This window comes from Pavona decussata, unplaced genomic scaffold (assembly GCF_977016875.1).
Source record: "Pavona decussata unplaced genomic scaffold, jaPavDecu1.1 SCAFFOLD_34, whole genome shotgun sequence".
Lineage (NCBI taxonomy): Eukaryota > Metazoa > Cnidaria > Anthozoa > Scleractinia > Agariciidae > Pavona > Pavona decussata.
The window spans coordinates 1,538,824-1,610,912 of record NW_028145457.1 but is presented as its reverse complement, the minus strand read 5'-3'; the positions used below and the strand labels follow the sequence as shown (position 1 = coordinate 1,610,912).

At 39.9% G+C, this 72,089-nt stretch overlaps 3 protein-coding genes and 1 pseudogene across 3 annotated transcripts; 1 reads left to right on the top strand and 3 right to left on the bottom strand.

Annotated features, from left to right (window-relative positions):
• Positions 1 to 21,724: 21,724 nt before the first annotated feature.
• Positions 21,725 to 24,005, top strand: LOC146484401 (uncharacterized). Its single transcript, XM_085104928.1, has 2 exons — positions 21,725 to 22,280; positions 22,946 to 24,005. The coding sequence occupies exons 1-2, from the start codon at positions 22,134 to 22,136 to the stop codon at positions 23,561 to 23,563; spliced, it is 765 nt and encodes a 254-aa protein (XP_084961054.1). The 5' UTR covers positions 21,725 to 22,133; the 3' UTR covers positions 23,564 to 24,005.
• A 26,049-nt stretch (positions 24,006 to 50,054) lies between these two features.
• On the bottom strand, positions 50,055 to 51,538 carry LOC146484400 (transmembrane protein 186-like). Its single transcript, XM_085104929.1, has one exon. The coding sequence runs from the start codon at positions 51,505 to 51,507 to the stop codon at positions 50,752 to 50,754; it is 756 nt and encodes a 251-aa protein (XP_084961055.1). The 5' UTR covers positions 51,508 to 51,538; the 3' UTR covers positions 50,055 to 50,751.
• An 8,129-nt stretch (positions 51,539 to 59,667) lies between these two features.
• LOC146484399 (uncharacterized) lies at positions 59,668 to 61,004 on the bottom strand. The gene is made up of 3 exons (XM_085104852.1): positions 60,372 to 61,004; positions 59,961 to 60,326; positions 59,668 to 59,913 (listed from the first exon to the last, which is right to left on the bottom strand). Exons 1-3 carry the CDS (start codon positions 61,002 to 61,004, stop codon positions 59,668 to 59,670), a joined length of 1,245 nt encoding a protein of 414 aa, XP_084960978.1.
• Positions 61,005 to 67,176: 6,172 nt separating this feature from the next.
• LOC146484398 (uncharacterized) lies at positions 67,177 to 68,421 on the bottom strand (annotated as a pseudogene).
• Between the last annotated feature and the right edge of the window lie 3,668 nt (positions 68,422 to 72,089).

Here is a 72,089-nt window from a genome sequence, read left to right as displayed (position 1 = left end):
GGGGGGGGGGGACAAGACGAGCACGAGACATAATGGAAAAAATTCCAATAAATTACAAAACCAGATGGAAAACGGAAAAAACCAACTTTAAACTTTACATAACACAGATTTAGATAAGGCTAGGCAACAAAATTAAAGTAATTTATATGTAATTTTTATTGCCATTGATATTACAATAGAAAAGAGATGAAGAGGGAAAGGAGAATCAGATTATACTAGTGAAAGAGAAGGACATGGATGATCAGTTTCTCGTTTGGTCAGTTATCGTTTCCACTTCAATATAGGAGTCTACATGTTCAAGTGTATCAAATAACGTTCCTTTTAGGGATTCTTTTTTAGAGTTGCAGGTATCCCGTTCCAAATTGTGACCCCAACACGCCAGAAAGCATTTCGTGGGGCATTAACGCGAGATTCCTTTCTATAAAAATGATCAGAGGTAGAGAAACGCGTTTTATAAGAATGGACTAGAAAGTCGAGAAAACAGATTCAAAATATTTCTTGGGGCAGTGTTTTCGTTTATATCGAACATAAGGTTGCAAACGGATTCATAATACAAGACTGATTGTACTGGTAATATTTTTGCTTTACACTGTTTACATCAAGGAAAAAATTGGGTACTCCCTTGTGATTTTTTCAGAGCCCCCCCCCCCCCCCCTCCTCCCAACACACGTTCCTAAAATTTCAGGGCCCCCTCAATATCTTCATGCCCCCCCCCCCCCTGCTTCATACTAAATGTATTTCCGTAAATAACAAAATAGCAACTGATTGCCGTTTAGAAGAAAGTTGATTTTTTTAGCGCATTCGAAACATAGAAAGAAACGGGCGAATGATTCCTAAAGGCAATTGTTATATTTTGGATAAAGAAATCTTCATTTTAATTTACTTCGACCTATTTCTTCCTTCGCTTCAGATTTCATGCATTCGTGACTTGCCGCGTGACAAATGCTGAGCCTGCTCTGTATCTGCGGTCTTATTTTTTGGTTCCAGGCCATCCGATCTCGAATCCAGAGTCCTCAGGCTCTTTTGTCAGCGGCTGGTCGGCAGCTGGAATTTTATAAAAAGCAATGCAAGCCGTTACGGAGCAGCCCATCAAAGACAGTTTAAATTTTTTTTCCAAGTCCCCGGAGTCTCTCCTGGCGCCTACCCGCTGACTAAAAAGCCTGAGAACTGTGGGTACGAGATTGCAGGCCGCCACAAAATGCCTTTTATCCGTGTTGTTCTTACTTTCTATAGCAATCAGAGCAATTCAAAGATAAAAAGTAGCTTCATTCTGGCCTTAACAATAAGGATGAGTATCTACCTACCAAAAAAGTTTCATTGTTTTGGTAGACATAGCAAACCATTGTGCTGATTAAAAACCGTCGTAAATCATCTTCTGGTGAAATATGACTGCATCTCAGCTGACGTGGCTCAGTGGGTGACTAGTTTACGACACGTGATACATTAAATTTTTTTCATTCATAAACTGACTTATAAGCTCTTGCGTAACTGTTTACTGACTAAATCGATTTTTAACAGTTTACTGAATAAAATACTTTTTTGACAGTCTACAGCCATTGACACCCTATTTTTGCTAATAGTTTTAGATCTATCTGCAAGATAAAGTGTCAAGTTGCTGGATGATAATAACTTCTTTTAGCGTTTTCCATAAAACTGTTGGGTTATCTTTGAAGTCCTAAAATTTATTATAATAACTTTTGGCAGTTCAACGCATGCATTAACTTTCGAAGGCAGTTTCGTCAACTAATACTCAGATTTTTTAAGAAAGCTTTACTTTTGTTTTCATTGAATTCAAATTCAAATTGTAATATGGACCTATCTTTATTCGAGCAAATAGTAACGTATAAAATGTCTAAGTGACTGTTTGCCTACTCTTTCTGCGTTAAATTTACTTATCCTCTTCGTGCCTCCGTGGACACTTGAGGTCATTCAGAAAAGCCTTTCATCCGTCTCGGCCTTTTGCAGATGTAGTTGCGGTTCCTCACTACTGCGATCCCATCTCTTCTCTCTCTCTCTCTCTCTCTCTCTCTCTCTCTCTCTCTCTCTCTCTCTCTCTCTCTCTCTCTCTCTCTCTCTCTCTCTCTCTCTCTCTCTCTCTCTCTCTCTCTCTCTCTCTCTCTCTCTCTCTCTCTCTCTCTCTCTCTCTCTCTCTGCGTACCTCCGACAGGTCGTGCCTTATGGGGCCGAAGTTAGTTCGGTTCTGGCGATGTCATTGCCATCCGTCTTCGCAGTGCGTGTCCAATCCATCTCCATCTTCGCAGATAGTGGCAGTGTGTTAGTCTAACTGTACAGTTCCTTGTTTCAGATTTGGTTAGGCCAGAAAACTCTGAGCATCTTTCTCATTCACTTCCCGGGGAAAGAATCCAGTTTGTTCCTTTTGGTGGCTGTGGTTCTTCACATCTCTGCCTGTCATGCAGTAAGACGGCCATTACATTGGTGTTGAAAATGCGCATCTTGGTCCTCGATGATTTCGATATGCATAGGGGCTTTAGCCTGGCAAAAACATTCTTTACAAGGGTCAGTCTTCGTTTGATGTCTCCCTCCGTGCCGCCTTGTTTGTCAAGCACTGCTCCGAGGTATGTGAATGCTTCAACGTCTTCCATTTCACTGCCACTGACAGTGATGCCATCAATTGTAACATTGTATAGCTATTACGTTCACTTGCAGGAGCCTTTCAAAGAAAATCCCAAGTGATTGGTTTCAACTAATTATGTAAACAATAACAATTAATAGCGCGTTTTACAAGTTACATTTTCTACCCTAAATCTTACAATTTTATGTATTTCTAATGTAAATGATGCTCTATGTATATCTTTATCAAGTTTTTAAATAAACTATAAGAACTGTGTTTTCTAAGATTTTCTGGTGGACCGTTTCATAGTTGTGCTCCTCTGTATTTTACAGAGAATTTACCATAATTTGTTCTTTGATAAACTATGTGTATATTAGATACTAATCGTGTATTGTAACTATCTAAATATTCATTCTTTGTGAAGTAATCATTAAATGTTATAGGTAATTTATTCCTGAAATATAAAAACATAAAAACAGCTATTAAGTATGTATAAAGTTTGTAAATATTCAACCATTTCAGTAAAAATGTTTCTTTGATTCTTCTCCAAATTGTGCAAATGTCATAATTCTTATTATCTTCTTTTGAATCCAATAAATAGTTTGAAGCCTAGAAGGATATGTACTGGTCCATGTTATAGGTAATGCCTTGCTCTTGCAATTATTCCTGTCATTTTGAATATCTTAGATGCACCTGATTGATATGATACTTCCATGAAAGTTCATCATCGATAATTAATCCTAAAAATTTTGTGTATTTTTCTTTTTCAATTCCTTTTCTATTGATTCTAATTGACTTGCCATGCAACGAATTTTTCTTTTTTTGTTTTGAAAACCATGAAGTGAGTTTTCTTTAGATCTAAAGAAAGTTCACTCGCAGTTTATTTGTAATATTATTTAGTTCTTGATTTATGGTTATATAAACTACTCATATCTTCATTACTGAAAAATGAATTTGTATTATCTGCAAAAAGAATAAATTTAATGTTGAAGTTCTGACAAATGTCATTCATATAGATAAGAAAGAGTAAAGGTCCTAGCACCGTGGTCCTTGAGGCACCCCATGTTTAATTGTTCAAGCTATATGAATTGGTTGTCTTGTATTTAACAATTTGCTTTCTGTTGCTTAGATAGTTTCTAAACCATTCCAAGGCTACTCCTCCTGTTCCATAACACTCCAGTTTTCCTGACAAAATTTCATGATTAACCGGGAACAAAATAACGCCTTAGCAAGATCCAAAAATACCCCAATATTGTATTTGGTGTTATCTATGGACTGCAAAATATAAGTTAAATGCTGTTATGCCGCTAAATCAGTCGAGAGCATTCTTTTAAAGCCATAATTGACTGTGAAAAGCATTTTGTGCTTATCAAGGTACTTAACAATTCTCTTGTACATTAGCTTCTCCAACATTTACTGAAGCATGGAAGAACTGAAATTGGTCTATAATTTATAAACTGTTCCTTGTTATTTGCTTTAAATATTGGAATAACTAGTACTATTTTTAGTTGCTCTGGTATTAAACCACTAAGAAACAATTAATTGAATATATATTAAGTTAAAGGTTTAACCATGTAGATGGATATTTCCCGTACAATTTTTGGTGGTATTCCATCATACCCCGTAAGATTTATTGTCTTTGAATTAATTGACTTATTTCATTTTCAACCTCTTTTTCTGTAACCGCATATATACAGAAAGAATTTAAATATTTTCTTTTCGTTAAGTAGGTGGTATAGTTTATTTTGCTTTTGGGAATTATTTCAGCCAAATTTGGGCCAACATTGAAAAAGTAGTCGTTAGATTTATTAGCTATTTCTTTTGGATCAGAAATTGTTTGTTGATTTTCTTTACGGCTATCCGGTATTGATGAATTAATCTTTCTCTTGTTAATTTTTTTCCAAGTGGTCTTAAGGTTATCCTTTTATTAATTGAATTTGTTGTCATAGTATTTTAGCAGCTCTCTTTAGTTTATTAAATCTATTTCTTTATGACAGCTGGTTTGGCTAAATATTTCTTATATAACCTATTTTTTGTTTTTCGTGAAATTAGTATACCCCGGCTTAGTAATCCATGTTATTTCCCTGCTCTCAGCATATTTATGTTTTTAAATGGTATAATTTTGTCGTATATATTATAGTTTATCATAAAAAATATTGTAGGCTTCTTGAGTGTCATCACTATCGTAAACATCATGCCTGAATTTTCTTTTTCTAAATTTTCACACAGTTGATGTAAGTTTTTTTATTAATTTGTCTGTGTCCTGGACTAACCGATGGTTTTCTTTCATTTATATGCTACTTTTTATCTGAAGCACAGGTAGATGATCAGAGAGATCAGTGCAAAGTATGACTCTTTGATAGTTTTCTTCTACGTAATTCATATACCGTATACATTATCTATAATTGTTGCACTTGATTTTGTTATCTAGTCGGTCATGATATTAATGGGTAGAATGAGGATGAGAACATTTGATTTAGAAAATCATTAACATGTCGATTTTCATCAGATTTAAGCTATAGTAAATCAATATTAAATTTTCCCATTAAGAAACACTTTTTATTTTATAAATCCACTCTATTTAATAATTCAGGAAGGCTCCTTAAAAAGCATTAAGTTTATCATTTGGGGGTCTTTAAATTTCTCCTATCAATATATCGTTAATAGGTTTAGCTGTCAGTTCTATGAAATACGATCAGTTCCAGCACATCATCAACATTTACGGTCCCATACATACTGTTAATACATGTTCTCCGGTCGGTTCTTGCACCTTGCAATTTGACTTTATCTTTAAGAATGAACTTTAACGTCCAGCTGTAGCGAGTCATTAACATGATATGGACATACTATTAACGACTTGTTTGTAATAGGTTGAATGCAAGAACTGAGAACATTTCTCGAAGATGGTCATCTCTGAAATCATTAAAAACAATGTGTTTTAACCACCTATATGTTAAAACATCAAAAACAACTGAGTGACTAATGATAATCGAATGTTTGCGAGGTTAGACTAGTCACACAATTGTCTTATTATTCCTGCCTGTTTATGCATGTTTTATATTTTCCGTTTATACTAATTGCTTTGCTGCTAATTCTATCACCCCTCGCTGGTGTTCTTTAATAAGTGAATTACTATACTGCCGTTTTTACTGCTATCATGTCACACCTTTTCCTTGTATAGTGTACACTGGGTAGCTGTACCACATCTTTTTTTGCAATGCCTTGTGTTTTTCTCTATTACTATATCTTTGACTTCTTTTCTACATCTTTTGCTGCTATATATATATACTCTTTCTCTTACTGTTATACTGCACATTTTACTGCTGCACTACATCTGAATACAGTTATTGCTCTAGGAATACCATACATTTTACTGCTTTTGCTTCAGAACCATTAACACCATTAACTTGCCCTGGGCGTTTGGTTTTCGACTCTAGGAGGAAATGACATTGACGAAAATTTTGCTGAGAAAATTGAAAAAATCAAAAAATTTCTAGACAGCCGGTCAGCTAGGAAACTAACTCTACTGGGTAAAAATGCAGTCCTCAAGTCCCTTGCTGTATCACAAATAGTTTATTTTTGTCTTCTCTTGCAACACCACGAGCAGTTATGAACGAAGTAAACTCACTACTATACAACTTCCTTTGGGATGGTAAAAGTGATAAAATCAAGAGAACAGAAAGACTATAACAAAGGAGGGATAAGAATGACCGACTTCCAAAGCTTTAAAAATGAAATGAAATGGATTAAAGGATATTTAGACGATACTAATCACGGAAAATGAAATAGTTTTTTGACTATTATCTCGAAAAGTATTGTGGCAAATTAGTTTTCTTAGGCAATTTAAGACCGCAAGATGTTCCATCGCTCAATCTTTTTTACCCACTCCTGATCGAGACAATAGAATACTGGAGCACTTTAAATTCACGCGAGCACCTAAATTTCAATTCTACTCAAATCTGGCACAACTCCCTGATAAGGATTGACAACAGGCCGTTCTTTTATAAATCGTGGTTAAAGGCAGGAGTAAAAGAAGTTAGGCACTTACTCGATGCAGACCAGAATTTCATGAGCTACACTACATTCAAGGCTAACTGTACGAAATTCAGACTAACTATCTAGAGTACTATAAAATAGAATCAGCCTTACAACATTTTAGAAAAAAGTGTTCTGGCCTCAATAACCATAACGCAAAAAACACAGCTGAAAACCTTCTATTATCTTTGAACGTTTGTAAAGCGGTTTACAAATGCCTTATTGAGAAAAAAGCATCAACCCCTGTAAAAAAAATCAAGGAAAATGACTCTCGGAAGATGAGGCTATTAGAAATCTGGAGATTGATTGGGAAAATACTTATCGTCTTCCATTTCTGTGCACATCCGAAACAAAACTAAGAGCTTTCCAGTTTAAGTTTCTCCACAGACGAATAGCTACCAATTACTTTCTCCACAAAAATGGCGTAAAACAGGTAGACTCCTGTTCTTTTTGTGATGACACTACGGAAACTCTTGTCCACCTGGTTTGGAACTGCAGGTATAGTAAGTTTTTTGGAAAAAAAATTTCCAGTGGATTTCCCAAAATCTTACCCTTGCAAAAGAAGCCTCTTTCTCTCCTGGTCTTTGCTTTGGTCTCGTTGACAGCATATCTAACCTACTCCTTCACTATTTTCTTCTCATCGCTAGACACTATATATACACCTGCAGACTAAGAAGCACTTTCCCTATTTTAGAAGTATACATAAATTGGTTATGTACTCTGTGGACATTGAAAAACAGATAGCTTTTAACAACAATACTATAACCTCTTTCAAGACGAAATGGGCTCCTTTTAAATACTGCTCCTCAGAGAGAAAGTAATTTTTTTTTTGTCAAATCAAAATAGAAGCTGAGTATTTGAGTAGCCAGGACACCCAGTGGGATTCATTACTGATTTTTGCAATCAATATTATAAGTAATTAAGTTGTTTAGTAAGACTTGTAGTAAGGCTGTATTGTATTGTAAATACTGTTAGTTTTGTAACCGATTGTAAGTAGCAATAGGTATTGTGAGTACTTTTATGAATGGTAAGTACAGTTAGTATGGTAAATATAGTAAGTATTGTTAGTAGAAAAAAGTATTGTTAACATTGCAAATCAGATTTAAATTATTGTAAGTACTGTAAGTAGTGTGTAGTATTGTAAACACTGTTTTCTGTAGTATGCAAAGCTAATTAAAAAAAAAACCAAAATAAACCCGTCTTTTTGACGCTTTTATACATCCAAACCCGTTCTTCGAAAAGTTGTCCTTCCTTTGTCCGTCTCAATGGATTTTGCTCATTGCATTCCGTCGCACAGTAGTTTTTGACATTTTTTGGTAATAATAATAATAACAACAATAATAATAATAATAATAATAATAATAATAATAATAATAATAATAATATTCCAAGCAAATTGTTATTTACAAGTTAAAAGTAGAAAAAAAGAGCTATTGAAACCTATTTACAATTCTTGTCGATTAAAAAAAGAGACTATTTTCAAGCAAACTTTTTTTGGAAGAAAAAGGAAAAAAAAAGATCTCATCAAGCTACAATAGTATTCTTATTCGTAATAAAAATCATATGATCTATCATCGCTAAAAATATATTCTGAAGTTAAATTATGGTCCTTAATGACGAAAAAACAAGTCTTATTAAAAGTATAAGCGGAAGAGAAAGTATGTATAAAAATTATAGGACCTAGATTTTGGCGAGGCATCTATCTAATTCAAAGTCCGCTTCTCGAGCATTGCTTCTAATTGCTCTTCTAACTATTCTTGACCCTCTAAGACAGAGTAAAGCCGACCTAAGGATGGCAAAGGAGACTTTAGAACGTATCCAAGAGACAGTGGTGGCATAGTTCTCTCCTTTCTTCGCTGCGACTAGCTCTGCCAGCCTGTCATGGTATCTCTTGCACTCTTCTCCCATGCCGCCTGTTGTTGTAAAGACTAATAATAATAATTATAATAATAATTCGTAGCATTATATTTTGAAGGTAATTGAAAGAAGTGTTTTTGCCGGGGGGGGGGGGGGGGGTTACTCGCTTACCAGTAGGTTATTTACCGGCTGGGAGGTCCGTATAGGGAAGAACTGTGCCCTCTGCCTTGAGTACGGCCCGAGACCGCATAATCGAGACCACGGGACAATTTTCCCCTTTACGGACCTCCCGGCCGGTAAATAATATATACTTTCCTTTTACGTAGTCATTCTTTAACTCTAAAACTATTTGAAGCCAGGTCTCCTTCTACAAGGGTTCGATTTCTTTGGGGGTTGCTGTTATTTATTTGGTTATTAACTTGTCGAGCTTTGGATAAATTCTGTAACAATCAGTATTGTCCTTGGAAATTGTCGGCATCAAATTTTGCAACAAATTTGGGATAATATATCACGCGACCCCAGTTCACGTAGGAACAGTCCTACCTACAAACGTTTCAATTTTAGAACATTTTAAATCAGATATTGCCCGTGATTTGTTGACCTCGTAATTGTCTGTGTTGGAGACCTGCTCTGACGATTTTGTTTGCTTTAGAGCCGGGTGACCGACGATTCTTCTCGCAAATTCGAGAGTGAGTGCAATATCACCGATCACGCACAGCTCCTAAGATGCTACGGGAGTGGCTTTGGACGGATGTCACGCGTTTACTTAACGATAACCGATGTTCTTAAGTGTTCTATAAATATCCACTAAATTTGCAAGTAGTTAACTTGTCGCTGGTTGCCGGAAAGATTTCAGTATCTTGATCTTGCATACCAACACCGGAAAAGAAGATTTTCACGTGTTCAATACTGTTAGACTATTTCATGCAACACTGTGGCCTCTGATTAATAAAATTGTCCTCCGCTCAGTGCTGAGAGCTAATTTCAATCGCTCTTTAACAATTGAACACATTTGCTTTCTTATTAGCTTTGAGAATTTCGAATTTAGATGTCGACTGACTTCAGCAATTTACACTGTAGAAGTGTGCGCCTATTGCCTAACGCAGCTTGTCACATCAGAAGCAAATTAGCTCAATGCCACTGTTTTTACACAAGTTTTAGCGCAAAGGCTCAAACATTCTTGTATCGAACGTGCAGAAATCTTCAAACTTTTATTTACTAAATGATTGTGTAATACCTCCCTACGCGTCGTGGGCGCGCTTTTAATTTTGAAGTGCTTGAAATTTCGAAACAAGATAGCCACAATACAATTTTCATGACCTTGTTCTTCGCCGCGGTGATAGGCTATTCTTAAACGAATCACCCGGAAGGCAACGTAACATCACTTAATGACAATTAAGCTGTCTTCTTTGTTTCCTTTGAAATGGAAATTTTAACTTTCGCGCACTTAAGGTGAGTCCGTCGAACAATTAAGGTGACAACATAATGAAAATACCTCGTCATCTGCGAACCAAAACAGGCTGCTATAAATACCACTCGAATTACGCTTTCGCTTCTTGGCTTTGTTTTCATGGTTTTTGAATCTTTTGTGTAGTTTTCTATAAGTGCCGCACGTGGTGACCTTTGACTAGTAAACAGGATCAAAACGTCCTTTGTTATAAGAAAATTGTATTGTTTTATACTAAAACAAGAGTAGTGATTGCAATGATTTATGCTCAAAACCTGGTGAGGAACAAGTTTGAAAAGAGAATTATTGAAGCCATTTGGTTTCTTGAGAATTATTTTATTTATTATAAATTCTGGTGAAAAAACCCGGACACGTGATTTTCTTTTTTGTACTTACAAAATATCCCGTCACGTTCGACTGAACAGTAAACGGTCGGTGCGTGTGTTTTAGGCACGTTATTCAAAAAAAATTAAAACAAAATAATTTCTACTTGTGCACGCAGAGTAAAACACATACTCGAAGCCTGTGATAGTCAGAAACATACATTAGTATAGGAAACAAAGCGCGACGCAGAGGACTCTAGAATTTAAATTGAGAGTGTATTTCAGGAGTGTGTGTGTGTGGGACTCTCGTGTAAAAATGATGGGGAGACCGTCCGAAATTTTTAAACTGAAACACTCTGAAGGGCTACAGAATTTTGTCTGCCTGGCTTAAATTCATTTCCACCCCGAATCATGTGGAGTCCGGTTCATGTTGGAATCTTCAAGGGGAGGGGGGGGGGGGGAGTTGGATGACTTCTTATGGGAAAACAGGTCGTAATTAGTTATTAAGTTCTCAGTTATTTAATTCCTAGACATCTCAGTGTAATTTTGCATTGGGAGTAAATATGTTAAATATAATGACTTCCTATAAGCTGGAAGCCCCTGTGCGGAATGAATGACGTTCGGTATAACATTCCTTAGATCATGTTAGATTGCTCACGAAGCAAACAAAATAGGAGACGTCTGCATGCAGGCTAAGACAAGACCTGAGCTCATTTACTGTTGTACGAAAAATAATCCCGGCACTGGTCCAACCACAATCAAAGAGAAATGCATCCTTCCAGCTTTCACGTTCTTTATTTCTTCTTCACATTCGAATTTTTTTCAGTACGTGTATAATTAATACAATATACTGAACGGAAGTGCTTTGTTCGCTATGCTTGTATCAGAAACTCTCACTTGTTTGCTATCTGATACATCACCTTCTCGTGCGTGTATGCAATATAAAGTATGGAACGCACGCATTTTTCATGAAGCAAGTTTGGATGCGTATCGCCCAGCGACCTTTGTGCTCAGGTGCTGATAGGTGCTATAGCGCATGGAGTTATTGATAGATATTAACTGTAGATTACAGACTAAGGTCATTGTCCTTTTAAGCACCGATTGGATTCAAAACTTCCGTTTCCACGCAATTCAGGGAAAACCCTTTCGTCTCAGTGTAGTAATTGATATCAGTGTCAATCAAAACATCCGGTCAATGATATGGACCGATATCGGACACTGGCACGCAGAGTCCCTGCAATTTTGTGGCATGCGCGATATGCGTGTATACAAATCAGACGGAGCTGCGCCGGAGAAAAAAACTGATGATGAGATACTGAACCTTAAATAAAACAGCATATTAATGAAGTGGAAACAATCAACAGTTACGCAATTATGCTAACAAATGCGTCTAATCTGCAAATTCTTTATACGTATTTTTAGTACGATAGCACGTTTCTGTTTCTTTATTTAGAAACATATTTGAAATTTTGGATTTTCAGACGATAAACCCTAGGAAAGAAGGGTTCGGATAATTTATTAGCATATTTGGGTCGTAACACTTTGACACAAGTGCCGGAACTCACAACACACTGTCGAGAATTTTCGTGAGCAAATGTTTAATACTTGCAATTATTTGCATATTTACCTAAACATGCCATGAACCTTGAATGTTCGGATCGATGAAATGGCTGGATTGCGCTATTGCGAGAGTCTGCAATAGCGAAGTGCGGTGAAATTGACCTGATTTCAAGTTGTATGTCACTATAACGTTACGAGCCAAAGAAGAAGGAATAGCAGCTTGTGAGCCTACACGAAGGTGCAAGTCTGTCAAGAAAATTGAAATGGAAAAACCAACCAAAATACCCTGAAAGTAATGGAACTATACAGTGCTTTGAAGATTGGCACGTACTGACTTCTACGGAAACCTTTAGGACCTCGTTAAATGACATAATAATTCTTTTTCTGTTTGTCGTCGTCTCTGTCGACCAAAATGACAAACAAAGAATATAAATATGTCATTCCATAAAAGCGGGAGTCCTTAATAGTGAGTCTATAACAGGAGTAACTTCTATACATTTCTTTGTAGTTTTGGCAGAGGATTTAGCTCCTGTCCTTAATACCTGGGTGTCCGCAATAGCGTGATGTCCACAAAGCGAGAGTTGACTGTATTCGACCAAACTTTTTTGTAATTTAAGTAGCAGCGGGGTGGTATTTATTTTGTAATTTCTAATAATTGATTTATAAATTTTGGAATTTTTTACGTTGATTAAACTTGTATGTTAACTCGGTAATTTTCTCCGAAATTTTAATCCGTTCGTAATACTTTAACATGCGAAAATTCGATAGTATTCAGTGAAAACAAAAGAATTCATTTCTTACTTGTGGCAAGCATAAGAAACGTTTCTGATTTATTGGTGTACATCAGACATGTCATGGGCGGCATTAGCGACAAGGCAAATCTGTAATCTGTACCCGTAAAAGTTAAGGGCCTGTTTATAAATCCTAAATCCTTTGTAAAAATTTCGATGTGTTCATATAAGAGGGCGGGCTGGCTCGGTTGCCGAGATCTCGGTTTTTCAAACCGGGATCTTGGTAACTAGCCCCCCACGCAGTCGTTTTTAGAGAGGAGGTAATACGGGTCCCCTAAAAACGACTGCGTTGAAGGCTACTCGGTAACAGGGCTGGAAATTGTTCCCATATGTAAACTTTAGCCCGGTTACCGGGATGATTTTTTTTCAACTACGCATGCCTTTTAAGGTTGCTGACGGAGCGCGGCTTCAGACAACGTGCTCAAACATGGCGGCAAATGAGCAAATTTTTCTTTCCCCTAGAATTCGCAGAGATGTCTTTGGCAGACAGACTGATGGTCAGTCATTGTGTCGCTTTTTTATTTGACTAAAAGTCTAAAATGGCACACAGAAGCCTTGATTTGGACGTGTACAAAAAAAATTCAAATACCTGGAATTGCGCCTTTTCTCGTCTCCGTTACCGCGATGAAATTTCTCATATGAACCCAAGACAAAATTCGTCCCAGTAACTCGGAGCCAGCTAGGTGAACCGGGCTCATATGAACAGGCTCTTAGTTAGAGTTACTACTTGCATCAGTAATAATACATTTGTCAGTTTCAGTCATAACGTAGTTTAATAAATAAATTCTCCATATATAATACGTTAAGTCTTAACATATATGACATATGCAGTTATATACCTAAAATATTCAGTAGTTCAACTGAAGGGTTTCTAATACATGTAATGAATAAATTTATTATTAGGACTTCACTTCATCCCTCAATTTTTCCTCCGTTTATTTATTGCACCAGACCATTCGAAGTTGAAAAGCCAAAATAGATTTATGCGATAATTATTCTTGCGAAACCTGAATTTTTTAATTGTCCGAAATGTTTGAGTTCGATCAGTAGTTGTTCAAAAATCAGCAGAAATAACAGGAAATCAACAGGAAATTCGCCGAAATTGAAATCCCAAAACTAAGGCCGGAGGGAAACCACAAGACTGAAGCTTGGAGCGAATGAATCAGTGATTTCAGCTCTTTATTTGGTTGACATGCACATACATTTACAAGTAAAATTTACAGACATTTTTTACACACTCTATTTTACCTAGAATTGTAGTTTTTTTTTATTCAGAAGTAGCCAAGCGGGGTGTAAAGCGAAGACAAAAATCTGGCCCGTCCTATACCCCACTTGGGAGCCTGTTCACAGGCTATTCAGAAGGGGAGTTCTTGCATCAGGTCACTCAGACTAAGATGTTTGCATGCTGATTGGCAACCAATCCACTGAGTGACTGAATGGAAACTGACTCACTGAATAAATGGCGACTAGCTGACTAAACTGAGTAACCGATTGCCTGACTCAGTCTGACTGATTAACAACTCAATGAAAAACTGACAGACTGACTGACTGACAGCCTGACTGAATGAGTGACTGACTGACAGACTGACTGAATGACTGACTGACTGACTGACAGACTGGCTGACCGACAGACTAACTGAATGACTGACTGACTGACTGACTGACTAACTGAATGACTGAATGACTGACTGACTCAATGACTGACTGACTGACAGACTGACTGAGAGACTGACAGACTGACTGAATGACTGAATGAGTGACTGACTGAATGATGAATGAATGACTGACTGACTGACTGACTGACTAACTGAATGACTGACTAACAGACTGACTCAATGACTGACTGACTGACTGACTGACTGAGAGACTGACAGACTGACTGAATGACTGAATGAGTGACTGACTGAATGATGAATGAATGACTGACTGAATGAATGAATGGATCGATCAATCAATCAATCAATCAATGAAGCTGGCTTACTGACTTCGTAATTCAAAGCAAACTGACTGCCTAATCGACTGACCATCGACTGTCTGACTGACTGATTGAAATACTTAATGACCTGGTGAATGGAAATGTCTCTTTGACAAGAGCACCATTCAACCAGTTCAAATCTGACTGAATGACTGAATGAGTGACTGACTGAATGATGAATGAATGACTGACTGAATGAATGAATGGATCGATCAATCAATCAATCAATCAATGAAGCTGGCTTACTGACTTCGTAATTCAAAGCAAACTGACTGCCTAATCGACTGACCATCGACTGTCTGACTGACTGATTGAAATACTTAATGACCTGGTGAATGGAAATGTCTCTTTGACAAGAGCACCATTCAACCAGTTCAAATCAAGGGAAAACAGGCCCAACGTATGCAGAACTGAACTTGGAAGGTATCCTTTGAGTCAAAGTTTCAATCTTAAAAGGGAAAATGTCACGGGGACTTTGATCGTTTTTTGTAAAAAATGGTGTAACAATGCCTTCACTTAGTTTTAAAAAAAGGAAAAAATTCAACAACAACAAGAGAAATAAATCAACTGAATTCTTTAAAGAGGAACAGTTAATTAACTATTCTAGCGTAATTTGGAAAATTTTCAAGTTGCAATCCACTCTGACCCTGTTCATCTATGGCTAGAGACACTCATCGACATTCTTAGGATACTAGGATGGTAAGTTATAACAAAACGGGACCATTCTTTTTAGGTGTCTGCAGGAGCCCCGGGTAGTGGGCTCATTGTTTCTGTTAATAGAAAAAAGTTCTTGGGTTTTTGATATGACAACAAATTACACTACATTGTTTGATATGCCCAAAGAGTTGCCAATCAGCACACAGTGTCACCACCACTTTGTGCCGGGATATTTGGTAAATTTGTATGAATGTTTGCCAAAAACAATTATCAGCAAAGATCTGCACACGAAAACATAACATTGTGACACCCTCCTATCTATGATATGGTTGACCACCCCTACAACATTTCAATTTCTTTTTCCAAAAAAGGCACACGTCACATTCATCTGAACACCAAGAGCTGTATAATAAGGTAATGCCTAGAGAGTATTTAGAGTATTTTTACTTATTTTACCACAAAAAAGTAAAGAACAAAAGAAAACAAAATTTTTACATAAAAGAAAGAAGGTGCTGAGGAAGCCTAAAAAGAAACCATAAGGCTTATAATGTCAGGCTCCCTCAAGTTAAAATAAAAAAAATTACGACTGATATGCCAGTATCACACGTACAACGAAAAACTAATTCATTGGTAGAAAATAAAAAAAATAAATTATAAAGCAAATGAAAATATATAACTAAAGTAGAGTATATAAGGGAGGAAGGTAAACACGAAAAATTTCACAAGATCAGTTAGTAGCTGGCACAAAAATGTTTGGAAAATTTATTCTTAAAGAAGGGAAGAGAAATAGAATTTTTAATGATCATTAAGCTAAGGAATTGAATACACTGGTCCTTGGAAGCTCAAAGAAAATTTACGAAGATTAGTTCTACAGAAAGGAGGGTGAAAATCATTCGCATATCTGGTGTCATAGTTATGGACTCGGTTGTTAAAATAGAACACGGATCGTTAAACCTCGAGGGTAGAAGAGAGTGTTTATAAGAAAACGTAAATTTACCAAGTTCTAGTAATCTCAGTAATATCCGTCAATTTTAATAGCTGTAAATCTTTGAAGATAGGGTCCGAATGAGCATCAAAAGTAGATTTAGAAATTATTCCTAATACATTAGAAGGTTAGGAAGTCTTTGAACCTTTTCATTTGAGCAATTTAAACGCCTCTCTCTCAAAAGAATGACTTCCTTAATGAATGCTGCATGGCCATGGGATTTCTGAAACACACTAAGTTCATACACAGGTATAGAGTTTGTATTAACCGATCTAGAGAAATGCTGTTTACCTAAGCGGGTAAACGGTTACCCGAAGAAGATATTCATATACCAAACTATACAATAGATGTGGCAGTGAACCAAAGAAAAAAAAAAGCAACCACGTTTTATCTGAAGAATGGACTGAGAAGTATAAACGCAATAAATTGGCTTAAGTGAAAACTGTTTCTTGTCAAATTCAAGACCAAAATTTTAAACACAAGAAAGCCAAAAGACTGGTATGACTCATTAACTGGCTGACCAGCTGAATTGGTGGCTAAATGATTGCCTGTGGCCATAGCTGCAGACTGAACGGTCTAATCCGTGATGAGGCAGACTGACGAACTTATTCACTAACTTGCTGACTGATTGGTTGTTTCGCTGATTGTCAGGCCGATACTGTATTGAGAGACTGACTCACTGACTGGCACACTGACTGGCACACTGACTGGCTCACTGACTGGCACACTGACTGGCACACTGACTGGCTCACTGACTGGCTCACTGACTGGCACACTGACTAGCTCACTGACTGGCTCACTGACTGGCTCACTGACTGGCGGGGTAACCCACTGACTGTTGACTGACTAAAACTGACTGACTGAGTTAGTTAATTGAATGACTGAATGACTTATACTACTTGTACTGACCGGCAGGATGGCTAACTGGTTATTCGAGTGAAGTGCAGACTGTGTTAACGAAAATACTAGCTTGCAGCATGACTTGTTGAATTACTATTGAATTGCACTTGTTGAATTATTAACTATCTGACTTCAAAATTTAAGTTGTGCGAGGCCTACTCATTAGCAATATCACCATCAGCAGTTACGTCAAACCATGAACAACTATTCAGTTTTGTTTCTTATTTAAACTCCCTCTCTTCCATAAGTTGTGCAGGCTTTTACACCAATTAAAAAGTTGTCTTTTTAAAACATCAATTGTTTAAGTATCATTGTCAATGTGAGCGGGAAGAAAGATTTTATTTGTTTCCTCAAAATCGGTTAACTTGTCTGAATGACTGATTAATTATATTGCCTTTAACTACGATCAGTGTATCTCGAAGATAACACTAGTTGCCACTGGTCGGTGAATTTAACAGGAAAACTTGCAAGGATATTCATGGACCTTAAACCGTAGCTTTTAGCAACTGTTGGCATGTTTCACTGCTGTATATTTTATGGGCCATTCAGTCCCGAGTGCAGGCAGTCGAGTCGGGAAGAAGATCAGTTTCGCCGTCGATATCGGGACAAGCGAAATTTTTGACTATATCTGCCCAACGGGGCTGGGGATGGGGTAACTTGTCAGGGCCAATTGCTTGAGAATCCACCTGCTACTGGCATGATCACACCAGAAGTGAATTATTCTTTCATTTTCTTTCTTTCTTCAGTTGCAAGTAGACGCCGTTTTCAAAATGATCAATGCCTACTGAGAATCAGTGGTGGATTTTGGATTTCTGACTAAGACGCAGGGCTTTGAAACAGTCAGGTGAGTTTGCATTGTTAGTTCAAAGACAGCGTCAAAGTGGAAAGTGTTAAAGTGCTTAATAGCAGCACTTTCAGTAGTCGTTTAAGTCATATTTTTGTATAAAATCTCCAAGAACACGCAGTGAAGTCTTTAAAAACACACCTAAAGTAATTTTTTCTCAAAAGAATCATTCATATTTTGATGCATCAATGAACCAGTGAATGTAAATTGAGATAATTTCACCTTATGCATAGTCAAATAAAATCAATTGAAATTCGTATCACGTATTTCAACTAAAAATAACTGAATGCTTATTTAAAAGCGATGCTTTGTGGAGTTTTTGACACTGAGTTAAATTTCTATGATGATATATTTTTTTTACGTACAAAAATCAGACCATTTATCCGTCAATCAGACTATGGTGATAAACCCTTATTCAAACTTTAAATTTCTCACTAGAGTTCTGGAGATACTGGCCAAGATATGACATGTAATTTGTACTAAGGACAAATTTACTTAACGTCTTCTTTTTCACACCCCCTTCTGCTACGTTTTCCTCGAAAAATAAAACTGAAAAACAGGCCATTGAGTTTTAACTTGTCACACTAGTGTTCAAAAACAACAATCAATTGTACTTTGGGGCAAACATTAGACCATAATTAGACCAATGACAACATGACTTGAAACGTGTTCGGTTTGTTCGGAGATTGAACATTGTTCAAACATATTGTATTGGTCGAGGAAGAAGTTTGTTCATTTACACGGGTTTGATGCCGGTTTAAGGCTGAATAAGACCGGTTATGACTTTGACAAGTTAACTGCGCGGTTTACGATGTTTAATTGTTGAGCCAGACTGAACATACTTGAATGTGCGTACAGTTACCTAGAAACCGGCTCACCATGTAGCGCTTGATCAAAAAAGGCCCTTGCCAGTAACAGCAGGTAACGGTGCTAAACAGCGGGAGCTTCTGACTAACAACTGATTCTGTCTGATTCAGTAGCTCTTGGAAGTGATGGCTTAGACAGATTCATAGCCGGTTAGGCTCAGTGTTTAATAGAGCAGAACCTCGGAGAGAAAAATAATCACTAGTTCATGCCATTCGGGTAACAAATAGCTCAGACAATGTGCTCAGCCCTCATATTGACGAGGCTTGTATTAGCTGGCCGCAGAAATCAGTGTACAGTTAGCTGATTCCACTATCATTTCAGTCCCGGCAGCCAGCTAAGTTTCAGACTCAAGCCCGCCATAAAATTCTTGCAAATGGATTGAAGTCAGTTTTGCTTCCAGTTTGCCAAGTTTTTCATTTGCAAATAGATAAGGGTTAGTTCTTAATGAAGCTGTGGTGCTGCGTTGGTGAGAAGTCGAAACAAATGTTTGGTTTTATCAACTGGCCGGGATTGATAGGGTAATTTGGCCAGGTGCGGCAAAGAGATTCGATTCGATTTTTCATTCGATAGCAGTTTGTAAAGTTACACAGCTGAACTCTTCTACTCTGATCTACTTGTGACATTTGCCATCAAACTATCAAACTATGATGAGGTCCAATTAAATACAGGTGGCATCGTTTTTCTAAAATATTAGGTTGAATTGGATTTTTGTATGTGATTTGCATCTTCCACTAACTACTGTGGTGATACAAGTGTGGCTTCCTGCTTCAAAACACAACGGAGTCACACAGTGTGGCATTTGTAAACATAATCCGAACACCTACTGACATGTGAACATCAGATCTCTGCACGGTGAGTGTTTTTTTTTTTTTGCCTAACTGAAAGCGAGCACTCAGTTTGGAAATTTTGATAACGGCTTGCTTCTACCTTGAATGGTAAGAAGGCCCAGGGCTGATCTCAATTATGGTTTGCAAAAACCCAAATTATTCTTCAGGACTGTTCAGTAAATTGAATGGTTTTTAATCCTACAAGATGGTTGAAATTTTCATTACTTCAGCCGGCGATCCCCGTTTCATTCCGGCAGAAATCAGAGAAATGAAAGAAACCCGCTTAGTTGTTTTCTGAAGGTATACCTGAGCTATGTCTGAACCTAGGGTAGGTAGGTATAAAAAATTGGCGCACTCAGCTTATGCCAACAAAGAATACAGGAATAAAACCATTGCAGGTTCTGTTTATTGTCTGCCAAATGAATAAACTACAGTAATCAAGGAATTTTTTTTTAACCAAATGATCAAAACAATTTTCGTATAAAACCTGAATGAAACCTGATGAAACGTTTGAATTGCGGTGCGAAAACTCGAATTTTATGCCGACGGAAGAGAAATGATGAATACGATATCACAATACCAAGGTACTAATATTAATGATAAGTTTTACCGTGCATGCGTCATCCCTAGAAGCGTTAATAAAGAATCATCTGTACAAACAGAATAACGAGCCACATAACATGTACTTTATATACACTATGACTGATCAGAAACTTTCTCTCGCGTATAATAAGCGTGGGAAATAAATCTCTCCTTTCTTTTATTGACAAGCTTTGGCAGAATTTTGTTAAACTAATTTCGTGTTTCGGAAAACTACTGTTAGTGTAGAGCATTATCATAAACGGAATTTATATCGTAAAAACAGTATTGAGGCCGGAATAATAAAATCCAATACAACACAACACAGTATCATAGCCACCATACTCGCGACGACATAACCCCGTGTTCCGGGGAAGTGAACTGCTAAAAGTCTCGTGAATATTAAAGCAGTCCGTAGACTATTAGAATAAAAAGAAGACAAATACGCGAAACTTAATAAGCACGAAGTAAATGCTTTGGAGCCGTCCACTTTTATATATTGGTTTAAAGTTTAAAATGATCGGTTGTGATGCGGGCACACGTATAACCTCGGCAGCAATTGTTTCTCGTCACGACTAAGAAAACACGATTGAGACTCACCCCTTGGAAAAAGATAAGTTAGATTTGTTTCTCTCGCTTGCAAACGGCCGCGTAAGAGTCATAAATATTTTACAAAAACTGCCGGCTTAAAATAAACTGAGACAACATGACACTTAAGTCTAATAAAAGCGCCGGGTCAATCGTCGATCGACTTGCAAAAAGCGTAAAAGCAATTTAGAATGTGCGTGGGCTCCAAACAAACGTGCCTTCCGCGTGCTCCGTCGACTTTAGTGCTGCTGCTCGATTCTACTTCATAAAACCGTTAATTAGGGATACTCGATGAAGACTGAACCATTTTCTTGTTGCTATGATTTCCAAGTTACAAGGGAAAAATTTATCTCAATGATGAGTCGCAAAATACACAGCATGGTACGTTTTAGTCATGGCTCCATCAAGTTTTCCTTAAACAAAACTGAGAGCAAACGATTCGAAGCGAAAAAAAAATTCGCGGTAAAAAAATCCCTTAATTCCTACCATTTTTGACCCTGTCATGAAACGCCGCACTTCATTTGTTTTTAGTTTTGGATCGTATTCTGTTTTAAAACCAGTGTTTTCTTTGGTGTACACATCATCATTCATGAGTCAAAACCTTGAAAGTTCTCGCCCACGAATGCAGGTCAAGTTAAAAAAAGAAACAGTTTCTTTTATTTATAATTTTCTCCATGTAATGTTTCACGCCGATTGACCTTGTTGTTCGTGACAGTGTTTCGCAATACATAACTTCTCGCGAACATTCGATACTTTTCGTGGCCGAAGATAGAACGAGATCCTATTTCGGGAACCAATCGGAGCTTCCGAAGATTCCCGGCCTTCTGGAATCATCGGCGTGACAAAACGACCACTGAAGCGAACAACTAATATTCGAGACTTTTCTTCCCAATTCATGGATTATCTGCCTACTCAGATTTAATCACCATTGTATTCTTGACTTAGAATTGATAGTTGTGTCAAACGAAAAGTAACAATAAGGTAAAGCTGCACTTATAACAGCCTCAGTACAGTTTAAGCGCTCTTGATAACTTGGCCTTTGCTCGCTACAGCGTGACTGCTCTTTAGCCTCGGGGAAAGTGTTTAATAGGATAACGGATGCATATCGAACTTTGCATAAGAACACTGTCGCTCCAGTTAAATGACTACAAAATCCGCACCTGACTCTAGAAAACGCACGGATCCACGCAAACCCACGTAAAACAACACCAAATACTAGCACGCTATCAGGAAGAATTAGGCTTCAGTTTTTACCACGAAACGCCTTGTCGCTAGCTTAGATCAAACATTTAATTTGAACCGTCCTACAAAGAAGTGAGCCCGGCAATGCTTATGGCTTGTGCGAATTACGACGACTTCGTCAGGGGACAACAGAGTGTAACGTACCAGAACTCCTACCAAGGCGAGGGAAATCCGCTGACGGCAGGCATCTACTCACTTCTCATACCCAACAGCGAGGAGGAATTACAGCAGGTCAGTTGTTATACTTTGAAGTTATTTATTTCTTACTACATTTGTCAAGTCTTATTATGATAACGACCGTTCGTGTTCACATAGCATTAGCCTTCAAACGCGACACGTTAATGAGTAATTCACGGCAATGTATCGTCGCCCACTGGTAATCAACCAATTTCACACTTTTAGTTAAGTCTGTATTTGGCTCGTAAATTGCTATCGGAAGAACGTTTGCATAACTGATAAAAACTTCCTTAAGTTTCGTGAATCTAAAAATGCATGCAATCACGAGACAAAACCTGCACTCATGACTGAATTTTTTCTGGTTGAGAGAATCAACATAATAGGAAATTCCTGATCCATCCTTGAAAACCGGCTAAGATGACCTTACATTTGAAGCCGAGGCACGCTAAATTGAGAACATGGCTTTCGTAGGTTTCCTCAAGTTCAATTTTAGTTTAACTGGTGGGCAGATACGACCAATTATAAGCCCAATTGTGAAAGACTCCAGGGGTCTGTTAATTTTTTGTTTTTAACTAAGCTAAATGTTTATCACATTGCAATTTCAACAGATGATCTATAGTATTTGTCGGTATCTCGGTTCAGCCGATCCTGTTTCAACGATACGGCCGGAAAATCGTGTTGTTTGATCATACTTAAGCCAGCGTTTTTTCTCTGGACAGACACTTCATGAAATGGATAGCTACCTGTGTTCCTCCTCTCCAGGAACATTACCAGTGGAAACAGCACCACATGTGAATCTTCCCCTTCAACCAAAGATTGAGGTGCAAATGGCAGGAGGGGAAAGAGACTGTCGCTTTCCAACAGAGGCACCAATAATGGATGTGTGTACTGTTGTACAGTCGGCGTCTGCTCCTCCCCTTAATCTAAAACACAAATGGCCACAAGTAACAGTCCCAACTGCTACCTCTGTCGTCCATACGTCGCCAAATGATGCCAACCCGTTTAGTTTCAGCACACGTGGACAAACTTTCCAACCATTCTCAGATAACAAAGAACTGGAACTAAACCATGCGTTTCTTTGCGATTTCCCCGGCTGTAAAAAGCGCTACACGAAGAGCTCGCATCTCGGAACTCACAGGCGGATTCATACAGGAGAAAAACCCTTCCTGTGTCCTTGGGAAAATTGCGGGTGGTGTTTCCGGCGATCGGATGAACTGAAGCGACACTATCGAAGACACACTGGAGAAAAGCCGTACGTATGTCCACTTTGCGGAAGATCTTTTAGTCGTTCGGATCACCGATCTTCTCACATAAAAAAAATACATCCATTAATGTAGAGAACGGTGCAAAGATTTTGGCTTTAAAGTTAAGTTTGCATACGCAGGAACCTGAATATATATTTCAAAATTTGGTATATAGCAATAAAATATTAGTAAAGGATGTTTATTTAGTGGGTGTGAGGGAGAACAACATCGTTTTACTGCATGTATGGATCACTTTATTTAACAAAAGTGTTTAATGAATTACAATTGAACATGTATAGTGCATGAGCGTCAAAGTTAAAAAAATAATAATAATAATAGCACTCATAAGTCTCTTCTGGTACCGAAACCCTTTGTTATAAAACGTTTATTGAGCATAAAGCAGTTGAAATAGATTTTCATGTAAATATCTTGATGGCCACCTCCATTACGGAGGTATTGTCTCCTTTGTACAGCGTATCTGTTACGCAGCTGATAAAAACAAGGTTGATTAAATCAATCTATAATATTGTTTTCATTTTGTGTTTGGTGTTATTTTTTAAGTATATCATTAAAGGATGCTCGTGAAAAAAGCAAAAATCCTGGTTCGTACTGTAGTGCTTCAAGGAATAAACAATTTAGGTTAAAGAACAGTGTACAATGTAGAAATTGTATTGTCTTTTGTCATCCACATTTCCTGATGGAATAGAAATGAGTAAAGTTGATTGCTGAGGAAAGTTTGATAATGGAACTGCTTTGGCAGTCTAACCGATATTTAGGATGATAATATTCTTTTAACTGTCGGGTTCTAAAAGTAGAATGGTTGTTCTCAATCTGGGCTTATTTAAAAACTAACCACTTAACTGAGAAACCTGCATTTATCTTTTGTGAAATAAATCTTTCGTCAAAAACTGAAGTGGATCTTTTTTAAAGGAAAAGTCAATTTCTAAAAATTCCTAGTGTCTGTATCTACAATACAGTAGTGTATCGACTTGAACCTTTCACCATTTCAATAGCGCCGACAATTATTGTACTCAGCATATTGAAAGACACGTTTTCTTGCATGTTTGAAAACCGTGGGCAAACACCGTAGAAACGAACAAAGCGCATTGAATTAAACAAAACCGGACACCTGGGCAAGACGTCTGTAATTATATACAAAACTACTGATGCAAAGTGTCTATTGGTATCGAAAGCTTACCTTGTTATAGTTATTTAGCTTATTTTGATAATAAAAATTTGAGTTAAAATCCCAGACAGGTGAATAACGTTGGTAGCTATAGCAGTTTATCGAGTGGCGAATAATCGAACACAGATAATCAAACTCGATTAAATAAATAAAATAAAAAGTTGATTCCTTCGACTTGCAATTTAAACACGCGGATTGGTAAAAACTTAGCCGATAAAAAAAAAAAAACAAAATGATGTTTCGACAAATAGGCGTACAAGACAAGCAAAATTAGAGCAACACTTTCGAAGCAGTCCTCTTGTATTTGCAAAGTAAGGTCAACTGTCTCATCTTTATAATTTGGATTGCTCATATACCCTATAATTTGCGTTCAACCACACTGACCTCAAAACGGGGATGCGACATAGCGTTTGCAACAGGTTTACTTTTTAAACTTTGCATTCATTTTAACGGAGACTCAATGGAAAATAATTGCCACGAGTTGCAAATAGCCGGTACTCTTTTTCAGCGGTTTATCATCTTAGAAAGTTTTGTTTACATACCTAATCCTCAACTGGTACCCAGTTCCTCCAGCGCAAAATGGCGGACACAAACCAACTGCAAATCCGTCTCGAAACAACATAGCCAAATCACAAACTCTTGAATCGAATAGAATGTTGTTAATAATCCAGCCACATTCTCATCCAGCTTAAGGGAATGCGACCGATATTCGCGGTGGCTTTGAGCCAACCAGGGGATGACTTGCAATAAATTTAACGCTAGAATTTCAAGCCTACGTGAGCAAATGTTCATGAAGTATTGACTTAGTGGAGGGTACAAAAATGCGCGTGGGTTCATTGGCTTGTCGCATCGAACATTTGATGGATACACAGAACAATTCAATCGCCATATGTATCATCAGTAGATCGGGTGAGGCTTTTGTGCATCAACAGTTGTTCTACAAATATCACAATTTACCTTGTAACAAAAAGCAACACAAAATGAGCAAAAATAATAGAAAGATAAAGGTAGAATATTCCGCCTGTTAGGTGGTGGTTGGATATTCTTTAGCCGGTATTGTAGTGACCCAGCGTGCGAGCCCACGCCATTAATGGAACCACACCTGTCGTAAGATGAAAGTAGCAGACATCCTGTCTCCTTTCTACAAACTGTTAATTAAACAATTAGGCATTCACGCCTCTTTTTGTTACCTATACCTCGCTTCCGACGTTAAGATATTAAGATACAAAGAACACGTTTTAGCTTGACGTAGAAAAAGCAAGATAGTTTTCATTCGTTTGGCAGAGAATTATCACGTAGCTACTAAAGCTGATAAGCTGATAAAAGGGACTAACACAGCTAGTTGTACGCTCAACACATGATGATGATGATGAGGATGATGCCAAGTTGAATATCTACAGCTTGCTTAAAATTTTCCCATCTACCATAACCAAGCTAAGTCGTTCTAGCCCGATTATGGTTAAATATATATACTATTGTCAACCGGAAGTGTTTTAGACAAGTCACTAATGAGGTTTAACTGCGAGTTTCAGTTGTCTGTGTGAGTAGTGTGAGTAGCTTGATAACAGTGCCTTGCTTAAAATTTTCCCATCTACCATAACCAAGCTAAGCCGTTCTAGCTCGATTATGGTTAAATATTCATACTATTGTCAACCGGAAGTGTTTTGGACAAGTCACTAATGAGGTTTAACTGCGAGTTTCAGTTGTCTGTGTGGGTAGCTTGATAACAGTCCCTTGCTTAAAATTTTCCCATCTACCATAACCAAGCTAAGCCGTTCTAGCCCGATTATGCTTAAATATCGATACCACTGTAAACCGGAAGTGTTTTAGACAAGTCAGTAATGAGGTTTAACTGCGAGTTTCAGTTGTCTGTGTGAGTAGCTTGATAACAGTGCCTTATTGTACTGTGCCAGCTAAAACAGTATATTGAGGTATGCCTACGTACACTGCCGGCAAAACCTTCCTTTTTCTTTTTTTGCTGGTTGCTGAACTTAATATCAGAGTAAGGGAAACAATGTAAGCATGCTCCCTCCTGAGTAGACTTTTTACACCAAAGCGACCATTTTGGATTCCGTGGAACAGAATTTCAGATACACGTTAAAATTTCATTTGATTTTGATCGTCTAAAATACGAATAAGGACATTTTGCATCACTCAGCGGTTCCTTTCTTCACTTATAAAATTGCCAAAAAAGCGTGAATAATCAGTGACGCCAAAATTTCCTCTATAAGCGTGAGGTCAGCTAAGATTTCTCAAGGGAAACAATATAGCCTTTCTAAACTTAGTTTTCTGAAAGCATGCAACAAATGGAATAAAGAACGTGAGCTTTTAAAAACCACAAATATTCGATATCTCAGTGGATGCCAACCTCAATGCTTCATTCAAAAAGCTCTTTACAATAGTTACCCCCAAACTTCCCCCCCAAATACGAATATTACGACATCAACGTAATATTAGGTGATTATGTGGTGGGAATAAGGGTAATCAGTAAGCAGCTATCATAGTTTGATCAAGCATAAAACTGTAAAGGAATATCTGTTAGGAGTTTTAATACAGCCGTTAAATGTCAAGCACAGGTGGTCACGCGTGGGAGGTGCCGGTCGCCGGTTTTTGGAGATCAGGCCGCAAAGACCTAGACTGGATGAAAGGACACCTAAATAACTTAATCCGTCCGGGAAGGAGGGACAGATTAGGCTTGAATCGTTAAACAAATAAATATGGTTTATTGACCAAGCACGAGGTTAATCAAGATCGCTGGATAATGGCCATTTTTGTTTTCTGCGTTTTTTACGTCGCGTTCCTTAAAAACACAAAAAGGGATCAACGCCAACAATCCGTATCGCGATTTACCTTGACCGAACAAGTCTACTCAGAACATATGGCTCTCTGTTTAGGTTAAAGTACAAAATAGAGATAAAAATGAACATTCTGCTTGGATTTGCAGGTGTAACATTTTATTTCCAATGGAATTAGATTAGCGTATAATTCTGGAAAAGTAACATGCTAAATTAACTTTAAAGAGCTGTTTTATAACGGCTTAAAGGAAACAATTTACGAATGACCAAACTTCAGATTTTCGCACGTGACAACCTCGTTCCTAGGGTCCTCTTTCTTCCTCCCTCGAGAAAGGACCTTGGATGCGGCTGGTCACGTGACTGCACATGACAAACTTCTCCCAAGTCGGGATAGACTCACTCTATTATTTGCTTGCAAGAGCCTTACAGAGATTTTCGATCAGGCACGGAAGAAAGAGAAATGCGACAAATTTCTGCAGTTTCATGCACTGTGCAAAAATTCTACAACTTCCGGGGCAATTTGAATTGGAGCAAAAGAGTTTCAAGATATTCTACCAGAAATATCGCTTAAACTGCTGTAATAAGTACATCGTTTATTCTACAAAATGAAATTTTATCTTTCTAAGTTCATCCATAATTCTTGCAGTAACGGTTTTCTAATTCATCATTCAGTCGAAGAATACAAATACATTATTGTCAATAATAAGTTGTTTATATGACGTCACTGATCTCCTGAGCGAAAAGACATTGTGATCGATCACAATCAGCACTCTAACCTCACTGTTTTTCATTTAAATACTGCTTAAAGCAGGGAAATGGGAAACAAAATAACAGAATAATTACCTATTAATTATATACACATTCGTCGTCTTCTTACATCCTATGGCCAAAACGTCTCGTTTTTCCGCTATTCCGCAATACTAAAGTTTATCTTCTTTCCCATTTCGAGTTCCGTTAAAAGGCATAAAGCCAACGATACTTCTGCTTTGATCGCTGTGCATGTTTGGGTTTTGACTCAAGCGCCTGCTGGCCTCCCAGGGGCCCCACTCGCATATTTTAATGACGGGGGGGGGGGGGGGGGGGTCCGACAGAGGTTCATATTTTATACCCAAAAAAAATCCCAACTTCTTCAGAATTTGTCTGCCCCAAAAAATCCCCACTTTTTTTAGCATACCCAAAAAAATCCCTCAGTGTTTTTGCATCAGCAAATGCGCGTGGAGTGCTGGTAATTACTTTTCAAATAGATTACAATCTGAGAAATATCCCGTAATACCACACAAGCAGTAAATTGCGCTTATGTTATTGTTGATTTGAGCTGATGAAAAATACAATACCCAAAAAAATCCCTCTGTTGTTTTCGCGACCCAAAAACATCCCTTTTGGTCAAAATGTCAGACCCAAAAAAAATCCTTCGGACCCCCCGTCATTAAAATATGTGGTTAGGGCCCCTGGAGTTGGCTTCCCTCCGGCGTCCCAAAATGACAGTTTTCAACAAAATTCAAAATTTTTGTGGATTATCAACACTCTCGGCGTACACTCAAAAGTGCGAGTCTCGTGTGGAAATGCTTGGTTGCAAAACCGTTTGAACATTGTCACAAACCTTGCAGCCGGGCTTCTCGGTCCTTTCTTAGAAAGCGACAAATACATTCTATATTCACCTTTACTAGCGGTAAATTTTGTCAAGCACCCAGATTTGGGTGCCACGTGACCAGCCACATCCATGGAGGAAGAGAGAATGGGAACGAGGTTGCGCACGTGAAAGTTTACGCGCAATAATAGAAGCCAAGCGAATGTATGAGAAGGTGTCGGTTTTGAAAAATCAAGCCGGGAGGCAAATGTTTATGCCAGCTTCTAGCGCGATGTTGTAAAAACCCTTTTCTGAGCCCGCGCTTCTCCGCCCAGTCCTAACTTGACTATGACCATGGTAACAGTAAAAAGAGTCCAAGAGGAAGAAATAATTAATTTATATCCAGCTTGACTCACATATGAACAGGTACAAGGTTAGAGGGCTTTACAAAATTTAGCTTTTGTAAATAAGCTAACAAGTAATCTGAAAATTCCACATCAACTCACCAATTCAGCGAAAGGCTTATCGTAGCAAAAACACAAAAAAAATAATATCAGTTCGCACCACCGCATTGATTTTACTTTTCTTCAGACAAGATTGAAGAGGTTATTGAACTTTTTAGCTGCTTTCCCCCCGAAATTAACAATAAAAGCAACGATGCTAAATGAAGCAGCTTTTCGCTTTGGAGACAGGAAGGTAAGAGAAGAAGTAAAATATATTCTCGGTAAAAGAACACCTACATAAAAAGAAAGAGGCCCCGCACGGATGATAGGTAGCTGTTGAAGATGTACAGCTGACTTATGAGTGATAAATTTTACCGCAACTTATTTTACTACAAATCTGTTTCGTACGGTACAGGCTATGTTGTTGGTATCTTAACCGTATGTACCTGTATGCTACTTGTTTCGATCCGTGTGTTCTGACTCGCATATTACTCGTATTTTAGTCACGATCCAGTGACAGCCCACCCTAGAAAGACATAAAAGTTTATCAGTTTATCAGTTATGGCAAGTTATTTGTATTGCCTGTTTACCAAGCTTGAAGTCACTACGCTCCGCTGAACAGTGATCTTTGCCATGTAATTTTGTTAAAAACAGTATGGTTTGATACTTTGATCACAGCTTCAATTGACATTTTTAGTATAACGATTTACAGTAGCCCATAATGCTGCATACATGTCACATATGAACCTGGTATATAGCTCACCTCGCAACGAGTTCCCAGTAGCTCAGTGGTTACAGAATCCGACCGATGTGTGGAAGGTCACGCGGGGCTCGATTCCCATCTCCGGGACTGACTCAAGAGTTTATGTTTGTTCAATAGGATCAACATTTCATCTTTATTATCTTTCTCTTTTTTACCAACAATTTAACCTGTCAAGACATTTTTGTAAACATGTTTAGGGAATTAAGAGTGATCAAGAAATTCTGAATTATGTAAAGTATAGGCAATTAATTTGACAGTGTCCCATATACAAGGGGTTGGTTGTAACCAAAGCCAAACAAGACAACTTTGTCATTAACGAACATGTTACAACTCGGTGCTTGACTCACGCTGTTGTAACCCTCACTTCATCCCTGTTAAGGCTGGTTCAGACGTGCGCCGCAAACGTAAACTAAAATGCCAGCGCAAGCACAAGCAAACACACGTGTGAACTACCATAACGCAAATGCAAACGTAAGCGCAAGCACCAAAGCAAGAAATATAATCGACACATTTCTGTTCATCATGAGGTAGATCTGACTATCGTCAGTGTAGAACATAGGACGGAGGCCATGGGAGAACACAATATCCTCAACCAGAGCAACATACATGGAAAAACAGGACAGGTCCCAGTACTGAGCCTTGTGGAACACCAAAACATAAATTGCCGAAATTGCGGAGTTAATACGGACTGATTGTTTGCGATCGGCCAAGTACGAAGTGAGCCATTTAAGCGCTAGGTATTGAAAGCCAAATCTCTGATGCAATCTATTCAACTGGCAACACCTGGTGATCAATGGTGTGGTCGAACGCTGCAGACAAGTCGCGTAAAACAAGGATGGTATCTTCGTGTCTGCCAATAGCTTGTAAAATATCGTTCGTGATACGCAGTTAGGCTGTCTCAGTGCTGTTATCCTTACGGTAAGCCGATTGTGTTGTTGGGAACAAGTCGTTTTTCAATCGCTTCACTCGACAACTACAGCTTTGCTCGACAGTTGGGCTTATAACATCATCGAGGAAATGTAAATACCGTTGTTTGTCTAGAAGGCATTTGATACAATATACCATGACATTTAATTTTATTATCGAAATTGAGTACCTATGGGAAATCGCTAGAATGATTTAAGTCTTATTTGGGATAATCGCCAACAGAAATGCTTTGTTAATGGCACCCTGTCTGATAATTGCCCTCTCAACTGCGGTGACAAGTTTGGGTCCATTGCTATTTTTACTCTACTAAACGATTTAACAAATTGTTTGTCAAGTTCTCAGCCCAGAATGACATTTGCGAATAACGATATAAACGTCATTGATGAAGCTTTTAATAGGGACCTAGATTTCGTCAATAATTGGCTTATTTCAAAATAATAAACTTACACAACAATAGGATTTATGCTAATAGAATCAACGCACTTTCCCAATAGCCTCTAATCTTTGCCGCGATGGTGTGTCCATTGATCAAGTGACCTCTGCAAAATCTCTTGTGAAAACCTATCTTGGAATACTTGCATTTACCATTTACTTATATAAGAAAATTGCGTCTAGTATGGGGCCCTAAAACATATCTGTTCTTTCGTCCCTCCAGCGACTCTGAATTCTTTCCGCTTTTATAGCTTAGCAGTCAGCTGTACTCCTTAATTACTTCAGTATGTGGTGTAATGGTAAAAAATAGGCACCCAGTAGGTGCATGTGGCTACTGCTGGTGCGATGGAAATGCGTGTACAGCTTGTACTTGGGGAACTTAAAGGGGAAGTATCATGGGTTTTTTTTGTATCTTTTGTTAAAAATGATGAAATAAGACCTTCAATGTACTTCAATCACCTGCCAAATAATTCTAGAATGACGAGAGGAACGAAATCAACTCAATTCTTGAAAGAAACAACTTGTGATCTGTTCTAGCACATTTTGGAAACAAAAATGCGAGAACTTGAAAAACAGCCTAATATTTTTCAAGTTTCAATCGAAACCGGCCTACTCTGTCTCTGGCCAGAGGCACTAATCGACAGTTTTATTGCACTGGGGTGATAATTTTTAACAAACTTGACAATTATTTTGTTGTTTCTGTTAACAGTCAAACATTTTTGGGTTTTGAAATGACAGCAAATTTTCGTGATACTTCCCCTTTAATTTCACAACTGTCCTGAACTTGAAAAAGAAAACCCAACAACTGTGACTTGCAAAAGCAACTAAATTTGATTCTTTGCGTCACAAGGGAGTGTAATGACCGATCTGGAAAGAACAAACTAATCTACAAAATTTAGAATGACTTCAGTTCTAAAATTGTTGTACATGTATTTGTTAAAAACTTCAATTGCTAAAATGGTCGCGCAAGCTTATATCAAATTTCAAGAAGCTTTAATATGCAAATTTTCAATGTTTACACGTCCCATAAAGATCCCAAGCGCAAATATGAATATTCAAAAAGAGAATAATCGACTAAAATTTTTCCAGTCAAAACATTTTTTCGCGACAGTGTCTTTCCCTTCCATGTGGGACACATTTTCTTAGATGTGCACGCAGCCTCGTTTTGGTGCAAAGCTTGTTTTCGTCCTATAACGTCATAAAATTACTGTTTTCTTTCACAACTCTGGTAGAAGTCTTGAACTCGTGGTTTTCTTGGCATCTTTTAGGTTGATGTCGATTACATCAAGGATTTTCTTGAAATGTTCGTCTTAGGGAAGCAGGGAGCACCCGTTTTGGGGGTATAGACCTAAGCACTGATTTCATAATGATTAGCTGTCATGTGCAGTCGTGGCCAACTCTCTGAAATAAGTTTAAATTAAAAATATCATTTTCGTCAGTTAGCCCTCTTTGGTTTAGAGATATGGATAAGAGATATGAAGGAAATGACCCGGGTTCGAGGTGTACACTAATTTGATATTTTATAACTTCTTTTACCGTTTGAAATAAGATTTCTTTTGTGTAAAAATCGTAAGATTTTTGTCATTCTAGTAACAATCCGCCTGAGATCGACCCGTTATGAATCACTGGCCTCTTGGGGTCGTTGTCGGTGCCGAGTTCGTCGTTCGTCTCGTCGACTCCTGAGAGATCCCAACATGTTCTCCAGGACGAGATTAATCATACATGTAAATAAAAATAAGAACAAATATGAAATGGTGCTGACCTTTTTGGCTTGAATCGTGAACCAGTGTCAACCCCAGAGCCCTCAAAATGTTTAACCCGGGAGGGCCCTAGGACTAGATGTTGTTCCAAAATGGCGGCTACGGATAGGGAAAGAAGCAGTTGGGTGATTTCAAAGCTATGGCTTCCGAAATGTAGCAAAATTCGCCGGATAACTGAGCTAACCGGTCGGCGGTTAAGACTGCTTAAAGTTATAAAGATTTCTTTTTAATAACTCTAACTTTATTCGAAAAAAAAATTATGTGATAAAAATAATTACAGTCGAACCTGTATTAAGTGGTCACCCTCGGGGAATGGCTAAGTGACCTAATACAGGTTGACCGCTTAATACAGGTTGCACAGAATACATCCCTTACTTGGTTAAGAAAGTTCGGTGGTAAAATGGTATGACAAAGAGGAGCATGGTGTTGAAACGGACTAGTAAAACATTAACGCAACAATTGTGCTGCTCATTAGAAGCTCAATTGCCTGGCACGGTATTTGTTACCATATTTAAGTGGTTTCCTTTTACAAGGTGACCGTTTAAAACAGGTCAAGACAATAGAAACAGCTCGCTGGGACTTAGTATAGGGTGACCGCGACCGCTTAATGGAGGTGACCGTTTAATGCAGGTCAGGATTACAGTAAATAAGGGAAGTAATTTTCGGGACTTTGACAACTGACCGCTTAATAGAGGGTGACCGCTTAATACGGTGCCGCTTAATACAGGTTTGACTGTATGCACTAGTCAATTGAAACTCCCACCCCCCCCCCCCCCCCCGAACTCCGAACATATAGAGTGATTTGACAAAGGCCCTTATCAAATTATACCAAAGTCTCCAGCCCCTGGGGAAAATCTTCAGATCAATTCTTCTCCCACTGGGAACAAATTGGCAAGTGATTAAAATTTACACTGAATTGATCAGGAACAAAATAATACTTTAATGACTTTAAGGCAATAGTTTTCTTGTAATAAATCTTAATAAAACTTGCTGACGATGAATAAATTTTTCAAGAATATTAATTTCACATTGTAATAGAGCATTTCTGAACAGTGATAGGTTTGAAAATGTTGCACATTAAGTGCAAAGCCACTTTCCACTTGGTGAATTTACAAGCCCCACACATTCGAAATGTCACCACTCTAAAGGGCGGCCAGGATTATCACAAGCAATCATATTGCCTGACTCTGGACCACCACAAAGACACCAGAACTCATTCCCTGCAGTGGCTAGTTTATCACTGGACTTCTGTCTGGATGACTTCTGTTTCCTCGCAGCAGCAGCTTTACGATCACCAGCTTGTCATCGCTTCCTTACGGAATCAAGATGTGTTTCCCACCTTTTAAAGTCTTCAGTACTCAAAAGGGTTTGCTTTGCAAGTTCTTCTACTTCTTCTCAGTTCAAGTCTCGGCTCTCATTTTGAGCTTTCTCAAAGCCTTTCTTGGTGACAGTACTAGGAGGGTAAGTATGAGCTGCGGGTAAATCGCTGTTGTCTGTGGCTGAAACCTCTTACAGACACATAAAGTGCCATTCCTTAGACCCCCAAGGTCGCTTTGGATCTGGCACTGGCAGGAGTACTGGTAAAGGAACACTGGGTCCCCGCCAGTGTACCACACTAACTCATCCGTGGGTCTTCTTGTCTGGCAAGTGGGATGACTGCAGTCCGCCGGCATAACTATCTTTTAGTGCATAGTCGCTAATTGTTTTTCGACTAACCTATTTTCTCGTGTCTCCTTAAATAAAATGAAAATACGGAAAGCTTTCTCCAAAATAGCAAAAACAAAACAAAGAAAAAATCTTCCGCAAATCTAGCTGGAAATATACGCTGAACGCACGGCTCCCGTCTTTTTATCAGCGCCATTTGTTGTGAGATCTAGTGGCCAGAGAAGTGTGTCATGTTTTTGGGGACCATAACACTGATGATATTCAGGTCGTTCAGTCGCTCTTCAAAAAAGGTTCAATAACGCAACCTTAAGCACATCCCAGATCAAAAAGGTTTTGGTGTTCGTGTTGAGGTTTGATCACTACGGAATTTGGGATTAAAATGATGCTAATCAAGGCAGCTCCACTTAATTAGCAACGCGGAGGAAATTTACGCTCAAAAAAATTAACGCGACTTAAATTAACTCGAATTTTAACAATTGTGTTAATTTCATGGAGTGTTAATTTCCTACAATAAGGTAGATTTTTATCAGGGCTCTCTGGTCGGCTTATACTGATCAACTTTGCCTCCTCAATAGGAACACTAATTATCAAGCTCGTTCGTCGGATTCGTCGTCACCTAGGTAGCGGTTTGCCGACCGTGTCCGACTTATTGTGGATGGTCTCCGACTCAGCCTATTAAAGGAGGGGCCTCTGTCTACTCTCTTTCGATTACCCGGACGAAGTCTTGGCGAACCTATTTCGTCAGATATATAATCGTCGTTCATGTAAGGCTGTCGCGATGAAACGGACATTCTCGGTTTTTGATGACCTGTAAGGCAAAGGGCGCTGTTCCATCGCTCATTTCCCGCCATCCTTCTACGAGAGACGCGTGGTCCGCTTTGTTTCATGGATGGTTGTGACGTGTACTTCTTCAGATTCTTTTCTTGTTTACTGTTGCTTCTAGATACACGTCCTGTACTCGGCTCATTGTCAGCAAAGCGCACGCTCGACAGAGACATGTTCGATCGCCTTTGACTATGTAAGGATTCTACGCTCTCTGACGACTCGGATTGTGGAACTGGAGAATTCGTTCCACAAGTTTGAGTGAAGTAGGCTGCACGATCATGATCCCCTTCAAATGGCGTTAGTCGACCTTGGTGGCGAGATTTTGAGGGTGATACATTCCCGAAATGTTTCCTGCGGTTTGTCAGCGGTTTGGGAGCATGTCTGTTGTTGCCAACAGACCTTTCTGACCTCCAGTCTTCATTTTGATAAGGATCAGCTTCGATTGCAAAATCCTCCTCTGTTTGTTCGTAGGACGGTAAACGCCGCAGATTACGTTGCTTATAATCTACCGTGCTCTGAGAGCTACTCAAACCACGGCCATTTGCCATTTTTGCTCCGTAATATTGATCGCGTTTGGTTCTATCTTCGTACTCTTCCAAACCTTCATATGACGATGAACTACGGATGTTACGTTCTCTTGAGCTATTGTTACGATCACGGATACGGCGATCAAAACTTTCCTCGTCTTGATCATTGTTAGTCCAATTATCTGTGGCGCTGCGACCTCCTCGTACTTCAGAGCCTATGCTAGGATGCCGAATACCTTGAGCAGAATTTCCAACTTTAACAATAGTCTCTGTATCTAAATCAGGTCTCTCGATACCGTTAGACCAATCATCTGTAAAATGTTGAACTTTATCTCGTTCAGTACTGCCGATTATGCGAGCGTTACGACCCGCGGGACTTTTGACATGATCACAACCCGAGGGAACGCCCCGGCTAGAGGTCAGTTTATGTTTGGCATTGCATTCCACGCCAGCAATCATCCTCTCAGCATGTAGGAAACTATCCCGCAGAGGGTTTTCAGTTGTTTCTCTTTCTTGTAAAGATACCAGTAGGTCAGATTCCTGGTTCGGTTCTTTTGAATATTTAGCTCGATGTAAAATCACAGGTGCATCTAAATGCGGACTAGAAGGAATTCTTGTGCTCTCGTCATGGCGAGGCCCAGATTCATCGAGGCGTGAATACGGTGATGCAACGTGAAGAAGAGTTTCACTGTTTCGGGGAACTTCTTTGGAGAGCCTTCCAGCCACTTCATCTCGAGAACCAAGCCAAGCTGGTCTGAGTGCCATGTTATCAGCTACCACCTTCAATTGTTCGTTTGATTTACCTCTTAATCTCATTTCACCATCTGCAGCGTCCCTCATTTCCTTCAGTGCAGTATCTGGCATGTTAAGAACAGATCTTCGCAAATCATCCCAGGCAGATCTCTGCTCGTTGACGAAAATTCCTATAGAATCTTGGTATAAAAGTCTAGGCTCACTTCGATACCGAGGCTGCGAGTTTTCGCGATCGGTCTGTGTGCCCGTGGACGAAAGTGATTTGCATGATGCGTATGTAGCCTCAAAGCGCTGTGTTTGTTTTGGAGTAGTGGAAACGCAATCAAAATAAACCGAATCGCTTTCCAGTGAGACTGTTGATCCTTTTATATCATTCGAAGCTCCTTTTTCGGTGCTTTCCTCACTTTTTGCGCTCCCGGCTGAGGATCCACCTTTCTTCTTGTTTACAACTCGAACAATTAATCGAACTAGTCTAATCGCGATGTGCAACATACTGCCCGATTTTTTCCGAGTTTCGTCGACTCCTTTACGAGCTTGCTGATCGACATTTTGTACAGCCGATCCAGCCAAATCAGTGGTATTCTTAATCACTCCTGATGCCATTTCAAGAGGATTTGCTTGTAATTGCTTCTCCGAATTTTGAATGTCTTCGTCAGGATGTGTTGTACCCCGTAAGCCTTCCTCTGTGTGAATGCTTGTTTCACTTAACGACGCCCCTCCAATTCCGTGTTTTATTTCCGATGCACCTTGTTCAACTCCTCGTGCTAACTGCCTGTAGTTCCATCTCAGCTGACGTTCGGCAAAAATAACGCTACTCTTTGCTGTATTTTGCAAACTAGTATCCCCCGCAAATCCTTCTCCACGGTTAGCGAGGCTTAAATCAATAATCACCGATTCGTTGTAGCTACACGTTGTCGGCTCTGGCGGCTTGTGGTTATCTACGTTTGAACTTGAAGCACCTGTTATTGCGGGCGTCTTCTCGAGCTGCCATTCGTTTTGTTGTGAACTTCCCTGTGGTGTTTCCATCCCAGTTCCCGCCTTCTGTTTTCCATCATCTCCGTAGCTCCCTTCACCCCGGTCTACACTTTCCCTGGTTGGAGTATCTTCAGCCCCTTGGCCTCCACCTCTTTTCTTCTTAAGCTTAGCCATGATACCAGCCGCCAATACAGCAACTGCAATAACTTTTCGTGCAATATTTTGATTATTATCAGCAGAGGTGTTGGAGATGTTAGCATCTTCCCCATTCTCTTGCACTGTTCCTTGTATTTGTCCAGTTACTGATCCAGTTGAAAGACCAACACTACTTCCCACTACGTCTCCTAGAACATCACCTAACTCGCCGCCGTCTCCTCCACCTTCTTTATCTATATCCTCCAGTCCCTCTGCTACGTCTTCAACAACCTCCATGACATCCTCAAACGCAGCAAAGGCTTCCCCCAAACCTTCGGGTACATCCGAGTCTCGCTTACCTTTCCGCTTTTGCGCACCAAATAGAAACACCCCGGTGGTCACAATGAATGAGAATGTTGGAAAAAACGCCATTTTCCAACCCTCGAAACCAAACAGTCCCAATACGTCTTTAATCATCCCCATTGCGGAGTCAATAACGGCCAGAAAGGTGACAATCTCAAACATGAATTTGTCGATGATGTCTGCGAAATCCTCCATTATTTGAAGTAATTCTTCAGTTGCTGTAGGCATGTTTTCCGGATCTTCTTCGGGTGGTATTTCGATCAAACTATCCATTTTGATTTAGCTGGGAATTATATCTTTTCGAAAACAATTGATAAGTATATCCCCAAAGTGAAGTGATAAAACACCTAGATTTTAACTTGCAAAGTTGTTCTAATATTGCTTATAATAATATTGCTTATATTGCTTATATTGCTTATAATACCCCCTGGTGTTACCAGTACCTCGAAAACCGTTGATACCTGTTACAATTGAAACTGTTAAATCATAATTAATTAATTATTTCTGTTAACTCAAGAATATAAATAAGGGGACAGACTAATTAGTAACTGACAAATAAACATCACATAAACAATCTAAAAATCTTAAATACTGTACAGTATTTTAATTCAATAAAACTGCAATTTACAGTGGCAGATTTAAGTAATTGGCTACTGATTGACGGGTCTAATTTGCGAAGTAGAAGAGCGCAGCGAAAGCTTCCGTTTCTCCTAGTAGCGTTGATCCATGCAGTTTGCTAAATATTGGACTCCTGAACCACATTACAGAATTATTTAGTGGCTTACTTTGTTATGAAAGTAAGACTTAACAGCCGGTCTCACAAGCCTTTTTAGGAATCCCGAACGGATGGATGACTACGGGTAGACGGTTGCCGTAGTCTTTCAGTACCGTTTCACTGCCAGCCTTCTTGTAAGAATGCTTATTTCGCACTTTTCTCAACAATCTTGACTTGACTTGAATTTGTCAACTAACGGCTTTGTATGTGAAATTAGCGCACCGAGTCTTATTAATCACTATCTTAGTATTCTCTGTCGCACTGGTTCGTCCAGTAAATAGCCGCATTAACTTATTATTTCGAGGTTCGAAGGGCCGGATCATAACAGCAACAAGATTCGCTTTAGAATAAAAACACTACGAAAAACTTATGTCATTTTATTTTGCAGGTAAATACCGCATAAATATGAAATTAATTTGGTGTTTACAAGATATCCAGTAGCGTCTGCACAAATCCCCAGTGCATTTTCGCTATTAATTAAGTGGATTGAGTGGATTAAAAAATGACCGATTGAATTAGCTTTTAAAATGCCTTTTTATTCACCTCGTGTCACATAACACGAAGTGGTTAGTAGGGAACTCGGATGCCTCACGCATTTGTTAACTCAGTGAATTTCTGTCATTAGCTGTATCTGCGTGTACGTTGGCACGTTTGACTTGAAGTTTCTCAGGGGTAATTTTAAGAAGTATGGTACGATGTTATTGAGTAGAAATAAGGGTGAGAACGAGATCGAAATAGCAGTTAATGGGACACAGATCGAACCCCATCATAATATTACTTTACTAGGAGTTAATATTGACAGAGTACTAAAATGTTGCTGATCATCTAAGTTACATATGTAAGAAAGCCAGCCAGCGGGTAAGGGTAATTAGAAGGTTGAGGACTTGATACCCATAAGTGCCAAGTTGCAACTGTATAAAGCCGGCTGCTATCCTCCCATATTTAAAATATTGTGGCATAGTATGGAATTTCTGTAAAGCTAGTGATTCTATAAAGCTCCGGAGGGTACAGGAGAGAGGTCTAAGGGCTATTTATTGTGATAGTGCTTCATCTTATGAGACACTCCTGGGCAGGGCTAAATTACCAACCTTGTAGGATAGAAGATTGCAAGCCAGCATAGCAATACTGATGTTTAAAGTAAAGAGGGGCCTATGCCCGGATTATATAACGAGATCGTTTTCTTAAAACAATTCGGATTACAATTTAAGAACTATCGAATTTGTAATTCCTTAGAGTTAATACCACAAGTTCTGGGAAACACTCAGTAAGATATTTGGGACTACTACTCTGGTCCAAATTAGATGCTAAAGTGAGGGAACAGTAATCTGTAGATGATGTTAAGAAGCTGATTAGGAAACAAAATTTAGCTGCGCTTATTTCTACCAATGACTGCGAAAATTGTGTACTGTGCCATTCTTAGAATTTCTATTGTGATTGAGTATGTTTGTATTTTGTTAGTTTTTTATGATGTAGGTTTTATGCATATTTTTATTTTTATATTCTTAGATAGGTGCTAGGTGTCCTTACTTAGTGGAAAACCGCTATATTATATTGAAACAGAAATAAAGTATTATTATTATTATTATTATTATTATTATTATTATTATTATCATTACCATTATCATCATCATTATTATTATTATTATTATTATTATTATTGTTATTATTATTATTATTATTATTATTATGTGGGAGAGTTTTGAGTCGACAAAATGGCGCACGCCTTGTTGGAGAGATAGATTTGGAAATGTTGGTTTTCCAATTTTTTCGGCCGAAGAAAAAGCTTTTCAAGGCTTCAGTTGACAGGGGAAAGCACTAAGCCAGGCGCAATAGAATTTGGCAGTGATTTAAAAATTGTTTCCTGTTTAATTAAAGTCATTTGAACGAAATTGAACGAAAATTCAGAACCAATAAAGGAACACTAATATATGAGCAAAAATGTAAAAGTTACGGAAAGAAAGGTCACTTTTCTTCATTTTAAAAAGGATTTTCCATTTTCTGAAAAAAAAAAAAAAAGGCCTGTCAAATAATAGTTGCGATAGCAACATCAAAGTCAATGAACAGTAACTGACCACGTCAAATTGTTCCCAGATATATTTCCGAAAAAGTCCCGGGCCCAGTTGTTCGAAAGCCGATTAAGCTAATCCTGGATTAATGTGAACTTTGATTCAAGTTTAATTACTAATCGGTAAAGATGCTTCCAAAAGATTGTTAACCCGCAGTTTTGACTTAGACGTTTCTTTACCTTGAGCTTGAAATTAGGTAAACCACTTTTAAAGAGCGAGACGAAAACCTCGATTAACTTTTAATCTTAGATTAGCGTTAATCGGCTTTCGAACAACCCGGCCCTGGGCGGAGTTGTTGAAAGCCTGATTAAGCTAATCCTGGATTAACGTGAACTTTGATTCGAGTTTAATTACTAATCAATAAAGATTCTTCAAAAAGATTTTTGTCCCTCAGTTTTTACTTGACTTTTCTTTATCATTTGCTTAAAATTAGCTTTTAAAAGCATTTTTAACGAGTGAGATGAAAACCTCGGTTAACTTTTAATCGTGGATTAGAGTTAATCGGCTTTCGAACAACCCGCCCCTGAAGTTTCAGGTCGTTTGCTTAAATATTAAAAAAGTTGTTCAGGTTCAAATTCGCCACGGGCAGAATCCGTTCCCCCTCCCCGGTCTAGATAGTGAAATAGAAACTGGAGTTTTAGAGACAATGAAATTTTAGGAAGCTTAAGCACAGACGTTCGAGAGCCACTGTGGACGGTAACCGGAAGTCGAATGTTTCCTTTTTTGGCGTGGTTTTGCTCCTTACCACGGACAGGAAAACCTCTTGTTGATGACTGTGGCTTGACGTTACAAACGCTATGGCGTGAAAACGCTCCAAAAAGGAAAAAATTCAATTTCCGGTTGCCGTCCGTGGATCAAAAACGTGGTGCCTACTATTGTTACTGCGCATACGTTCTGCGCATCTCGAGATACTTGAGTTTCCTATGGGTGGTGCCTACTAATACAAGGATAGTTTAGCGCGGTTTAAAACTATTCGGGGAAAGCAGCACTTAGCAAGTGCTTTTCGTATCCAAAAAGAAAATTTGGGGTAACCATGCATTTTTCAGAGATAATGAAACTTCAATTTGGATAAAAACGCCATACATACCAACTCAGCTATCAAGCCAACTGGGAGCTGGTCATATTGTGAGTTCGTAATAATATCCATGGAGGATGAATAAATGAACGTGAAATATATATTTGAACTTTATATTTAAAGTTTCGCATTTCTTAGGGATCCTCGGAGGATCTAGTAAATCTTCCTGTGTTCCTCCGATCTGGTAATGAGTCTATAAATCAGGCCGTTAATGACCTTGAAAAAGGAGTTTACACCAAGGGACTCATGCTAGTATTAGATAGGAAGCAGACAAGAGAGTTGCACATGTTCAACGTGTTTAAGGACGGCAACGGACCACAGGCAGCCCCAGCTCGCGTCACGAGAGAGCGTGGAATTGCGTTTGGCGTAGAAAGAACGCACTACTGATTGGAGATGAACTCTTATTACAGTTCGTGATTCTTGTATGATCACCTTTGTGATAACTATAAGCCGTGTAATTTCTCAATATCTCTTGTATCTGAGCAGCATAATTATTTAACACGAAGTGCATCTACCCAACAATAATACAAATTCCCCACTCTAGAATTAATATAAGAAAGTTTTGCCCAACCGTCATTGGAAAATACTATTCGAACGATCTCCCTCTTTTTATTCGCAACAAAACATCTGAAGTCCCATTCAAAAAGACACCTTACAAATATCATTTTGCTCAATACTAAATTTCCTGATTGTGACGAGTGTGCGGGTTTTGCGTGTATCTGTTATGTGTCCGTGTGTTAATAGATAATGAGCTACATGGTATTGAGAAGTTTAATTAACAAAAGTCTTAAAATTCTTCTATCATCTATGCTTCATCTAGCTATTAGGTTGATCATGATGCAATGGGTGTTTGAGCATCTTAATCTAGCACAAGACCTTGAAAGTCCTGTTCAGGCTACTACTTAGGGCAGACTTCTGCATCCGTCCTAGGACATCTCTGCTACGCTTTGCTCCTAGTATTTCCCTCACATTACTACTCAGTCCCTTAGAGAATCATTGGCCCCGAACACATCCTTTATAATGTTGATTTGAGTGATCTTGTAGCCCGGGTACTGCTTCTTGATTTCCCATCATAATGGGGCATACTTGCGGGTTTTCTCCTCGTCCTTCTTCGATCCTTCTGCTTCCGGTTCTCAATCCAAGGGCAGCTCATTTCCTGAACAGAGCTGCTGCGCTGCACAATACCAGAGTGCTGTGTCCAACCACAGCAACTTATGCGATTAATACCTACAGACAGCCTGCGAGACTCTTTATTATAGGAGGCCAAGAACTTAAATCATGTATAAGCATGTACGTCATTAGTCTTCAGCCACTGATAACGCGTCTACACTTCTCCAGCGTAGCTAATCAGTGTTGGTTTGCTGACGACGCAACGGGAAGTGGCTCGCTGAAAGATGTGCGGAATTGGTGGGACGAATTATGAGAGAGTGGTCCTACTTTGTTTACGCTTTTTACGAAAGATTTACCTTTATCTATTAAATCTGGAGACACTTTTATGTACGCCGATGACACAACAGTTTTCAGTATAGGCTCCTCACAAGATGTCGCTTGCAACTTACTAAATGGAAGAATTTTACACTTGGTGTGTTAACAACCGCCTCACTCCACATCCTGGCAAGTGCGAGGTAATGTTAGTCTCCAAAGCTCGGCCTATTGGTCCGCTGCCTGCCATTTATATTGGCAAGTCCATTATTGAATACAAGGCTACGGCCAGGCTTCTGGGTGTTACCTTGGATCAAAACCTGAGCTGGATAACGCATCTGAAAGAAGTCATTAAAAACTTTGCAAACAAATTGAGCCTCCTGAAGAAATCCAAGTTTCTACCCAGTCATGTGTGCGAGTCTTTTTACGTGAAGGTTATCCAGCCATCCATTACGTACGCGATGCCCGTCTGGGGCGGGGTTAATCAGGCAGAGTTATTTAAAACACTGGAAAGACAACATTGCCGTGCCGCAAGGATCATTTTTGGCTTTCCATCGGACATGCCAACAGTTGATGTTTTAGCTACCGTTAAGTGGAACTTTTTAACATAGATGTATAAAAGTTCTTTAATTAAACTTTTTTTCAAGGGTTATCATGGCATGCTCCCTAGCACTTTAGCTGAAGAGTTGATTGTCCACGGAGACAGACCTTCTTCGCGACTGACGCATGGGCTGAAAGCACCGAGTTTTACCTCCAAATACGTTCAAAACTCCATTTCCTGTAGAGGGGCTGTCCTCTAGAACGCTAAGGGCGATCTGATAGATTGATAGATCGATACTTGAGTGCACAGACCTGAAATCCTTTTTGAAAAATGTTGTTAATTGTCACACTTTTAAGGATTTTAATTACAAAGTTTTAGCCCCACAAATAATCAACAAAAGATCGGAGAATTTTACTGTGTATTTTTAACAATTGACTTCATTCGTTTTTATCAAAATTTTTATTTTGTAAGAATTACTTTTATCTAGTAATTGTAGTTTTGTTAGTACACGACCCCACAAGCTTGTTAGCTTTCGTATTTCTATCGTGTATAAATAAAGGTTGTATGTATGTATGTATGTATGTATGTATGTATGTATGTATGTATGTATGTATGTATGTATGTATGTATGTATGTATGTATGTATGTATGTATGTATGTATGTATGTATGTATGTATGTATGTATGTATTCCCTAATACAAAAAAAGTGCTGGTTAATCACTAAACCTGAAAAAGAACACGCTGCTACAGCTCAATACAGCGATAAACATCACCACTGAAGGCCACAAGCATCTAGGTGCAGCTCTTGGGTCGAGGTCATATCTTGAAGAATACGTGGGCGAGAAGTTAGAAGACTAGGTAAACCAGGTCGCCCGAATCTTGCAGAGTTAACATATCACAACCTCAGGCGAGCTATGCAGCGTTCACATTTGGGCTATGCCATCGATCGACGAATTTCTTGAGGACACTGCCCGATATTGCTGACTTGTTAGAGTCATTAGAGCGCTCGATAACCGAAGCCTTCATACGAGTGCATGGATGAGAGACTAGGAAGCATCGAACTGGCTGACAGTGATTTCCATCCAAGACCTGAACTTCAATCTAAATAAGAGAGAATTCAGGGATGCGATCAAGTTAAGATATGACTGGGAAATCATCGACACACCGAAAGCGTGTGTGTGCGGGGACCAGTTCAACGTTGATCATACAATGGTATGCCGGCGGGGTGGGTTTATAATACAGCGCCATAATGGCGGAGCTTCGCGACTTGGAAGCAGAGATGTTGAGCATGGTGTGTAATGATGAGGAAATAGAGCCGGGCCTTCAGGAAATCACTGTAGAGACTTTGAACAGAGGCGCCAACAGAGCTCCTGATGCGCGCGTTTAGATATTAGCGCTCGTGGATAGAGGACTGCATTATTCGATGTCAGGATTTGTCACCCTAATGCAGTTTCTTACAGAGATCTAAGTCCCAAGAAAATCTACAGGCAACACGAGAATGAAAGAAAGCGCCAATATGAAAGCAGAGTGATGGAGGTGGAGCAAGGGACCTTCACACCATTTATTTTTACTACCACAGGCGGAATGGCCGAGGAATGTGACACAACTTGAGACTAGCTGAACTATTTGCCTTTAAGAAGGAAGAGGACTACGCCAGCACCGTGTCTTGGCTAAGAGCAAAAGTGTCCTTTGCTATCCTCCGCTCGGCTCTCCTCTGCCTTATAGGTTCCAGAGGAAGAAGAAAAAATGTAGGCCTTCAGGACACAGACATTAGAATCGAGAATGTGACGGCTAAAATTTCTTAGTTTTTTTTCTTTTCTTAATTTTCGTAATTTCAGTTTTTCTTCTAATGGCTGATATTATCCGCATATATTTTTAATAAGAGTTGTTTTTCTTCAAGGACCTTATTTTCATTTTCAAATATTTTTTAGCCAGAATACGATCATGATATGATTTTTTTAATTAAAAATAACAATATTATTGTAACTTTATGACATTTGGTTTTTCTTTAAAAAAATCTGCGCTTGAAAATAGCTCTGTTGTGCTTGAAAATAGTCTCTTTTTTAATCGAAATGAATTGTAAATAGGTTTTAATAGTTCTTTTTTCTACTTTTAACTTGTAAATAGCAATTTGCTTGGAATATGTTCATTCAATAAAGAGATTATTTATTAAATTTTATTATTATTATTATTATTATTTATTATCATCATCATCATCATCATCATCATCATCATCATCATTATTATTATTATTATTATTATTATTATTATTATTATTATTATTATTATTATTTACTTGTGATACAGCATTGTTGCTGGAGTTTCTGTCCTACAACAACTTACTTCAGATCCCAAGGACCTGTCTGAGGATTTGGGTTGTTGTCAGAAGCACAGGCTTCTGAATCACTTCCACTGTAATGGTGTAACTAATTTGAAGTGCTTGTCCAGATTGTTAGACAATGTTCCTTATGCTCCAATTACCACTGGAGTTATCTTCACTATTATCATTATCATTAATATTATTATTAATACAAGTGAACCTGCTAAAAGCAATATATAATTTATTTTTCAGATGGAGCTGACTCTGTCTTATGAAGTAAATAACAGCTGTAATTTCAAAGAATGCCGAAAATGGTCAAAATAACCCCCAAACACATAAGAATACACCAGAGGTCAGGCAGTTTTATTCATTTTATAATTTGAATGAAAGATAACATTTAGCATTATTTACAGTTGGGAATCAACTATATTTTATTCCCCATACAAAGTCTTTTATTGGTTCAAATTCTTAATGGCGGCCTATAACCCAATACCGCTTGCACTCAAAGGTCACCATCCCACTAGTAATTAACTACTAGTAATGATCAAAGATAAGGGAATGCATTTGATGATCTCAATCCCAGGCTCTCTCTCCTTTGCCAAGTTGGTGATGATGTCATCTGCCCCTGCAAAATCTGTGGGGATGCCAGATATGCTTCCCAAGATCCATTCATTCAATGCCATATAATCTTGACTCCAATCTATTTTGTATTTTTATTTCCTCCATTCAAGGATAATACAGCAGAGATATATATCTACAGAAGGCAAAATAGAAATGAAGAAGGGCACAGTATAGTGGAACTAATTATGGCCCTTTATATTAACAATGTTGATTTAACATTCAATATTATTTTTAATTGATTTTCTTAGTCTATTTATTACATGATTATATTGTAAATTTAGATGCTGGGCTAGTCAGGGTTTCCTGCCTAGCTCCTTATGTGTTTTTTATTTTACATCTGGCATTCAAATGTTAACGTACTGCCATAATAAAAAATATTTGTTTCATATATTTACATTCAATAATAAAAAATTATACTACTAATAATAATAACTCTGTTGGAAATGAGCTGCCCTTGGATTGAGAACAGGAAGCAGAAGGACAAGGAGAAAACCCTCAAGTACGCCCCACTACGATGGGAAATCAAGAAGCAGTACCCAGGTTACAAGAACACTCAAATCAACATTATAATGGATGTGCTTGGGGCCAATGATTCTCTAAGGGACTGAGTAGTAGTGTGAGGGAAATACTAGGAGCAAAGCGTAGCAGAGATGTCCTAGGACGGATGCAGAAGTCTGCCCTACGTAGTAGCCTGAACAGGACTTTCAAGGTCTTGTGTTAGATTAAGATGCTCAAACACCCATTGCATCAAGCTAATGGCTAGATGAAGCATGGATGATAGAAGAATTTTAAGACATTTTTAATATTATTTTCAATTGATTTTCTTAGTTTATTACATGATTTTATTGTAAATTTAGACGCAGGGCTAATCAGGGGTTCCCACCTAGCTCCTTGTATGTTTTTTATTTTACATCTGGCATTCAGATGTTAACGTACTGCCCTAATAATAATAATAATAATAATAATAATAATAATAATAATAATAATAATAATAATAATGATAATAATAAAACTTTATTTCTGTTTCAATATAATAGAGCGGTTTTCCACTAAGTAAGGACACCTAGCACCTATCTAAGAATATAAAAATAAAAATATGCATAAAACCTACATCATAAAAAACTAACAAAATACAAACATACTCAATCACAATAGAAATTCTAAGAATTGCACAGTACACAATTTTCGCAGTCATTGGTAGAAATAAGCGCAGCTAAATTTTGTTTCCTAATCAGCTTCTTAACATCATCTACAGATTGCTGTTCCCTCACTTTAGCATCTAAGTTGGACCAGAGTAGTGGTCCCAATAGTAATAACAACTGACTCTTTGATGTCTGGCTAAAAACACACTGATTGATTGATAAGTGATTGATAGTGACCATGGCTTTAAATAGAAGAACCATATACTGTGAACACTCTGAACTCACATCCCCTACTTAGTAATTTACACTATTAATAGTTTTCACTGAAGCTGCCCCCACAGTTAAGGCCAAGGCTCTAAAATACTGCCTGGCAGCTTAAACCCTTTATCCACAACTTTTGAACTGTAACTTGATGGTATAGAATTTGAGAAACATCATAAAATCACTGCTTAGCAGTCAAAAGTAGACAAAGGAATGGATTTAAATAACAGCTGGTCGAATATTCTTTTGACATATACATGTAAATGTCAACACTACCTGGTCCACCACCTGAGGTCCCCATCTTATACCTAGCCTATAGTCTGTAGCCTATATTTTACATTAACCACAGTGTTTATTGATGCAAAGTACTGTAATCTCCCTGAACTGAGGTGTATGTAGCTGCCACTTTACTCCCCACCATAAACAGCCTTAATTAAAATCAATCATTCAAATTTGATCCTATACTTAATTTGAAGGCCAGTACAGTTCCTTGAGAAGAGGAGTAACATGTGAGTAACAAGGAACTCTAGAGATGACCCTAACTGCTGCATTTCAAACTCTATATTTTAGAAATCTGATAAGCAGGAAGAAGTGCAAATTGTGGACTGTGGCTCACCAAATAGGTCCTCACAAACTCTGCAGTCCTTTTGAAGGAATGTATAACAGCCAGAGTGTAATGCTTTGTAGATTCTATAGCCTGAATGGTCAAATAAATTCCTTCTCATTGAGTGCAATGTTTCATTGTTAAAATTGTAAGTGATTGGATTTGATTTTTGGGAGGGGCATTTGCCCTTCAAATGCCCCCAGGGTGAGGCATTTGAATGTTCCCTTGAGGCAGGAATTTGAACAAGCCAATTTCCAAAACTTCAAATGCCCAACTGGGGGTGGGGATGTTGAAGGTTCTAATTGATCAGCATATTACATTGATTTATGCCATATTTGTCTGACAATTGGCATAGTTAAAAAGTAACTATGAAACACACAGGTAGGACAAGCTTAAGTTTGGACGGCGCAGTGACGAGAGCACTAGCCTCCCACCATTGTGGCCCGGGTTTGATTCCCAGACTCGGCATCATATATAGTTGAGTTCCTTGTTGGTTCTCATCCTGCTCTGAGAGGTTTTTTTCTCGGTACTCTGGTTTTCTCCTCTCCTCAAAAACCAACATTTCCAAATTCCAATTCGATCCGGAATCTGAAGGCCACAGGTTTGTCAGTCATAACAGACTGTTAAGTGTTACCCTCACTAAAGTTGATTTTTTTTATTTTATTTATTTCATTTAAGCCTATTTATTCAGTTACATAATAACTATATATTTGTTTCTCTTGACAGATATAAACATAAATACTTAGTTCCTCTTCAATTATCAACTTAGCCCACGAACATGTCTGTTTGGAAAAAGGAAAAACCAACAGTAATATGTTTAAAAAACTGCTATCAAGTCACTTACAGCATACAATAATGAAGTTATCCCTTCAGTTACAGTAAGTTGTGCTGGCAATAGACAGACTGAAAAAATCACTGCTTCTGTTGATGTGTTGATGGAGTTCCAGGTGTTATTATCTAGTCTAACAATTTTGTGGAAAATGATGTTTTGGATGAATTATTTCAATCTGGAAAATCTCACGTTCTTTCCTTTTTTCGACGTGATAAACGTTCAGTCAAAATAACATAAAAACTACACACCATTTGAAACCTTAGTTCACTGAAGAAAACAGACACTTAGTGAAGTATCGACACCAATTACAGCATATGGACCTGACCTCTTGCTACTGACAGTGAAAGTCTGTATTCTAAGAGATCGGCTACAGTGACTGAAAGAAGCAAAAAACCCAACAAGTCTTCAGTGAACTCCAGAGTCTCCTTTCTATTTAACCGTGCAGTAAAATGAACGTGGCATCATTTTTCCTCTTGTGTGACAGTTCAATCGTGTCAAGAGTGCATTATTTTTTGGATGCCACTTCAACTGTCTTTCTATCAGTCTGATGCACGGGTAATCCAATAACACTAAAAAACATCTCATCAAATATCTTACAATGGCGTAAGTTTAGAAGATAAACGTCCTTAGAACCATACAACTCCAACCTGTGAAAAGTATTCTTCATGTCTATCCCAGTGTCGCTGAGTGGAACTAAGCTTGTATGAGGAAAAGTTCTATTGCGACGATTCCCCCAAAATGTCAGGCTTGAAATTGTTACATTTTGTGTGACTTCGTCGATTGACAGTTCGCCAACAACACGACGGAAGAAGTAACTTATCGCAACCAAGCCAACTGTAGTACCCACGGCTCCTGCTATGGCACAAGAAAGAGTTGGAAGAGAAACGAGGCCGCTGGAGTACCAGTAACTCATCGGCCATATGAGACTAACCAAAACTGCTACGTGAACGATTTTAGCTCTAGAGATAAAGCGTAGTTGCTTGATCCATCTGAATCGGTAAAGCACTTGATTGTCTCGTGAAACTCGAAAGTTTGTTGATCTACACTGCTTGTTTGCGCTTTCACCTCCAACTGAATGTAAATGGCGACGTGCAAAACCAGATTCGCCTAAAGATAAAACGAACAAACCTCTTTGGTTTTGCAGCTTTCTTTTACACAAAGCATTAAAGCAGGAATTCGGAGTGTAAAAGAAGACTTTGGAATGCAAGAAATACCTAAAAAAGAGACAACTTTTAGCACGCCGGAACACCGGAAAAATCATCACTCCACTGCAGTGCAGTATACATACAGCTGTACAGCGGATAACCAAACAAATATGGAGCTACTTGGTGTTCGATGCTGCAAGAGTACTCGGAGTTAGACCGCGAACAGCCGCGAGCGGCGAAGCGCGGGAGGAAGGAAGAAAACTTTTCGCGCCCTCTCCCCAACCCCTCCTCGTTCACTTTTACCGTCACTTTAGTTTTGTGCGTGTGATTTAAGTGAACCTCAGTTTATAATTGTAAAATGTTACATTTACATTGCCTCGAGAGATGGCCATCAGCAGAAGCTCGATTTAGAGGGTGTCAATTGGGGTGACTGATTAGCGTAAAAAGCGAGAAGAAACTAAAACCACCGACGGACCGGTTAGCTCAGTTGGTAGAGTGCCGGACTACCGTGTGGGAGGTCGCGGGTTCAAACCCCGGCCGGACCACCACTTAGGGCCTTTAAATAACTGAGGAGAAAGTGCTAATGGTTAGACTTTCTTGTCTTCTCGGATAAGAACGATAAACTGTAGGCCCCGTCTCACAAACCTTGTTTGTAAATAACTCTATGGGACGTTAAAGAACCCACTCACTGTTCGCAAAGAGTAGGGGACGTAGTTCCCGGTGTTGTGGTCTTCTGTTTGTGCGTATATTCCGTATATCTCGGGTCCGCAGTAATTGGCCTTAGCTGTTGCGGTATCCCTGTCCAAGCTAAATAAATAAATAAGTAAATAAAGAAATAAATAAATAAACAAATAAATATATAAATAAATAAATAAATAAAATAAATAAATAAACTAAACTAGTAATAGTTTATAAGGATTAGAAAGGGTGTTGGAGCCGTATACATACAGTGAGTTACAAGGAAGTTTGTTAATAAAACTTGGTGATTTGTCTGTTTCAAATGTAGTTTTGAGAGCAATTGGTGTGTTCTGCAACTGAAAGTGCTTGAACTTCTGGAAAGGTAATCTGTTTTCCCTTTGAAAACTTTTCCGATAGAAATGCCTGTTTCATTTACGAGTTTCGAATGTCGCAAGGTTTGACCAGTTCCAGGCCGTTCACGACCATATCGGTGACTTTCCTGGCCTGATTCTCGGACGGTCCAGGTCGCTCGAGAGAATGACCGTCTGAGAATCAGCTATGACTTTCTTCACCTCGAGTAGTACTTTATACGAATGCTCGGTGTGTCATGGCCTGGCTCCAGATTTGCAAACACAACTGTGCCATGATGTCAATGGTTAGTGGTATTTATCGAAGAAAATATTACATTTCAATTCACCCTCGGGTTCTTTGAGTGTTCCGATTATTTCCCGCCTCGAGGCCTAAAATTTTGCATATCGCGGCAAAATATTTTCATAAAAACTTTGATTTCGGTGAAGATCGTGCTTCTTATGGGTTGCAACCGCTGCCAGGATAGCAATGTCATCATCATTTTCTGAATTCACGACTTGAACATGCGGACCCTCTGCGGACCTTACTGCAAACTGTGTAGTTTTTTGATTGGTCAGTTTCGATCTCAAATTTTGCCTACCGTCAATTGGTTCGATGTTGCAACCCAACAACACGACTAATTGGTTGGGTGTCAATAAAACGCGGGGTCGGGGTCGGGGTCTCGGTCTCTCTCTCTTTTTTTTTTTTTTTTCCCTTTTCAACATCGCAGGTCATTTGTGGGTCAAATAAGGATTAAAGCCAATATAAAAAAGTTAAGTCTCTAAAGCTTACTAGCTTAGGATAGGTCATCGGTGACAACTCGATGCAGTTCCGTATTCTGGCGGACATTGGTTCCGTGAATTGACTACCTTTTATTCTATGAGGCAAAAAATGCAAGGTACGAGACAATATATTTCCTTGAACTAACAAATTCTTGAACTAGAATGTGCACGAACTTACTATGAACAGCCCCGCCCCCTTCCATGATCGTGCTCGTTTGTTACAGTCAATCCATGTCACGCGTGACTATTATTTCCGAGGATGAACTAAACATACGTTCGAATTCCTTTGTAAAGCTCGGCATTTGAATGGAATGTAGAACATTTCTCTGGAAATCTTTCCGAAAAAGACGCATTAACTGACAAAAAAAAGATTCAAAATACTTGAGAGACAATTGTTATTCTTGAAATACTTGTGCTGTAATGTAAAGGAAAATTAATAGTTTTATACCGTCAATAAACTAGGGAAATTTCTACGAGAACTCTGAAATCTCATTGCCGACATCAAAACTGACATGTTAATAGGCCTTATCACGGTTTTCGACGCCATTTTGACGAGTAGGCAAACAGGCTTGAAATGGAAATCCGATGTCAAATAATTTTCATAAAACATTGCTGCTGAAAAATTCATAAATTGAAAACTTTTAGGAAAAGGATTTTAAGAAAAAAAATTGGAGGGATGTAAACACGGCTGGACGTTTTCTGGCACGGTTACATCCCTCCAGTTTTTTTTTTTTTAAATCCTTTTCCTAGTGCTAAAAGTTTCCAATTCATGAATTTTTCAGCAGCAATGTTTTATGAAAATTATTTGACATCGGATTTCCATACAAACATTGTTATTTCAAGCCTGTTTGCCTACTCGTCAAAATGGCGTCGAAAACCGTGGGGGTGTTCATAGTAAGATCATGCACATTCTAGTTCAAGAATTTGTTAGTTCAAGGAAATATATTGTCTCGTACCTTGTATTCAGTTTTGCCTCATTTCCTTTCTTAGAAGAATGAAAGGTAGGCAATTCGCGGAACCAATGTCCGCCAGAATACGGAACTGCATCGAGTGTTGTCACCGATGACCTATCATAAGCTAGTAAGCTTTAGAGACTTAACTTTTTTATATTGGCTTTAATCCTTATTTGACCCACAAATGACCTGTGATGTTGAAAATAAAAAAAAAAGGAAAAAAAAAAAAAAAGAGACCCCGACCCCGGCCCCGGCCCCGACCCCGCGTTTTACTGACACCCAGACTGGTTTTCTAAAAGAAAATGGCAAGTATAAACATCCATTTTTTTCGTATCTCTTGCAAATTACTACTCCTCCATTGTGAGTTATTGCTACCATCATCTTGGCAACTTTACCTCCTGTTCCTACTTTACTTCCCTTAGCCAAACACCCTTGTTTTAGACCTTCGGATTTTTTTCGTCATACTTTCCCTTTGGGTGCTCGCGCTTGATCCATGGGGTTGGTCTTGTAAATAAACGAGACCCCATCTAAGTAAAACGCGATAGTGTCCGTCCAGACACTCTGAGGGTAATTTGATTGCATCTGTCTAGTAAATTCTACTCTTCTTTCTTTATCGCTTTGACACATTAGTCCCTTTTTACGAGCCTGCAGGAAGAAGTACCTGTTGCTATTTAACAAACGCCGAACCGTTCGATCAGTCTCATGACAAATTCCTGTCCGCTCCATCAGACGTAACGAAGAAAGTGAACCCTCTTGCTCTCTTAATTCTTCAATGGTTCTTAGAATCAACGCCTCATGTTCAGGAGTAAGCTTTTTCTTTCTTCCGCTCAAATGTCTCTTGCTCTTGTGTACTTCCTTGTAGTTTGAGCTCGTTATGTGGTGAACACTTGCTGTCGAGACTTGAAAGCGTTCGGCGACCTCATTTAATGTGAGATTTGTTGTCATCTCTAGGACTCTGATTGAAGCCTTTGTTTCTTCTGATATTCTTTTTCTCGAGGACATGTTTTGTGAAGATTTTTCAGGGCTTTTTGGAAAGTTGTGCGAAAAATTGTGTATTTCATCTACTCTCTGTTACCAAAATATTGCACATGCAATACCTGAACATAGATACTGCCTTCAAGCTATGACGCGCGTGACTGCGTCAGACACAGTCACGTTTACACCCGGCTGACGATCTTGGACAGATCAAATGAAAAATTAAGACCACCCCCCACCCCACCCCCTCCATTTCAATGATGGAAAAATGGCGCGTTTTGCTTTGCGCACGAATTCGTCATTTTGGGGGGAGGGGTGTTTAATTTCTCATTTTTATCCGTCCAAGATTGTCCGACGTTCACTTTGACGTTACCAGTAGCTTCATAGATCAAATACCTGCAATCACGCTTTTTAAACTAAACCTAGTGGAAAGAAACTCAACCACACGAAAACAAGTGGTCCTGTGTGGAAATGAAAACATCACATTAAGTATTGTATTTAAAAGGGAGTGTCAGTCAATTGTCAACTGGCAGCTGTTGACTAGACTGGTGAAAAACTAAAGAAAGAAAAAAGAAAAGAGGACAAGTCTAGAAAAGATCTAAAAAATATGTATTATGATGAGGACAAGTGGGGCTCGAACTAGAGGTAACATCTACGTTCCGCACACTGTATGCAATACACGCGCTGAACCCATGTGCTATTTCATCTACACATTCAAGATCTTGTGAAATTCTATAACTGTCTTTATTTACACTGAAGACCTTGAGACAAGACTGTAAACACTTCATTTTATTGATATCTTTCAATTCGTAAGAGCTTACAACGATTTTCTTATTTGAAAGTCTTTATTGGCACGGTTTACAAACTGTTAGCAACGATGAAAAACCTAACGAAGAAGCAAATTCTCAGTCGTCTGAACTAGATGTAGAGGACTTTAATACAGAAACTCATGGGCGATGGTTGAAATAATTCCTGTAGTAGCTCCACGGCCGGAAGCGAGGTGAGTGTAATTTGTCTTCTTTGAACGAAACCTTGCACAATTAATTTTAACAGTCGTAAGTGACTATTTCTTCGCTGTTTACAAAATTCTGTTATTTTCCTTTTGAAAACTTAGAAGCAAAGATTGTTTTGAAAAATTTTGCGGTGTTCTGCCAAAGTTTTAAATTTTTGTGGCAACGAAAGCTTTTTGTACGTACAATAAAATAAACGCCGACGCGATTCCGGCAGCGTTCACAGAAGATATCGCGATCGCTTACAGTATTGTCTTTGATTCCTTTTGTGAATGCCCGATGAAATTATTATAATAACAATAGAGTTGATGTTCGCGGGCGTAAATATGTATTTGGCCCTTCTGAGAACTCATTTTAGCCCTCGCCTGCGGTTTGGGCTAAAATGAGCCTGAGTCGGGCCAGAAACACATTTACGCCCGCGAACATCAACTCTATTGCTATAGTGTCAGTGAAAAACGGTGGTAAACAACGAACGTTATACAGCAAATTATTGAAAATGCAGGGCCCGCGGTGCTGGTTTTGGAGTGGGGGTGGAGACTAAAGGGAACTTTTTTTTTTTGAAGAAAGGAGTCAATGCTTCAATCTGGCCCTAATTACATTTGACCAACTCATCAGGCTGATGAGACAAATTTTCGACTTTTTTTATGAAAGCCAGCAGGTTGGAAGATCCCGGTTGAAATCTAGTCGTCCGTTCAGCAGCAAAGCTAACGACAAATTGTCTGAAATTGTCGGGTTTTGTCGGAGAAAAGCTTTATATACTTAATACGAATACGTAAGGTAAGTTGTTTCTGTAAGTGATGGATATAGTTAAGTAAAATAAAATAAAATATTTTTTTAACCATCCAAACCAGCCCCTCCCCCTCCGCGGTCCCTGAAATGCTCCTCTCTTTCGTTGATTCAGACCCTTTTGCCAAGTCAACAAAGGTCTATTTCAAAGATGACGAAATACCTTTTGATGGAGCACGATTTGGCGTCATTGGTGCAAAGGTATTCGAGTGTCAACATGGTCCTGACAGGAAAAAGTCATTAAAAGCCAAGTCGGCTGAGGAAAAGGTATGTTTGTATATTTTTTAATTTCTTGTTGTTGTTTTCACAGCCACACCTCTTGATGTGGTATGATACCATTGCTGATACCATTTTTGTTTTTCCTGTAGACTGCTGCTCATTTAAGAAAAGAAAGTTTTTGCCCCAAGATACAGTTATCTGAAGTGATAAATTAAAGTGTTCCACATACATGGTTAGTGTTATAATATTTTTTTAGTCATAACCAGAACCTACCAATATCTTGAAACAAGGAAAGTCGTTTTCCTTCCCCTATCCAAATAACATGTAGTAATATAAAAGTTTTTTGTGTTGTATAGCAGGAGAGTCAGTTTAAGGACCTTCCAAAGGGGAGAATACAAAGTGTGTGTGTGTGTTGGGGGGGGGGGGGGGGGAGGGGCTGGGCCGAAACGTAAATTTCCCTTTTTCCTAATTAAATTCTTTGACATTCGAAAAGCCGTTAATACTCCTCGGTAGAGAGTGCGTTTTCCTTTCCTGGCATAAAAAAAAATCATCCCTCCGTTTCACAGCAATGAACATTTTCTCAGTTAAACAATAATGTAGTTTTTCATTTCCATAATCACTTTATGTCTGCGGCTTTCGGCGGAAAAGGATAGGATCGGATAGGATAGGATAACTTCATTTATACACGGTTTTTCCATCAACTACTTCATTATCATTATCAACTAACTATCTATCTACCTAACCTAGGATTATAAAAAGTTAAAAAAACTAATAAAACAATAAATGCTGCTTTTCTTGGAGGCCAAGTTTAAAATCTTACTTATAACTGTGGCGTCTCAATTTAGTCTTAAAATCATTCAAGGAAGTTGCTTACCGTAATTCTATTGGTAAACTGTTCCACAACTGAGCTCCATTGTATGAGAAACTTTTCTTTAAATAATCAGTGAGCGGTTGTGGAAGAGTTAGCGTATTTTCAGTATTCCTTAAATGATAAGAATTCACTCAGGCAAATTATCGCGAAAAACAAAGCTTGATCTTAAATATTCTGTCGTCATCCCATTTAAAGTCTTTTATTTCTTATCCAATCTTTGATGAAAGAGTTTTCTCCACCCAAGTGCCTGGAACAAATCATCCAAATTACTATCATAACCAGCGGACATCAAAATGAGGGATGCGCGATTTTGAAGCTTTTGAAGCTTATTAGAAAGGCCTTTGTTACAGTTTCCCCACACCTCATTACAATAATCAAAGTGAGGTTGAACATAGCTATAATAAAAATTGATTACAATATTAAATGGGATGTCTTTTGTCTTTTTAGAGATACTTTCAATATGACATTCCCAGTTTAAATTTTGGTGGATGTAGACCCCAAGAGATTTGGCTGATGCTACCTGCTCCATAGCCATGTCATTTATAGTTAGGGAGGGTCTCTCTGAAATATTCGATAACTTCTGTCTAGATGCAATTAGCATAAACTCCGTTATTGTTTCGTTAGGTGTAAAGTAAGCTTGTTGGCTGATAACCAAGTGTACACTTTGCTTAGATCATAATTAAGACAATTATTTAAATGGTTAACCTCAGTACTAGCAAACGTCAAGCTGATATCGTCAGCGTACATCCTAGTCTGTGAAAACTGCAAGCAATTCGGTAAGTCATTGATATATAACAGAAATAGAAGAGGTCCTAGAATTGTTCCTTGTGGAACACCGCACAACAATAACTTCGGGGTTGACTTACAACAATTTATATCACAGATTTGAGTTCGATTATCTAAGTAAGAAGCAAACCATTTAAGACTAGTCCGTCGTTTTCCATAATTTTGTAATTTACGTAATAAAATATCGTGATTAACTGTATCAAAGGCCTTTTTAAGGTCTAAAAAGACAACAGCGTTGACAAAACCACAATCAACATTCAAAGCCCAGCTATCAGTAGCCTCAAGTAGTGCCGTAACCGTGGAGTGTAGAGAGCAGAAACCAGATTGATGACGCGGGGGAGGCTATTCTTAGTTAGATATATCTCGTCGTAAATTATGCTTTCACAAACTTTGGCCACTACTGGAATTACTGATATTGGTCGGTAATAGTAGTTGTATCAGCTGGTTCTGACCCAATTTGACAGGTACTCATCAAAGTGAGTTACCATAGCAACCGAGAAATTAGCATGAAATGATGGACAGGTAACAATACTGATGGGCGGAGTCAAATACTGCTTTCATGTGATTAGATAGTTATGATGAGGTGACGTCATGACCGGAAGTGGGTGGATTTATGCCCAGTCCCCTTTAGAGTCAGAGACACTAGAATTTAAACTGCCAACAAAAATTTAATATAAAAACAAACCCTAATATTTACATGGCGGGACGTGTGCGAGGTCCTAGTGACCCGCCCCCGACTTACGTAAGATGATATTTACAAATTTCTCCTAGCCAGCCAGAGAGTGACGCCCAAAAACTATTCACAAGAAATTCTCGCTTCAGCCGCGGGACGAGATTTAAAGAAAGAAACTAGTATATATATTTTCCCTTACAATTCACATAATAAATCTGTCATCTCAGCATCTTCAGGGGTGTATCTAACATAGCCGTACGGGTAAGTCAGAAATGTGGTGGGATCGATCACTCGTTTGTTGTAGACAAGCTGGTATTTCTTGGTCTGTGGCACTGTTTCGATGGCGTACTGTTTGGCGTCACGCACAATGTGGTACAGTTTTACCACATTTGTTTGACGAACCCCCGACTCTAATGGTTTTTGGATGTCGTCTAGCACGTTCTGACGGAGGACAGCATGGTTGAGTTGTTCAAGGATATCCCACGCACCTTACATTCTTGCTTGCCTTTGTGTGTCAGGTAGCCATAATTCTTTGGCCCTCCAGAGGCAAACTCCAAGATGTAGTCCCCCTCGCTCAATTCATCCTTAAAGTCGCCCAGGTAGTCACCGAGGGGAGGGTCAGGCTGTCCGGGCAAACTTTTAAACACAATGCTGTCGGTGTCAAAGTAGACGACACGCTCTTGCAAGAAATCGAGGACATCGTAAAGGCGTAGCCGCGCCCAACAAGTTGTGAAACACGCCACGAAGATATTAAGATTGGGGGATACTGGATCATCTTCCAACTCGCGTTTGCAGTGGATCTCCACGCGTTCTTCGGTCAATACACCCACGTACCGTATGTCAAATTTATCACTCTAGAGGAAAGCTGTAAATTTCTGTGGGTCGTCAAATTCTTGGACTTGGGTCTTATTGGTGCGTTGGCCAAATTTTCCCCACATCGAGTTGAGCATCATCTTAGCAAGAGTGCGTAAGCCAGGGTTTTTCTGGATCTTCGCGGGGTCGAGTTTGATCCCCTCGCGGGTCTCGTAGTCTGCGAGATGTTGATGCTGCATGGTAGGATCATTCCCGACATGGGGTGGCCAACCGCTGGCTTCTTCTTTAATTTTGAGCCAGGTGTTGACGTAATTGCCGAACAACCCTACTTCTGTCTTGGGGAAATGCCACACCTCGTGGATTTTCAGAATGGTGTACCCCTCTTGCACGGCTTTTTCTAATTCTGGGGTGCACCACGTGCCTGTAATCTGGCGCTGCTGATTGGTGTGTTTACAGATGTGGCTTCGCTCTAACATTGGTTTTGTCATTTCGTCTTCCACACAAGTGGCACAGAGGGGGAAAGTGAGCTTTCCGTTTTGGCGTAGGGGCAGTACAGGATGGTACAACTTCTCGGGAGGAAGTACAGTACACTTGGTGAGACCAAAAAACTCACTGATGTCTGTGGTGTTTGGCTGCGAGATAATCTCGGGCTTCCCCACAGGGTACCTCTCAATTTTGTAAACCCAGGGGTACAACGATGTGAAGTCATAATACTTCATTTTCTCATCACTGTCAGCATCGATCAGGTGGTACAGTTGTACGGCATTGGTGCGCCCACCACAAAAGGCGTCACGTGGCTCCAATGGGTCGATGAACTCGAGACTGTCCACAAACTCACTCACGTCCTCTCTCTCCTTTTTCAATTAATGCCACTGACATTCCCAGATCTCGACGACATAGTAACCTTTATCCCTCAGGAACTGAAGTTTCTTTTGGGTACATCGATACACGTCTTCGGGACAACTGTCTTCCAGACGTCGGTGGGATTCAGTGCGGTTAGGAAAGCATTTGGGGCAACCGTGCCAGAAGCAGCCTTGGAATTCGTACATTGTGTTGGTCTGCATGTCGTACCCATCGACGGTGTAGCGGCTATTGGGGATGCGGTACTCGCCCTGGTTGCCTGCATGCTGAATGCGAATCCCCACAGTATCGACACCTTGGCGGTCTAGGGACTCTCGTAAACAGTGGTCCATCCAATGCAACCATTCCAGTGCGACTTTGGAGTGGTTGGACTTCAATCGCCATCCGTGGATGGGTTCGGAGGCAATGGTGTCGGGCACCATCCGATTTTGCCGCAGATCGCGATTACAGGCTGAAGCAATCGTGATGTGATTCCACTGGTTGAACTTGGCTTCCTGTTCGAACAACCTCTTGAACGTGAGGCACCCCTGCTTGAGAAGCTGCACGTCCAATTCGCAATACTCTATGAGCTCTTTCTGGAAGTCAAACTCTACATTTTTCTCCACTTGTTCAGCATACCATTTCTCGAATTCTGTACGTCCAGGCACGGACATGGATTCTGGCATGTAAAAATGTTTAGCTGGGATGGGTCCCACATACTCTTGTGTTGGCAGGTGTGTTGAATTGATGAGGGAAGTGACCTTTCTTCAATTCCGTGAGCCCAAACGTTCTGGGGAAAGTTGAAAGTGGCATTTGAAAAAAGGAGAGAGAGTCGATGAAGCGGATACAATGAAATGTCACCTGCAATAATTTAATTCTGTGCTGCTTGTGGTACTCATCGACTATGAAATAACCATCATAGCCCTGAAAGTTGTGGGCAATCACTGTCACGGGGCGCGTATCATCCTCTGTCAAGGTATCAAGCCACTCCAAGAAATCACGAATGCAGTGTTCTCCTTTGAAGCGTACGGGACGACGTGTATCTTGCATGGCCTCAATGTCAAAGAACACAAGCAGGGGTTGTTTGTCTTGATCATCCTCCACATCCATCCCTTGACCATTGGCTTCTAGAGTGGCCAGACCCGCTGCAGCTCCACGTTAAGCTTTTTTCCGTTTTTTCTTCTTTTCTTGTTTTTCTTTCTCAGGACTTTTTACGACTTGAATAAAACATTTGTGGGTGGCTACGTTCACATACTCATGACAAGAGGGACACTCTGCATACCCGCACTTATGTTTTTTTTTGCTCTTTCCGTCCTACTAACAATTTCTGACACTCGATGCATTTACGACGCTGGGTGCATTTGCTGACATTCTTGGCATCCACCGCCTTACCGTTGTAGGACTTGCTCGGATGGTTTTGCAGACACGTGTCACCATGGAAGAGACGTTTGCAGGAACTGCACGGAGCAGTGGCTCGATGCCTACGACATTTGGCTTCTCTATAGTCAGGACAACTTGTTTGTAAACAGGCAGAACAATGGTCTTGGTTGTTCTTGCAAGCATGTCGTCCTTCATTGCTGTAAGGTGTCAAGCATCGTGCACAGTAGTAACTGGACCCGAAGAACCCCGGCAGTGTCGTGATGACATCATAGTGATCGTTGTCGCACAGGAGGACCAACTGTTTGTCCTGGGGTGGTCCAAAAGATTTGACACTATAACCTCGCGTGGCATCGACAAGTAGTAGTTGGTAGTCATAGAGGGATGGTGCCAGAGCAAATTTAGACAACTCATCATAGCCGCATGGACCTTGAGGGACATGGGCTTCTATGTGTAATAGAATGGCCTGATCATCCTGAATTGTTCGCCCACGCAGGAAACCGGGCCAGTTAGGATGATTGTCCACGTTGGCTTTGGCAGTGACGATGGCTCTAGCACAACACAGATTGTCTTTGTTTTGGATGGTGACCACACTCTTTTTGAGCCGCTTAAAGGTTTCTGGATTGGTGTGACCCGATTTCATTTTCCTTTTGGAGCCACTTCCATTCGGTGATCTACGTACATGCGTGAGCGAGAGTTGAAACGAGTCGTCCATTTCAAAGTTCTCGTTGGAATTTTGCGCGACATCTGCTGCAACATACTGTCCACTCGATCACTACCATTCATCCACTCGCTAGCAGGCAAGCCTCGGTAGTCATAGTTGTTATTTAGGCGGTTACTGGTCAAACTGAAGTACACGCGATCTTGTTCGGGGATCCGTTTGCAAAGGATCAGGTTTTTCAAGGCTCGATGCAAACCGTCTCGCAGAGCTGCTGCCAAATGTCGTTGGTACACAAATCTACCGACTTGACGTACATGACTGAGGTAATGGCGTTCTCTTACACCCATAGCATGACTACGACGATCGACGTATGGGTTGAGTGTGAATTCAAACCGTCCGGGTTCTGAGGCACTCAAACTACCACCCAGTTGTTCTTGGTGAGCAAGCTGACGCTCGACAGTGTTAGCGGCTTCAATTAACATAGCGTCATCGTCTTCCTCAACATGTAATACGTTCTTATTGCATTGATCTTTTGACATATTGATGGATACACTTTTTAAAATGATGGAAAAAAATGGAGTGTGAAATCTAGGGCGAAGACAATTGGAATGAAGAAAGAAGTAGATGAAAATCATTTTTATGACCCCAAATACATTTCGTTGGTTCATTTCCCACCAATCAGAACATTTTGTGACCAAATAAGGAAATCGATCATTAATCCAACCCGTCCAACTGGTTTTTGAAACAAAGTTGGTTTACTTTTGTCTCACTCAGAAAAAGCTGAAAAACTAAATTAAATCGGAACGGATTGCTTACCACCCGACACTCTAACTACTTAGTTTTTTTTTCCATCACTCATGGATACTTCCATTGGAAAAAAATATATATCTTACCTCCTAGCTGTCAACCTTCCGGCTGACAACTGATTTCACTTTAGAAGCTTCCAAGTATTTATAAACAACGGGACGGGGGGATGGGGGGCTACACCCTAATGGCACAAATTAAAATTCATTAACGGAAACAGAGGTTACGGGGGATGGGGGGTTATCCCCCAGAAAATAATAATATTCACAAATGGCAAGTGACAAGGGAATGGGGGGTTATCCCCGAAGAAACAATTACTGAATGTATATTAAATTTAATTATTTAAAATAAAACACAGTCAGATGTTCACTTTATAACATTTATTGAACAACAACAACATGACCTCCAAAGGAAGAATTTTTGTCCTATAAAGTGCATTACAGTTTCAAACGTTTCTTGGCTTGCATGATTTTTTTCACAATTTTTTCAGTCATGGTGCGTTTCCCGGGTAGACGGTCGATGGCTTTGATCATCTTGGTGTCAGCCTTCCACTTGTCTTGTAAATTCTTGGCGTGACTATAATCGATGTCATGTTGTTTTGCAATCTTGTCTAAACGATTAATCCCAGGATCTCCACGCTTCAATCGCTTTTCCAGCTCGGTGCCAGGACCCATGTACTGATACCCAGGCCAATGCAATTCTCCGAACTTGGCCAAAAATCTTTGAATGTCCACACCCCATCCACTTTGTTTCCTCCTCCTCCTCTTCTTCCTCGCACACTTGGTCTTCATTCTTCTTTGGACAGTGGCTTTTCTTTTCTCAGTCTTCATTGTGGTAATCCAATCTCCGCCTCAACTTCTTGCCTTTCTCAAAATCTTCCCAGCCGGGTAACGGTTTCAAACTTTTCAGTTCTCTCTTCCCTTTTTTGTTGAGTTCTTCCAACGTATTGCACAGCTCGTCCAACCTCTCTCTGTATTTCCTCGTTTCTGGTTTTTGAACCACCCTACGTTTGCTCGTCGTTGCCCTTGGGATCAAAGAAGCAGCACTGCTCTTGCCTATTCTCGGTGATGGTTTTTGGACTTTACTCGCGGACGGTTTGGGAGTTTGCGGTTTGGGTGTCGAGGGACTTCCTTTTATCATCTGCTTCAGCCATTGCTCCCAGGTCCTGTTACCAAACTCCCCTCTTCCTCGCCTTCGTCATCTCCTCCTGCCTCTGCTGGTCCTGCTGCTCCCACCCCCGCAGAGGGAAACTGACGCAATCGTTTGGTCAATTTTGCCAATTCTCTCGAGAGGGATTTTGTGTGAGCATTGACCAGAGGTGCTGGTTTCTTAGGATCGGCCAGGAGTTGGTGCTTTGTAGCAGCCAACTTTGCTGCTTTGTCTAGCATTGCATTTTCTGTCAGTTCTCCTTTGTACCACTGTTTTAACTGTTCAAAAGTCTTTCTGAGGGACCATCACGACTTCCTCCATGACAGGTGCACAGACTTAACAAAGATTCGTATTGTTGTTTCCAATGAGCAACTTTGTTTTTCAGTTCTTCTCGAGTGATCCACTTGTCGGTACACTCTGAACACAATTCTCCTTTTGCCGATGTGCGGCACTGTCCACAGCATATGGTGTACAACAACTGTATGCGTTCTTGTTCTAAGTGCCGGTGTGCTTGTTTGACTTTTTTATATTCTCTTTTCCAGTGCTCTTCCTTACGTTCTGCTTGTTCGAGGCGCGAGTTGACGTTTTGCAACAAATCCAACAATCTCTTGTTTACCGAGTGAGACATTAACAAAACACGTCATTCAGACTCTTCCAAAACCCGCTCCCTTTCTGCGACATCAAATGTTCACGACGTCTCTTGATGGAGTTCGTTCTCTTGCCCGCTTCTCGCAACACTTTTTTATGCCGTTTTAACCGCACCATTAATGGTGCAGGTATGGGGATGTTGTTCTTCAATACGTTTATTACCATTTCGCTCATAGTATTGATCTGGTCAGAATTGGCATGTTGTAGCAATTCTTGGCGCCTGTAGCGATTGGCTTCGTTCAACACCGACTTGAGGAAGGGTAAATTGCGCCTCATGCGTTTCATACTGCCCACGGCCTTGGATTAGCTCTGTAATGTCCTTTAGCTTCGATTGCTCCCATTCTTTTTATAACGTTTATCCTTTCCGAGTTTAAGACCTAGCTTGGCAGCATTCTTGAGAATGGAAAGCAATGCACCGCCTCGCTGACGTCCCCGTTGTTTGACTTTCTGTCGTCTTTGCGTCTTTCGTCGTTTGAACCCCATTACTGGATGCAACAACTTTTTGACCTTTCGGCGTATCCTTTGTCCACAGACCAATTGGTGTAGCCTTTTTTACCTCCTCTGCTTTTATAGGCTTGATACTCTCTTTTGTAACTGTTGACAACACGTTTGGCTTTTTTACAGTCTACGGGTTTCTGCAAATCCCTGATCATGTCGCGGGTCACTTTGTAACCTTTTTTGAAATCCACTTGCCACGGCATTTGGCCTCCGTTCTGTTTCTTTGTCCTCCTGGACGTGGTGTTCTTCTTCTTCTTCTTTTTGGTAGTGGTACTGTTTCTTCTTGCCATTGTTTTGGTGACTCAGACAGCAGTGCTGCTGCTTTTATCGAGTGAGAAACTCTCCGGGTAACACACATCTTTAGAAGGAACGTATCGAAATCGTCTTCCGTATTCATATATGCATTTGTCTGAAACGGGAGGTGCGAAATCGGTGATCGTATCGTCCAGGGTTTGCATCTTGATCAAGAATCCGTGGAATTCCTCCAAAGGGAGACCACACACATAGGTTCTCAACTCGATCAATGTTTTGTCGTAGGTGGTGTAAGCGAAGTGACACATGTCCAACTTTGACTGAAAATTTCTTGAAGTCGTTCCATCCTTTTACGACGACGCCTGCTGCCGTCAAACAGGCCACAAGGATACTGTTTTTCAGAATGGGACCTACAATGACGCCTGCAGCCATGATCAACAGTGCCAAGCCGTTCAAAAGGTTGTGACGAAGCTTGAAATGATAAAACATCTGACGATGACACCACCACTGACGATGGTAAAAGGCAAACAATCCATCCAATCGCTGCAACACGTCGGGATTCAGTTCTCGTGAGGCCACTCTCGAACACGGACCATTTAACAGAGATATGGACGACGACATCCCTATCACCGTTTTCCTAATTTCTGGTGTTAGCCTCCCACTTATTTTCTTATAGCTGCACCTTCTTTCTTTTGATAACAACGGGTCCATCCTTCGTCTTTTAATAGGTGACTCAACACTCCTACGTCATCCGAGGAGGCAGGATGCAAATCCACTAAGAGGTAACCAAACGGTCACGATGTTACTCTACGAAGCACTTCCAGTACCTCTTTCCACTGAGTGGGAAACGATTGCAATAACAAATTGCGCACTCCCAACTGATCTCGAGGATTCTTGAAGGCCACAACGTAGTGAGCATTCCTAGAAATGCTCTTGGCATATTTTCCCATGGGAAACATGTCCTGACACAGGTATATCACTGTAATGTTTCGATGGTGCGAGTGTTTGGTAAAGAGGTCCAAGATGTTTTTGTCTCCACTTCCTTCGTCCATGAGATCGTCCAACACCAATAAACCTCCTCAGGAAACGATGTAGTCAACGACTCGGTCTATGGAACACCTTCATGAAAAACGACCCCCCTTTTTCTCATATGCTCGAATCTGTCTTGCCAAGCTCCATAACAATGATGTACGGATAGCGGAGGTGTTTCAAACAGATCCAAATTGTTCAGGATCAGACGTTCCGTAAAACAACTCTTACCACAGCCCGAGGGGCCAACTAAAAGGATACTAGAGGGGGTGTGAAATCGAAATGATGGACTCATTGCAACTACAACAACAAAATGACACACACTGGATTCTGCTTCACTCTTTTTAGTAAAAACAACGTTGATGATAAGGACTCTTACACACTTTGTTCCAAGCTATTTCGTTACAAATCAACCTTTTTAACACTTGTCCTACTTTGTGATCATTCGCAACATAATCGTGTTTGGAAAACTGGTTCAAAAACTCTTGCAAATTTTGTCCATTTGCTCTCTCTTTCAAGTACATTAGAGCGTAATGACCACAACTCTTGCTGTTCACGGCTTGAAGGGACCTCGTGTTGGTCACGATGTACTTCCAGTGTTTCACAATCCACTCGTTCAATGGTTCAGCTTGGTAGTATTCCAGTGGTAGGACAAAACTGTCCATCACTTCACAGACATCGCCTTTTGTCCAAATGCCCAGCCAATGTTTTCCCGGTTTGTCATGTGGATCTGTGTTGACAATGTAACCGCAGGGTCTACGGGTAGGTTTCTTGGGTAAACGGTCACAGGCTACCACCCCATAGAAGTAAGGTTTCAGCGCGGGATGATCTCGAACCAAATACTCCAATTGCACATTGTTCAGGGCCACTTGCTCCATCTTACATCAAATTACGTTCGTAGATGTCGTAGAGCACGGCACCATTGGAATAGATCTCCAGCAAATTCTCAAACTCTCCAAAGATGATGAGGCTTATATTGTGTCCCGGGGCAGCTCCAAATTCAAAGACCAACTGCAAGTCACCTGTTTGTCTTGGGTTCAATGCATTGCGCATCAGCGCACCCATTGTCCACATTGTCAAACATGAAAAGGGTGCAATTCTTGCCTTGTCCCCAATCCTCTCTTCTCACCATGTTGCCTTGCTTCTTGCACCACGCTCCACTGGCTTGTAGAAAGCGAAAGTACCCTGCCAGATCTCTTTGACCGTCATCGTGATTGAGTTGGAGTGTTTCGTATGGATATTCCTCTCCCCTAACAATCTGCTTGGTGGAGATCACTCCAAATTTCGGGAAGCAGAACGGGTCGAACGCCACGTTCCCGTTAAAGGCTTCGTTACCTACCATCCCCACAATGATTCTGTCTGGGATCCTGCCTTGAAACAGGTTGTTCGCTTCAAAACGAGCTTGATTTCCCTGCAAACTGAAGGTTCTGATTTCACTTCTCACAGTTGGCTAAGATGCCACTTGCCGTTCATTGTAATTTGCCTCATTTAAATTCTTGTAGACAGTTTCATTCAAACGCAGCTGCAGCTGACAGAGATGGAATTTGACTTTGATGTCGTTTTCTGTCAGTCTTCCTTTCAAACCCACTCCATTGAGAAACAGGTCTGGCGAGTTGAAGTGAAGTCTCATCCTGATTTCTACTTGAGGGACCAACGCTTTGCCAGTGTGAAAGGCTTCCAGATGGGGTTGAAAGACTAGTAGGTGCGTTTTTCCATCCGTGTAATTGGTCATCTGGGGTTTGGAAGCTGCCAGTGCTGGTTTCTGGTTTGCGGGTAGGGCTCGATAGTTTGCATGGGGAGTATCACTGTCCGTGTTGTTGGCTGTCCACTCTACCGGGAAATCCAATTGATTAAACCATCCTTGAGGCTTCAACACCGTTTCTCCATCTTCTCGGTTGTAGTTTAACAATGTTTCCAGGTAGGCTTTGTAGTGGTAAGTATCAGTTTGTGGACTGATCAGGGTTCCGTTCAATCGCATACTGATTTGTTTAAACAAGGTGTGGGACAAGTTATTGGTGACCCACAGTTTGTCGGCAGCTGCAATGTCGGTTCCATCGTTTTTCTTCAAAGTCAGCTCCACTGTGAAATAACTACGGCTCAGATCCACGTAATCGTCCAGGGAGTGAATGAGGAATTCCATAGGATTGATGCCTGTGGTAAGTGGTTGAATGGTGACTATGCGGTAGGCATTGATGCTCACATCCGTGTGGGGCACCCTGAAAACTTGCAGGGCAGGGTTGATGGTCTGTTCTGACCGTGGGTGAGCGGGAGTTGCGTCCGTCATCGTGACTCTTGCGGCTTTTGCGTTTGTGGATTTAACGCTTCTTTTTATACCGTCGTCGTAGAAGTGTGGAAAGGTCGTAGCCAGATGGTCTGGACACTTGTAGTCCGATCCATCCTCCTCGCTGCGGTTGTCGTCTCCTCCTCTTCCTCGTCTTAAGTGGTTGTGGTTTCATGTTCGTGAACAAAAACAAACCTCCTCGTTGGGGTAGGCCACGATCGGCTCGAATTTGTCGCAGGCGAGAATGAATGGGTCGCATGGACATTTTCTTGCTTTACACGCCAAAGATATCTCGAAATTTTTTGGCTCGTTTGGCCGCTTCTTTTGTCAAGATCTCCTTGGTTTTTCTTTTAACCCCTCGCTTCAATCCTTGTTTCAACCCTTGTACCGTGTTCTTCTGAATGTCTCCGAGACGGTGACTGCTTTTTAAACCTGTCAGTCCTCCTAGAAGGGTGGCTTTTACGATGTCACTAATAATCCCCTCACCCAATTGTGTACCGTCTGGTCGGAATCTCGTCAGACTTCCTCAACGCATGTTTATAATTAAAAGACTGATCGATGCTTTGTTGTTCCCTTTTTTATTCCTTTTTGAAGTGGAGCGTAATGATAGTATGACCTTCTCCGAAATTCACCAGGTCTCCATCCGTCTCGGCCACTTGGCTTTCAATCATTTCAACGTGCACATTGCGAACGGGTAGGTACTGTACATGCAGCGGTTCGAAGTACGTGCTTCCTTTACCCTCTCGTTTGTATTGTACTTCTCGCAACAGGTCAGTCACTTGGTTGCCTACGATACTACTTGTTCCCACATCCGAGTAGACGTGCAGTGGGCGTGTGGGATTCCCCACGACAGTTCGGAAGGCATTGTTCAAGTTTACAAAGCGCCAACGACAAGCCATGCTCAACACCAGGTAGTTATATTTCACATCCCAAAACACACCATTGCCTTTGTCGTCCATGACATCCACCCACGGATCTTCGTTCATTAAATCTGGAATCTTGTCATCCGGAAATTCTTGTCGTACATTGGGTCCCAGAGAAAACTTGCCACCCTCGTTCTTCTTTAACCAACCCATTCTGATGGCTAATCCTTCGTGGATGAAGACTTTTGGGGTCTTGGAAAATCCTCCATAAGACCTGTTGGTGTTATCAATCAAGAGTTCCTCCTCTTCTCCAGCATCATCCCAAAGGAACTTGATGTACGTGCGTTTTCCCTCACTGGTGACAAACTGACTCCCTTGTGCATGTTCTACTCCATTCTCGAGTCGTCGTTGCTCCAACAAATTGATCGGCGCTTTCATGAAATGCACTCCGTCCACGACAGAATCGAGATCTTTGAGATCATTCACCAAACAGGAAGCACTCCCTTGTTCTTCTATCAAATCCTCTCCTTCTTGTTGGGGAACCTGTTTCAACCATGTTGTGCTAATGATGAAATCATCTTTTGGTACTAGATGATAGATGTTCACTTTGGAGTCAGGCAATCAAATGCTGCTCAATCCCACTTGCCAGCCACTCCCAGGTAGGTGCAACGGATGGGGGAGTCGAATCTTGAAGGCGTTGGCTTGATTGCCGGGAAACTTGCTCTTGTTGGCATGACTTAGAAATGTGACGTAGAAACTCATAGTTTTTTCAGTTCGCTGTTGAGAATCCAACTGTTGTACTTGTCAGGCCACCCTTTCCACTTGACCAGCAGCTGACCTTTCTTCCGCTTAAGTTCATTCTCAATCCGAAACAGTGCATCGCTTGACACGTGGACGTTTTGCAAATCTTGCTTGTAAAATGTACCTTCCACGGGTGTTTCGTCCTACTCGCTTATTTTGTAAATAGGAACGACTCCACGAATGACACGACGCACCAGGAATACTTCTTCAGTCCACCCAGGCAAATACGCTTTCTTGAACAGGCGGTGTTTCTTGTTCAACCGAACGCGATCTCCCACTTTGAACTTGGGTTTAGGTTTGTTTGCTCTTAATCTTTGTCCGTAGAGACGCTCCCACACTGCTCCTTCGTTTTTCAACGTCACGTCTTTGGGGGCCATGCCGATGCTGCGATGTTTACTGGCATTGTATCCGCGTACCAAGAGCTGTTATACATCTTCGTATCGGAGCGTGTTGGCGGCGGTGAAATAACGGTACATGCGTTCTTTGAATGTGCGATTGAAACGTTCTACGATAGAGGCTTTGACGTCCCCATGTGTGGAAAAATGGCGAATTCCCTCTTTGTCCAAAAACGACTGAAAGGTCTTGTCGTAAAATTCTTTTC

Coding starts and splice junctions, on each gene's coding strand:
- LOC146484399 (XM_085104852.1), bottom strand. CDS start 61,004: ATGAAGTATTATGACTTCACATCGTTGTACCCCTGGGTTTACAAAATT. Junction 60,327..60,371: donor AACGCACCAATAAGACCCAA/GTCCAAGAATTT, acceptor GCTTTCCTCTAG/AGTGATAAATTTGACATACG. Junction 59,914..59,960: donor AAGGCAAGCAAGAATGTAAG/GTGCGTGGGATA, acceptor GTCCTCCGTCAG/AACGTGCTAGACGACATCCA.
- LOC146484400 (XM_085104929.1), bottom strand. CDS start 51,507: ATGATTTTTCCGGTGTTCCGGCGTGCTAAAAGTTGTCTCTTTTTTAGG.
- LOC146484401 (XM_085104928.1), top strand. CDS start 22,134: ATGCTTATGGCTTGTGCGAATTACGACGACTTCGTCAGGGGACAACAG. Junction 22,281..22,945: donor GCGAGGAGGAATTACAGCAG/GTCAGTTGTTAT, acceptor TTCTCTGGACAG/ACACTTCATGAAATGGATAG.